General features: G+C 45.7%; 1 protein-coding gene across 6 annotated transcripts; it reads left to right on the top strand.

Annotated features, from left to right (window-relative positions):
• The first annotated feature begins 13,073 nt into the window (after positions 1-13,073).
• Positions 13,074-40,568, top strand: DCTD (dCMP deaminase). 6 transcript variants are annotated; one of them, XM_063810012.1, is made up of 7 exons: positions 13,500-14,048; positions 14,177-14,272; positions 15,099-15,213; positions 15,616-15,751; positions 36,050-36,166; positions 37,528-37,624; positions 39,189-40,568. In XM_063810012.1, exons 3-7 carry the CDS (start codon positions 15,106-15,108, stop codon positions 39,265-39,267), a joined length of 537 nt encoding a protein of 178 aa, XP_063666082.1. In that variant the 5' UTR covers positions 13,500-14,048; positions 14,177-14,272; positions 15,099-15,105; the 3' UTR covers positions 39,268-40,568. The 6 variants fall into 6 exon arrangements, with proteins under 6 accessions (XP_016808038.1, XP_016808039.1, XP_517546.1 ...); XM_063810013.1 differs by having other exon boundaries at positions 13,864-14,048; positions 14,177-14,401; XM_016952549.3 differs by lacking the exons at positions 13,500-14,048; positions 14,177-14,272 and adding an exon at positions 13,074-13,428.
• Positions 40,569-71,334: the final 30,766 nt, after the last annotated feature.

Below are 71,334 nucleotides of genomic sequence, written 5' to 3'. Positions count from 1 at the left end.
CTCCGTATTTTTTAATTTTACCTATTTCTTCTTTGGCTACAACTTGAGGCAGCCTTTACTCCCTTTGAACGTGGACTGTGGACAACACCCGGCAGCTGTATTTGTCTTGTATATAAATATTTCACAAATGTTTGGCCCCGTAATCCATGCAAAGCCTGAACCAGGCTATGCAGTGGGTGCCCAATAAACATGCATATGCTTCTCAGTGTACAGGCCTTTCACCTCTTCTCTGAGCCTCTCTACAGCCCTGTGAAGAAAGCAGCGCAAGGCTGGGCGTGGTGGTTCAGACCTGTAATCTCAGCACTTTGGGAGGCAGAGGCAGGTGGATCACCTAAGGTCGGGAGTTCAAGACCAGCCTGGCCAACATGGCGAAAAACTGTCTCTACTAAAAATATACAAATTAGCTGGGTTTGGTGGCACACACCTGTAATCCCAGCTACTCGAGAGGCTGAGGCAGGAGAATTGCTTGAACCCGGGAGGCGGAGGTTGCAGTGAGCCGAGATTGTGTCACTGTACTCCAGCCTGGGCGACTGAGCAAGACTGCATCTAAAAAAAAAAGAAAAAAGAAAGAAAAAGAAAGCAGGGCAAGCATTAATGCCGTTTCCTAAGAGGAGAAAATGGCGCAGATATGAAGAAGCAGAAACAAGTTCCCATCGTTGTTAGGAGTAGAACTAGAATGTGACTCTTGTGACTTCCCTTTGCAGCTTCTCCTCTTTCTAAGGGAACCGACAGAGATCAGCAGGTACAGTAGTTGGAGCACACCATGCTTTCCCAGAAACCTCCAGTTCTTACTGGCTTCTGCCGAAAACAGTCATACCAAGAATGGGCTTTGAGTCCCCACAGCAGAGGTCCCTAACTGTGAGTTTCTAAATTCCTAGGATGTTGTTTATGGATGGGTGACACATGACCCTCCAAAATCATGTGCCAACTGCTTGTGTGTGCATAGTTCCAGGGACACTCCAGAGCTACCAGCAGATTCTCAAAAGGTCCCTCAAATGCTAAGAGCTATCACCTAGGTCAATCTTACACCTAAAGCTCTTGAGGCTTCTTCTAGACTTTGCTCCAGGAAGAGATGCCGATGATGAGTGAAATTCCAGTATTTCAACTCCGTGAGATGATTCTCTACACTGGAACTTTATTAGAATAAACACATGAGAAATTCCTAGTCTGCAGGAATGCGGAGGCCATGCTTGGTGTCATCAGGGTAGGCAGGAGTTACTGTGGATAATGGATGAATCAGCTCTGGAAGAAAGAAGCTCAGTTCAGTCACTATCAGTGAGCCTCAAGCTTTGGCTTATGTAAAAAGCTCCTGGAGAGATTGAGAAAGCTTCAGATTCCCAGGCCTTATCCCAGACCTACTGACTTGAAAGCTCTGAAGATGGAAACTTGTCATCTGTATTTTAAGTGACAACCTTGGGTAATCCCACCAGTTGTCCACACTAGGAGAAAAAGTGCTGTAAAGGGTGCTATTTTTTCATGTCAGGAACATCTCTTCTTACATATAAAGAAGTTTTTGGTTTTTTGTTTTTTTTGTTTTTGAGACGGAGTCTTGCTCTGTTGCCCAGGCTGAAGTGCAGTGGGTGATCTCGGCTCACTGCAACCTCTGCTTCACGGCTTCAAGTGATTCTCGTGCCTCAGCCTCCCGAGTAGCTGGGACTACAGGCACGCACCACCTAGCCCGGCTAATTTTTGTATTTTTAGTAGAGACGGGGTTTCACCATGTTGGCCAGGCTGGTCTCAAACTCCTGACCTCCGGTGATCCGCCCACTTCAGCCTCCCAAAGTGCTGGGATTACAGACACGAGCCACTGTGCCCGGCGGAAGTTTGAGGAATTTAAGAAATTATTATTAATTTAAGTAAAAACCACACAAGGGCAAATGCACAGCATAAACAAATAGTGCAATGAATTGTCACAAGAAAATACACGTGGGTAATCATCACCCACGTCAACAAACAGAACACAGCACACCCCCCGCCACCACCTCACTCACTTCCCGATGGAGATTCCCTCCATTCTCTCTAGAAGTGCCCCTTGTTTTACCCATTTTTTTAATTTTTAATAAATTGAGTCATACGCTATTACTTTGTATTTGGTGGCAACAGGTTCTAGAAGCCACACCAGTTATTTTAACAGAGATAATTTAATATAATGAATTCCTAACTGGGTATTACAGAACAGAGAGAAAGAGACACTGAGGTAGCAATGTCAGGGTGCGATTACCACCTCTAGGACTGGGGAGACAAAGGGAAGAAGTTGGAACTATTAAAATTGAGAACAGCAAGAGGAGGGATGCTGGGGAGTCAGAGCCCAGACCTCCAAGGGGATGCAACGATGCTTTCTTTGTGTGTGTGATGGAGGAAAAACGGAAAACAACCCATGCTCCAGGAAGGAGCCAGTCACGTCTTCCTCACAGCCTTGAGGTCTCCCTCTGGTGCCCCCTATTGGTAGAACCTAGCAGAGAGACAGCTAGAAAAGCAGAAATGTGCTTTGCAGAGTCCTAGTCTCAGCATTGCCAAGCAGAGAATAAAAGGTTGGGCTTGAAGCAGGAAGACAACAGTTAAATACCTGGCACAGTGTCCCTAGCTCAGTATGATCTTTGTGAGATTCATCCATGTGACATGTACCAGAAGTTCGCTTATTTTTATTGCTAAATAGTATTCTGTTGTATTAATACACCATAATTTATCACTTTATTGTTGATGAACATTTGGGTTGTCTCAGTTTCTTGACTATGATGAACAATAATAGAAAGACGTTTCTTGGTGCGCATGTGTGCACGTTTCTGTGGGCCTATGTCTAGAAATGGAGGATGGGTCGCAGAGGATGCATATATTAAACTTCACTAGATCAGGCCAGTTGTCCAAAGAGATTCTGCCAATGTGTACTCCCACTAGGAGTGTAGTAGACTTGTCAGCTCCTACTCATTCACATCAGCTCTTGATGTCTTCAGTCTTAAATTCTAGGCATTCTAGCCAATCTGATAAGGATAGTGATATATCATTGTAGTTTTAATTTTCTTTTCCTGATGACCAATGACTCTGAGCACATTTCAAACACGTTTGTCAGCCATTTTGTGCCCTCTTTTGTAAAGTCAAGTTTGTCAAGTATCTTGCAAACTTTTCTGTAGGACTGTTTCTTATTGATTTGTAGGAATTCTTTATATATACTGAAGATGTCTTTTATCATTTCCATAATATGCTCTTTCTTTGCTATAACTTACCTTTCCCATTCTCTCAATGAAAAAGAAAAGTTCTTTTTTTTTTTTTTTTTTTTTTTTTGTAGACGGAGCCTTGCTCTGTCACCCAGGCTGGAATGCAGTGGCACGATCTCGGCAATGAACCCCATTAGTGAGGGCTCCATCCTCCTGAACAAGTCTGTGTTTCTTTTGCTAAATAGCCTAAGAGCTCATTGTAGAAATCGTTCTAAATTCTAGAGAAATAAGGCGGGTGTGGTGGCTCATGCCTGTGGTCCCAGCACTTTGGGAGGCCAAGGTGTGTGGATCGCGGGAGCCTAGGAGTTCAAGACTAGCCTGGGCAACATGTGAAACCCTGTCTGTACTTAAAAAAATACAAAAAATTAGCTGGGGATTGGAGACCCGGTCCTAGAAGCAATTCTTATTATATGTATTTCGCTATTGCTGAATGTGATTGGATATATGCCTGCAAGCTTTTAAATTTGTGTTTCCATGAATTTCTAATGGATTTCCTAAATGATAGGAAGCCTTGTGAATTTGGGACCTGTGCCTTCCATCTGATTCAGAAGTCTTTATAAAGTCCTAACTAGTAGTCTTCCTGGCACCACTGTACCTATTCCTTAGTGCCAGATTGGTTTCCCACAGTGCTGTTTTCTGTCTTTCTTTGTCTTTGCTTGGCTCTTCCTAGAGAAGTACACGTTAAATTTTCTTTTTCTAAAAAAAAAAAAAAAAAAAAAGCATTACCGTAGGGTGGATAGCAGGAGGAGGGCTGATGTCCACCGATGACTCCCAGTTCAACCTGGGCCACAGTCAGCTGTTTGGACTACTGAGGCCACCACGTACTGACTTGCAAACTGGGATTCTGGTTCCTCATCACAGGACTCGGCAAACTTGACAACTAACTGTTGCCTCGGCTGGCACAGGCCACTGTGTTTGCACGGCCTCCCTGCCCATGTTTGCATGGCCCTTGAGGGAAGGATGGTTTTTACATTGTTAAATGGTTGAAATGAAACCAAGAAAAGAACAATATTTTGAGGCATGTGAAAATTAGACGAAATTCACATTTCAGAGTCCATAAATAAAGTTTGATTGGCTATAGCCACTCTCATTTGTTGATGTCCTTGACAGCTCTTTACAACAGCAGAATTGAGTAGATGCACACACACTGCAGAGACGCAGAGACCATGTGACCCTCGAAGCCTAAAATCGTTACTCTCTGGTCCTTTACATGTAAAGTTTGTAAACCCCTGCCTTATCTGGGGGCCAAAAGAAAAAAAAGAGAGATAATGATTCCTACACCAGAAGGTTTTTGTGAGAAGTGAATGAATACTAGTGATAAAATAAGAGACTGTACCTGGAATATGTGGGTGCTTCAGAAATGATTTCCTCCCACCAAGCTTAGCAGCTGGCCCTTATCACATTCCCTAAACAGTTACATTTATAGCCAAGATGGCTTTGGATCACAGCACAGAGCTTCTGCATGTCACATAGATGGACAGGATAAATGTACCTCACCGTCTACTCAGAAATACCCTTCATGAATGAAACTCCTAGAAATCTGCAAGGATGAATTTAAACCTAAATGCTTCCCCATGAATTTGAGAAACCTCTAATATCCAGTCTAGAAATCACACAGCTGAGTTTAATAATTTATAAGTGTTTTATGGGTAGCAGCACAATAGTTGGGAAAGGCAAGTTGCTCATAAACTGTTCCCCCAGATCCAGGAGATGTAGATTGCAGTGGAAAGCGACTCTACCTTGCTTTCCAAAATTAATCTTTAAAAAAAAAATTGAACTTTTTAGAGGTAGGGTCTCGCTGTGTTGCCCAGGCTGGTCTCGAACTCCTGGGCTCAAGCAATCCTCCCACTTCGGCCTCTGGAATAGCTGGGATTACAGGCTCGGCAACAGCCCTTTAATTCTAAATCCTCTCCCCAAGTGACTCCCTGCTTCAGATAATTTTATGTTCCTATGGCCACTAGAGAGCACTTTGAGACTAACAAACTTTGCTCTGTGCGCCCAGGCCTCTGTTGCACCCTGGTCTCCTGAGGTGGAGGGGCTGTGTTCCGCTCCTGCGCCATCTAGCTACCAGCGGCGGCCTCCAAATGGCTATCAAGGCTGATGGATGCATTTTGTGAAGCTTAGTGACCTGTGGTAGTGATAATGAAGTATTCTGAAGCTCAGATAACATTTTATTCTGTCACTATGGTTTTCTGACTTTAGTGACATCACCTAATTTGTACTGCTTTGCCGCGTGTTTCTCAGGCAAGCATTTCAGCCAGGGTCCCAGTTTCCTTATTGCTCCTCCTCCCTTCTGTCAGATTGAATTTCTCTCAAAGAGAAAATATTGCTTGATATTGATTCCAGTGCACGAGATAATTTCAGGTTCTCACTCTATAGTTCATCCAGGGGCCCTGTTTAAAATCTTGAAGAGGTTTTCCAAGGCTAAGAGGCACAGTTCAAAAGAACAGTTCTTGAATGTGTTTACAAGACCCTTGGCTACATTTTCTGATGTTTCAGCAGCAGCTTGCACTGATACACTTTCCATTGCTATTACAACTGAACCATATCATAGGGAGTTGTACCAGCAAGACCATCAAGTTTTCTAAAAAGCTATAAAGCTTTCATGTTTTCTGGCCTATTTCTTACTGTGCTCTTAAAAATGTTTAGCTTCTGCCGAGCCAAATGTGTACCTCCAAAGGCAGACACAGTGAAAAACTCTTCAAGTATCTCAGTGACCGCTGCAATATCTGTATATACAGCAGGAGGATGATTCTGTTTGGATGGAGGAAGGGGCAGTTCTCTGTGGTGTGCCCTGTGAATGAATCACACCGCCCTTCGGCGAGGCCCGTCAGCACTGGGGTCTAGCTACGGATGTAGAAGGAGAATCCACTTTCCTGACCACTGCTTATGAGCACTCCCCAGAGCCATTCCATTCTGGTATCATTGTTTGCATCAAGGAGAAATCAAAGTCATCAGTTCTAGCCCTGACTCCTCAACAGGTGGAGGCATTTATAAGGAGAGGTTTTCAGGGGATTTCTTTGAGGTTTTCAAAAATCCTAAATAATTTCTCCCTCTTTTGAATGACACTTGACTTTCAAGTAAAGAATATGCCTGCATGTGAAATGTCAGTTCTGTCTAATAATAACCTGCTTAATGTGCCACTGAAATCGCTAATCGAATTTGCCACCATTTTAATAAAATGAAGTTCTTTTCCTCTGTCCTGGCGCCTGGCTCCTAGAAGCTGGTTAGAACGGTCAGACTGTTACAAACAAAACGGATGGCTTCATAAGGAAATTACACTCTAAAATGTAAACTCACTATCTCGCTCTTTGCCGACACACGTCGTTGGTACTTTGCCATGAGAATAGCAAGGAAGTGAATAGGCTACTAACCAAGACTTTCAAGAAATATACTTCTCTAGGTTTCACAGGGAGCCATGAATATGAAAACTTAACGGAGTGGAAGGCAAGATAAGGAGTTTCCATGGGGACATGTGCATTATTGAGTAGATATGGCTAGTTTTCAGCAGCCAGACTTAGTTTTTAGCTATCAGTCTCTAACCCAGACCAAGCCACCTTCTTCTCCAGTCCTGGAGGGTGTACCACATGCTCCTGTTTCTTTATTTCATGTGACGCTTTTTTGTGTGTGGGTAATATGATAGTCAAACTTTATCTGAAAGGCAATGTTATCCCTGGGATTTCAACACGGGTCGAATAGTACAAAGCAGAAAGATTATCTACATGTGCATGTATGCATGTTTCTTTGACTGAAATTCCATGATTCTTGGGGGCTACAATTTTGTTAAGGACATATGAACATTTAATATTTAGTGAGCGCAAAGAAATGGCACCAACTCTGCCTTGTCTGGGCTTTGTTCCAGAAACCAATACAGATGGAGTCTTCTCCCTAGCTAGTGCAGGGCTCCGGTTAGGGCAACCTCTCATACTTAAGGCTGCGATGCTAGTAATTCTGCCTGAGCTCTCGCTCCATGTGCAGGCTCCCATTCCTTGCAGCGTGTGTATCTCGCACTCCTTCCAAAACAGAAACTGGGGTATAAACACAACTGAATATTGTGCTAAGTGGAAGTAATAATAAAGGGAACAGGAATACCCCTGCCTTTATAACCTACTTCCTAGGTGGGAAGAAGGGGCTTTTTAAGGTAGAAGACACACACACACACACACACACACACACACAATCATATTCTGCTTTGGGACAGCTCTCTTTTATTGTTGTCTTACATTGCCACTTAACCACTGAATCTTGGATAACCTATTATGTAGTTTGATCTTCTCTCCGGCAAAGAGAGGGAGAAGACTGATGCGGCTTTCTTTATGCCCCTCGAAAGCTTGGCAGAGTGCCTTCCACAGAGAGGCTCAATAAACAGTTGTGTTTTGATTCATGGACTGCAAAGCTGGACATGAGCAGTGTGGCATGAGGAAATCTCACCAGAGCAGCCGTGTGAATGGGAGCGAGCCAAGTCATCTTTCTGGGCCACTATTTCCTCATCTGTAAAAAGAAGGGGCTGGACTCAATGATTGCTAAGGTCACTTCCCAGCTCTGTAAATTCCATGCTTTTAAAAAATGCTCGGATCCTGAAAGAAGAACATCTTCTTGGGTTTGCAGACGAAAGAGCCCGGGGTGTATTTATGTTTGACCTCCTACCACATTCTGACTTTCCACTCTAATGAATCCTGGTTTATTCTTCACTGAAACGGCTCGGCTCCAGGAGCCCTTGGTGTGATTCTAACACAGTGTAGATGTCGATTTTTCTTGCAGGTTAGTGGTTACTGTAACCACCACACTATTAGATCTCTCTCGTTCTCTTAGGGATGATTTCACGAGGGCCGTTCCACTCCCTTTGGTTGATATTTAACTCAATCCAGGGCTAATTTGAAGATAGCATTACTAGGATCATGCTTCATGGCTGAGAGCTCCCTACCTTGTATCATTTCAAGTTGTCTATCAAACACTGCAGCAGACAGAGGTTCATCAGAAATGGGGCCTTTGGAGAACTCTGGCCTCGGTACTGCCATGTTGCTCTCTGTCAGCTCTTGAATCAAAGCTTTGAATTGCTTACTGTGAACAGTGTCAACAGTCATTCACATAGGACAGGCTTCCTCCCTTATTTTGTTTGCTCCTGACTGTAGAAGATGACTTTTTCCCTCATGGCATTAACAACAGATTGTTGTCGTGGTAGGATCACAGGTGTTATCTTCAATATACACATACATGGTGTGCCACAATACTAAAATATTAATTTGATTCGCGCCCTCTCCTTTTAGAGGTTCACACCCAATGAGCTTTCCAGTTAGCTGAGGGAAGGCGCAACACGTCAGGCAGGTTATGATGGCCATTAGCTGCCAACTACAATTTCACAGGGACTTTCATTTACAATGGTTCTTAGGCATTCACCTTGCTACACCAGTTAAAATACACACTGCAAAATGAGTGGTGACTATGATGTCGATAAAGAATTCTATATCCAGAACCGTAATACCTTGTTGATTACCCTTTAGGAGGTTCCTTGGTGACCCCAGCGTAGAGGGTGTAATTTAATGAAATCATTAACATTTCTATAAAGCCAACAATCTGATACATTCTCTTCAGGTTAGGCACTTTCACAGAATAGCGTAAGTGACTGTTCCACATGAAGCATTATCTTTTCTTGTACAACACTGAAAGCTTACATGCTGCTTGACAAATGTGAATTTTAAAAAGTAAGAATGATTGGCACTTGGTAACTTACACAGAAATAGAAAGTGGTACGAGAAAATTGCCCATTTCTTTTAGATTTACATTTTATATGTTTTTTTTTTCTTTTAAGAAGCAATAAGACATGTAATTTCCATCCACTTCAACCAGTTATGTATGAAAGAGGCTACAAGTTCAGCTCTGTAGAAGCAAAGCAAGTCATGGGGAGAGGCATCACACCAGGAAAGAGGAGACAGCCTTCCCCTCCACCTTCAGCTCTGCTGTACGAGAGATGGTCATTTTCAGGCCAAGCCCCAAATCCTAGGACTGAGATCCATGCCTCCTTAAAATGATACTGTTCACTCTTGTTTCCCTGACCCACCAGCCCCAATGTCTCACTTATCAAATGTCTCTCCAGGTCTATGAATTGCAAGGAGAAAAAGGAGGCGGATAGGGAAGTAGAACAGAGTTCACAGACAAAGACTTCTCTCTATGAGTTAGATGCTCCAAACAATTTGGCATAGAACAATGATTTTCTATTAACTCATTTATTTAGTCAACAAATATTTATTAATAAAAAACAGCAAAACACCCAGCTTTGTGCATATGCCATGTTAACATTTCCTTATTGATCTTCATTGAAAAAAAAAAATTTTTTTTTTTTTGAGATGGGGTCTCCCTCTGTCACTCAAGCTGGAGTGCAGTGGTGCAGTCACAGCTCACTACAGCCTCAACCTTCTAGGCTCGAGCAATCTTCCCTCCTCAGCCTCCTGAGCAGCTGGGACTACAGGCACGCACCACCATGCTTGGCTCATTTAAAACTTTTTTTTTTTTTTTTGCAGAGACTGGGTCTTGCATAGCCCAGGCTGGTCTCAAATTCCTGGGCTCAAGCAATCCTCCCACCTTGGCCTGCCACTTTGCTGGGATTACAGGAGTGAGTTCATTACAACAAACCCGGCCCTTCATTGTAATTTTGAAGATGTATAATGACAAAGTAATTGGTGGCTTCAACTCATAACAAAAACGCTGTTTAGGGATCCTGATTTTTTTTCTAATAGGAGTGCTCTGTCATGTCAATTTGCAGTCTGTATGCCCTTCATGGAACACAAGCAACTGACCTCATGCTCTAACATACATACGAAAATGTATATACAGGTTGAATATCCCTTCTCCAAAATGCTTAGGACCAGAAGTGTTTCAGGTTTTGGATTTTTTCAGATTTGGGAATATGTGCATATATGTAATGAGGTGTCCTGGGGATGGGACCCAAATCTAAACACAATATATATTTATGTTTAATATACACCTTACATACATAGCCTGGAAGTAGTTTGACAGGATATTTTTCATAATTTTGTGCACCTATCACATGAGGTCAGGTGTGAATTTCCCACTTGTGGGAGTGTCAGCACTCAAAAAGTTTCAGATCTTAGAGCATTTTGGATTTTGAATTTTCAGGTTAGGGATGCTCAACCTGTACTGTATTGATAAGACCACATATTTATTTTTTTCTAGAATTTTCATTGTGACTTTTTTGTGGTTTAGCAGACTTACAGTCATCCCTTACTTAAGATTTAAAGAGTTTTCTCTAGTTTGCACTTTAGCATGGAAACACAAACAATTATTCCTTTGAAAACCAGTCAAAGTGGCACTTTGCCTCTAAATGCAGTTGTTATGCAAAGGAGTTTTTGGTCCTGACTGACAACCACCAAATTAAGAACAACAGGCAGTTTATAACAACATTTACTATGTTCACTGGGCCAGCAATAAGGTTCACTTTTTTCTGTGTTTATTTGGGGAGAGGGGAATGTGAGGGCAAGAACTGGCTTATAGTATCCATCACAGTATTTACAGCACTTAGCACATAGCAGGGAATTAATAAAAAATGAATATTGTTGATTTTACAGAGACTCCAAGAATGGAAGTAGCTTCTCAAGGTTACTCGGGTTGTAAGAAGTGGGAGTAGGGTTCAAAGTCTGGTCTGACTCCAAGGCCGGTGCTCTTTCTCTCATGACAAACTTGATGGACAGATTGGCCACCTTCCTGACTCCTTGCCTCTGTTTCCCCAGTCACAGGTCTCATCCTTACCTTGGCAGGCAGAGGAGGTGGAAGAAGGGGCAGGTAGTATCTCGGTACGGCAGACATTTACAAATGCCATCAACCCCTCTTCTGAGGCGGCCCTGGAAGAGTCTTACCTTGACTTCTGTTTTTAATCGGGATCCCCTACCTAAGGCACACTGAAATATTAATATATTCCAGGTTATGCTCTAGACTAGACATAGATAACACGAAACCCCATAAACAAAAGGGCCAAGACAGTAGTCCTTAGGAATGTGCTGATTGTGTTCAACCTGTGTGAGGCCCTCAAGGAAGGCCAATCTAGATAGGGCTGAAGACATACCTAACCTCTGTATGTGTAGTAGGTGGAGAAAGATCCTCAATTATAAGCCCAAATACAAGGTATTACCAAGAGAGATTTAACACCTACAGTCACACTTGGAGTTACAAGGTGTTAATGAGAAAGACATACCAAGGAATATATTTCTCCCTCCGTTGGCCGCGTGGCTTCACTATTGGTGTAGAATATTTGAAACCTCAAGTTGTGAAACTCTGAACCAGGAGGGTTTCCTGTATTATGAATGATGTCATCTTTAAGATGAGGGACTTTCAGTGAAACGCGGGAACATTCAGGGTAATGTGTTTTCAGCAAGCAGGAGCTTGAATTTATGGCAGAGGGGAGTGTGTGAGTTGACCAAAATGGAGAATGATGAGAAGTAACTAAATTATGTATGACAGTCTTTACCGAGCAGAGGAAGGAAGAAAGCTTAATGATGTTGTGGTTGAAGGAGCAGCAGCAATTGGTGATGTATGGGTTGTAGGTTGGTAAGAAGAGAAATGGATCTATGAAGACCCAAAGGCTGTAGATGAGTGTGACAAAGACCAAGCGGTGGATTTGGGAGGATGAGGGAAACCAGGGGCTCAGGATATATGACACATTTTAGCGGCAACAAGACAGCCATGTAAAGTCAACTTGACATTAAAAATCATCATCTTAATCTATGTGGCTCTTTGAAGCCTGAGTCTTATCAAGGCAAAAAAAAAAAAAAATCTATAGTTAACGATGAAGTATTTCTCCCTTTTGCTTTCCCGGCATCCACCAAGAGCAGTACATAATTTAATTATTGAATCTACAAGCTGGACCATGAGATGAAGAATGATGTGTCTGCTGTAGTGAGAAATTAGATAGAACCAACTGTTTACTCTCATCATTCTTCCTCCGTTAGGCTAAATTAACATAGTTAACAAGCTTTTGTTTGGAATAGCAGTTCAAATCTGGGATGTGCAGATCAGAACTGATGATTATTACAGTAGCTGTTATTTATGGAGTGCTGACAGTACCCTCAAGTCCCATGAATGAAACAGAAAGGGGTTCTTCTGTCATTCTCTGTGCTAGAACCACTGTAAGGGGCTAGACGTCTGCACAGGGTAACGAAGTTCATGAAAACCAGATTTAGTTGCTTGGGGCATACGACTCCAGAAATGTCACTGATGGTCTTTCCTATTGCCCTGTTTTTCTCATCTTTGAAACAACTGCAACAAAATGTGCACTATATAAGTGGGCGAGCATTACCAGGAGGTAACATGCAGTTGGGGTGCGTGTGCGGTGATACGGGTCGAGCAGGGCGCGGCAGGCTTTAGCAAACACCTCAGGCCCTTCCGCACAATTTGAGCAGAAACCGAAAGCCTGTCAGGCGCAGCCAAATGCAAATCTAGCTTCGAGGCACTGAGCCTCGAGGCACAGCGCCCCCGCCGGACCCAGTTCCCTGCCCCATCCAGTGTGTGAAACTGTGACCCAGCCACCGGCCAAGGGTCCCCACGGGGACGCTGCGACACAGCGGGCTCACTCCAGAGACCCAAACCAGGTCTCCCCACCTCCCACCCCGCCAGTTTCACGGCACTAGATTCTCGGGGTCGTCTTTTAATCACAATCTCTATAGCCGTGTCTCTAAGCAGTTGATGGAACACGGATGGTGGGGAAAACCTCACCACCACCACCACCACCAAACCAAGCAGCCCCCGACGGTCGTGCAGTCAGGCCCGGGAGCACCCAACTCGCAGCCACCCAGCGCCACGCGTGACCCGGGCAGCGGGGCGACCTCGGGGCGGTCTGGCACCCGGGAAGTAGTTTGTGCTCGGGCTCTGAACACCGCCGGCCGGACCGCGGGCTGCGTCACGGGGACCGGGAGGCGTACGGCGACGCGGAGCAGCGCCTTTGCGGCGTGCGACCCGCCCCCGCCGTCCCTCCCCCTCTCCCTCCCTCCCTCCCCCTCTCCCTCCCACCCTCCCCTCAGGGCTTCGGGCCCCCGGGGCCAGCCGCCGTCCTGCGAACGCGCGGCGCCCGGGCCGCTGCCCCCTTCCGGCCCCGCGGCGGCCCCGCCTCCTCTCCCGACTTCCTTCCCTGAGCGCGGCGGCGGCGGGGACGAGCACCGGCCTGCGCGCGGAGCCGGCACCGGATGGTGGGCGGGGGCCAGCCGTGCGGGTACGCGGCCCGCGCGCCCCTAGCCACCGCCGCGTGGCACCGTCCCGAGCGCGTGGCGCGGGGCGCTGGCTGCCGGGCGGGGGCCTGGGCCGGGGCCGCGGACGCTGGGGGCGCCTCGGCCGCGCTCAGCCTTTAGATCGGAGAATGCGGGCGGGGTGGGAGCGCTCGGGGTCCCCGCAGTCACTCCAGGGTCGATTTCTCGGCGGGCGCCGCGGCCTGTGCGAGGCCGGGCCCCTTGGAGTGCCCCGGGAGGTGGTGCTGGGCGTCTGAACGCCACATCCCTTCCTGCGCCCGTGTGTGGGTTGGGAATGCCGGGTGTAGGCCTTAGATCAGAGCTGACGGGGTTGCGAGCGGCGTGGGGTGTGCCTGGGACGGTGACCGGATGTGTCTTCCTGAATCGTTGTATTCGAGCTCCAGTTCCCTCTGTTTCTACAGCTGGGCCTCAGTCCTCACAGGGCTCTAGTGGGCGTTCAGCCACACCAGGAGAAGGCGCCCAGGGGATTAACAGGACCCTTCCCTCTCCTGCTCTTCCCTCGCCCCCCATGGCTCCCCCTCCCTCCTATTTAGTAGGTACTTCTCCAGCACCCCACAGCGATGCTGGATGCTGGCCCTAAAGCCAGGTGGGAAACAAGGCTGATTCAGCACCTGTCTTTTCCTGTTAGGGGGGTTGCCAGGCCTCTCAGATGTGGGGCAGCGTAATCAGTGGGTGACCATGGTTCCCAGCACCCACTCTCCACTGCATCCTCAGATGCCTAAATAAAGTGTGGAGCCTGAAGCAGAAGTTTTGGGAGATGCTTGCCTTCCTTTAGACCACATTCCTCGCCTTTCTCAAGATTTCTCCGTGGTACCCACCCCGTTTTTGTGTTGTCTTCCTTCCTTGCCCTTGTTTCATTCCTTTTGAAAGCGACTCCCTGAAGTCCTAGGACCCCCTTCGTGGGCTCTCCCTGTCGTAGACAGTCTCTGCTTGCCCCTGGTAAACTGCGTTCCAAAAACCTTGCTTTAGGAGTAGCACTTGACGTTTTTCATAGTTTCTTCTCATGTAATTCATTACTCGGAGTTGATAACTTCTGTCCCATCTGGATTATTGAGGAGAAAGGGAAGGGAAAAATTATCTGGTTAATATCAGAGTTGGGAAGGCCTCAGATGTTTTCTTTGAATCCGTCTGGCATGGATAATAATCCTGTGTGGTTTAGGTTAAGTTACTTAAGTTCTCTGAGTCTGTGTAAGATGGGATGGCACTGTCTACCTTAGCTAGGAGTAAGGCTTGAGTGACATGATGTGTATAAACTTTAACAATGTCTGGAATCTATAGATGATCAATAAATATTTCTTTTTTCCACCCTCCTCCTGTGCTGACTCCGCTTTGTAAAGGACAGAACAATTTGTAGGCTGGCATAAAAAATCCTATGAGAAAGCAGCAAATAGATGAAATATTTGGGAACGTGAAGCTATAGGTTTCAAATTCAAACTTCTGAAATAGGAAATTTCTTAAGTTTTTACTTAAGACCAGAGACTGTTTAGGGCCCATGTGCTGTGATTTCTGATTGATAAATGTAGCTGAAGTTGCCCATGTTTAGAGATTTAAAAGTTCAGTGTGGTTGGGTTGAACTGGAAAACAGACTTACTAAAATGCTTCTCTCAACTTCTGTTTTGTCATGTTTTTCTTCTAGACCCAACATGAGTGAAGTTTCCTGCAAGAAACGGGATGACTATTTGGAATGGCCAGAGTATTTTATGGCTGTGGCCTTCTTATCAGCACAGAGAAGCAAAGATCCAAATTCCCAGGTAAATGAATTTCACAGGAGAATGCTTAGATACTCACAGGCAAAGAGATTACTGCACATGAGCAGAAAGGGGAGACTCAGTGGATGCCTGTCAACTTAAAAGTGCAGGGTCCGTCTGCCTTTTGTGCTGCGTTTCTACAAGCTTAGTTCTTCCTGTGAGACAGAAAATTGTCACATGCCATTGTTAACTGCCTCTTGTGCCCCTTCTGGGACTGGGGGTGCACTTTCCTTGGCTTGTGGGCGCTGCCACAAAAAACCAGGCAAGGAGACCGACAGCTCTCAGCACCTGCAGCAGCTGTGCATCTGTTTTGAGTTCTGCAGTCCCCCTGGTTTTATTCCCTGCTTCCCCAGCGGCAGACCAGCCAGTTGCAGGCACCAAGCCTTTGGGCATGTTTCCTTCTAGGTCGGCGCCTGCATCGTGAATTCAGAAAACAAGATTGTCGGGATTGGGTACAATGGGATGCCAAATGGGTGCAGTGATGACGTATTGCCTTGGAGAAGGACAGCAGAGAATAAGCTGGACACCAAATACCCGTACGGTAGGGCAAGTTTTATGTCCCATTCTGCTTAGTGACATAGCCTGGTGAGTGCCTAATTAAGAAAGTTGGTCAGAAGGCATCATCTCCCTTTTGTCATCAACAACTGGAAAGAAAAATATCCTACTGAACTACCCCAATTTCCTGGCCTTGTCTCTTAAGTTCCAAAGAGAGCCACGGAGAGAAGCATGGTAGTGGCCACATAGGCTGGCCCTGAGATCCGGGGCTCTGCTGCCTGTGCTGAGCCTGGCAGGCTTCACTGGCAACCTGCTGGCCTGCACCACACCAGAGCACTGATAGTCGGCGTCTCTGCAGAGGGTCACAGCCCCTTGCAGAGATAGCTGAGGGATGTGCATGGTGTCTCTGCGAGTTCCCTTTTTTACTACTTGGAAGCAGGGTCGGCTAACCAGGGGCTGGCTCGGGCTTTGGTCTGATGAGAAGCAGGCTTCATTCAGCCCATGTGCCTGATGAGAACATCTGGCTCAAGCTCATTGCTGGCAAGCAGGAATCAAACTGTGAACTAGACATCAGGAGATGGAGGATCCAGTTGCTGCCTCCAGTTACAGGGGATGCTGCAATTTCACAGTAGGCTGTGGTCAGACCAAAAGCCAGAAGTGAGGCTGGGCACGATGGCTCACGCCTGTAATCCCAACACTTTGGGAGGTGGAGACGGGCAAATCACCTGAGGTCAGGAGTTTGAGACCAGCCTAGCCAACATGGTGAAACCCCATCTCTACTAAAAATACAAAAATTAGCTGCGCGTGGTGGCAGGTGCCTGTAATCCCAGCTACTCGGGAGGCTGAGGAAGGAGAATCGCTTGAACTCAGGAGGTGGAGGTTGTAGTGAGCCAAGACTGCGCCACTGCACTCCAGCCTGGGCGACAGAGCAAGACTCTGTCTCAAAAAACAAAACAAAAACAAACAAACAAAAAACAAAACAAAAACAAAGAAAAGAAAAAGAAAAAGCTAGAAGTGTAGAACTGTAAACCTTTGGCTTGACTGTCTCTGGATTTTCACCTTGAAATTAGGGAAGGCTGCTTCTTAGAGTTTGTTGCCTGTCTGAGCCCCAGGGAAAATTCCTTCAGAGATTGCCTGGGAGGGTCCAGCCACAGCTTTACTTTTCCTTGCATTCCTTGGAGAATATGCAACCAATGCTGGAAAAGAGGCAAATCATGCTGGGTATGCAGGTTGCTGATTTTTGTAAGGTTAGGCCCTGTATTTTATGTCTGAGAATGAACAGACTGGCACTGTTGGAAGTGAAGGGAGAGTAAGGCCATCCAAATGGGAAAGATTGTGCCTTCAGGCCAAGGCGTGATGTACGACCTTTCTTCTTTGTTGACTCTCCTGGTAGGTTTTCCTCTGGGTTTTTCTCATGAAGAATCCAAGTCAACATTTAGTCTAATTTATATATTTTTACTAATGTTCCTGGACCTCAATCATGTTAAATAAGCCCCATAAATTTCTTTCTAAATTGCCTAGGGGCAACTTCTCCATGTTTGAAAGAAAAAGGAAAGAGGTACCTGGAGGGAGAGGAGGAACTGAGGACTGCAAAGCAGTCTGGGTTTCCAGGGTGTGAAAAGTAGTTTAGGGATGAAGGGGACCGAGTCCTCAGATCCTCGATTTAACCTCACCCCTCCCTCGTCAGAGTGGGAAGAGAGGATCGGAGTTGGGGGAGGGTAAGACTGTCCTCTCAGCACAGCTTCAGAGCTGGTGGTAGTGGATGACTAATTAGAAAAATGCGCGGACTCAGAAACTGTCATCCTGATTTTGATTCTGTAAGCTTTTGATGGTAAGAAAGAAGGGAAGTAATTAGTTGTTTTTAAGTCCATGCAAAGATAATTTTTCACAGTGCGGTTCAAAGTCCCCTATAAAAATGGTGAAAGTGGAGGGTCGATATGTTAAAGATCTGCATTGAACTGTGTGACGGCCACAGTCAGTATGTCACCGAGTCTGGGCAGTGAAATATTGGCCCTGGGGCTGGACTTTGATATGGAGGAATTCTGGGGGGATGGCGGTCCGTCATACTCAAGCTGGTGCAAAAGATACCCATGGTTGGACAGTGCAGAGGGGTCCTGGGTGAGCACTGAGTGGGCCTCCCAATGGGGCCTGTGCCTTCTTCAGTCACCCAGAGCCCCCAGCAGATCTGTAAGCAGTGACCTAGAAGCCAAGGGCCATGCAGTGCATTTGCAGCACCTGCCCCACACCCCAGACTTACCAGCTCTCCTGACTTCCCGTGTAGCTGATTTTGTTGGTTATGAGACACTGCCTTTTGTCCAAATTGAGGAGAGTACCTTTCAGAGCCCCTTTCTAGAAGGAATTTTTAAAAAAACCTGCATAGGTATTTGTCCAACTTCACCGATTGTTTTTTATTGAATAGCTCCTGAGCTCCTGGGCACTGGTTGTCTGTCTGCATTATTTTTTATTATCCATATGATACCTCTAGGTTTTCAAAGCTCTTTGCCCTTACTTATCAATTATTCATTTATATGTAGCTGTGTTAGAATGTCGACAATTTTCTTTCACGAGAGTAAGCTTGTAATTTGAGGTACCATAAAAGTTGTAGAAGGTATTAAATGGTCTCTAAAAGGCATTTAGTATTACTACCGCCATAATACGGTAAAGATGGGCTTGAAGTCTAAATGACGATGACTGTGTATAAACTGTACACTTGTTGTCTTCTCAAGGTTTTTCAGGCCACAGAGAAGTAAATGTTTGGATTGCCTGGGATGTCACAGAAATGTTTGCTGATAATTGACTCAAATGCAAAGTCTTTTTTTTTTTTTTATTTGCTTTCGTTTTAAGATTTTCAAAATTAATTTAAAAAATAAGGGGATACTGCCTGGAGTTGGATAGCTCAACCCATTCTTTCCTCATCTACATTAATGGTGACTGAGCTGCTGTAGCAGGAAGGGTAAATTCATAGGTTAATCCCTGTAAAGGAGCTTTAGAGATTATCTCGAGTTCTGGACAATGATTTTTAACTCTTTTGAATGTACAGGACCCTCTTTTAAATGCTGAAAAACTTCCAGGACCCCTGCATAATGCTAAATTCTTAGTATCGTTTGAGTAAGAAACTCCACAATGACAAAAACTACTTCGTATCAGTAACATTTTTTGTTAATCTGAACTTTATTAATTGGATAGCATTTATGTATGTTTGGGAAAAGTTTATGTATGTCCTGGACATGGGATTTATCCAGTTGTGGATATGCTTGGACCCCTTGCAATACCTTAGTAGTGTCTCAGGGTTCTATGCCCACAGGATCTAAGCCTCCTCCTTTCTTGTAAGTAACTTCTATAATGTCACACATGCAGGGTGACATCTCCTAATTTCAAGGTCAGTGCTCTTCCTGCTACCTCCCTGTGTCTCTCCTGTGGGGCACATGAATTCAGCTGTACTGAAATGCCAATCATTGTCTCATTTTTTTTCGCAGTTGATCAGACTGAGGCTCCCATAAAATAACTCCTCAGAGATCAGGAGCTTGGGGAGGGGTGGCCTGTGTCTGGCATCATGCAGAAAGCCACGTGCATGGCTCACTGTAACATTTCTTCAAAGGGGAGTGGACTGAATGTGTCTCCCCCCAAATTCACATGTTGAAACCCTAATTCCAATGCGCTGATATTTGGAGGTGGGGCCTGGGGGGACGTAATTAGGCCATGAGGGTGGAGCTCTCCTGAATGGGATTAGTGCCCTTCTAAAAGGGACCCCAGAGAGCTCAGTTACTCTTTTTCCATGTGCAAGGATAGGAGGAGAAGATGGCTATCTGCAACCCTGAAAGGAGACCTTGCCAGAATCTAACCATGCTGGTGTCCTGACTTCCAGCCTCCAGAACCATGAGAAATAAATGTCCATTGTTTCTCAGCCACCCAGTCTGTGGGACTTTGTTATAGCAGCCCCAAGGGACTGTGACAGGGAGCTTGAGAACTGTGTAAATTTGAGTTTACCAAATAACATACAGCTTAATCCTGCTTTATTAATTCCGTAAGTCGGAAGTCATTAGTCCTGATTGATGCCTTGTGGGGAGGAGGGAAGCACACACTACTTGTAACATAATAGGAAGATGGAGCTTTTCCTGGGCTGTGTCTCTAGAGAGTTATTTTTAAAGGGTGTTTTTGTTCTTCCAGTCTTGGGATCAAAACTTCATAAAACTATTTTATTATAATGTAGTATTAATGTGGAAAATGAAACTTCCCTCTGCTAAAGAAGCTTTTTATTCCATCCTTTTCCTGAAAAATCCAAAAGATAATATGATGTCAGTAACATTAAGTGGCAGGAAGAAGGCAATGTTATTATACTAAGAATCTTTTCAGATGAATGACAATTAAAAAAGAGGAAGCAGCAGATTTATCTAATTTACAAGATTAAAAAACTTGGGAAGATTTTTATTTTCATGAGGGGGTGGGTTGCTAAACCCGTGATGAAGTATTCAGTTGACATTTTTCATTCCTTTTTCTTTGTGGAATTCATTATAGTGAAGCACATTTAATCAAAATACCAGTGTTATCAAATGCGGTAAAATACTCTTGGTGATTCAGATATCACTCTTTCCTTGGGTTTTCACAACCAATTTTGATGATATAGTTTACAAATTAGAGAGTTGGAGAATTAACTTGTTCCTGTTGTTAAACTTAAGGGAATTTTTAGTAATGCTTGCCACATGTATCCAGCTGCCCAGCCCTTGTGGCCTTGCTGATTTCTGCTGGCAAAGGGCTCTGGGTTTTGGTGAGTGCCTCTGTGCTTGGCCTCCTATCCCACCCAATGGACCAGAGAGCCAGGGTTGCTTGGCCTGCTGCATCTCACTGCACCAGGGAGGGAACCGTAGCATCTCAGTGTCCCCAAGAGTCGGGGATGGCCTCACTCTGAGTGCGCTGGGTAGAAGTGGGGCTCTTACCCGAGTCAGTTCCTATGTCTACAGGGATACTCTAAAAAGGATGTAATGCTGGGAAGGAAAATGCTGAAAAACCTGGAATTAATTAAGGCGAAAGAGTTCAGCAGAGCCTCTTAAACACCTTTGCCAGTGTGGGGCAGTGCCTCTTTAAATTCTCTGTTTAAATTTCATCTTTATTTTTCAGACTTAGCATATTGTTAAGCATGCATAGATGTCACTTTTGTGATTTCCTAGCCATTTACTTTACCCCCTTGAACACTGACATTTTCCTGACTGCCATGCACGTGATATAGTTCTTTGGCATCTGAAAGGTTAGTGTTGAGAAACTAATTTATCAAGAAGTTAGGAGGCTGATCCTTCTTAAGATATGACTTCCTCACAACTTGTAAGAGCTTCTTAGTAATTAAGATCAAATTTGTTCTTTCCGTCCTGAAATTGAATGTCCTCTGGTTTTGTTAGTCAGCGCATGAATTTGATAACTTGCTGTTTCTTTTCCTGCAGAATTTAATTTCACTTATGGCTTCCTGCCGCTCCTCCCCTGCCTGGCCATCTACTAGTTGTGGCCCGACAGCAGGTCTAATTAGGGACTTTTGTACAAAACTACTGTTATAATCAATGGAAAACCTTTGAACAACTGCATAGAAAAGAAATTAAGTAGATTATTTTTACGAATCAAGGGGCAAACTCAGCTGTGATCGTGTGGGGTTTTAGATAAACAGAGGAACACACCAATGTATATATGAGTCTTCTCCCACCCACTAAAATCAACCAGCTCCATGTAAGCATGTTTTACTTTAAGATATAATTGTTTATAAACAGTTTTCAGAAAGGAATAAATAATGATATTTTAATATAATTTATTTTGATATTTATGTATTTTTATAGTTACAGAGTTAATTATTTTTAAAGTGCTAGAGTTTACTATTTCATTATGAATATCTACGAAAGACATATAGTAACAAAATAACTCCTTGTTTTGAAGAGCACACATGTTAGGAAAAGCTGAAATGTTTGGGGATTGGACCTACCCATGAAAATACACATATCTGTCTCCTTTCTATAAAAAGTGATTTTTGAGTCAGTTCACCTCGTAGAAGTTTGAAATAAAACTTAATCTAAAGTAGTGGTTCCAAGGTTCCCAGAAGTGGGCTGAAGTTTATCTTTGTACTATAATCTCTCAAGATAAAAGGTTTGTTGAAAAATTAGTAGCCTTGATAAAATGTCAGGGGCACATGCAAACTAATTTAGAAAACAGCTATGTTAAGTATTTGAGCACATTAATGATCTGAATGCAAATGGATATTCCTTCTTTATTTCTTCTTCTTCTTCTTCTTTTTTTTTTTGAGACAGAGTCTCGCTCTGTCACCCAGGCTGGAATGCAGTGGCACAATCTTGGCTCACTGCAGCCTCCACCTCCAGGTTTCAAGTGATTCTCCTGCTTCAGCCTCGGAGTAGCTGTGTGATTACAGGCACGTGCCACCACGCCGGGCTAATTTTTGTATTTTTAGTAGAGATGGGGTTTCACCATGTTGGCCAGGCTGGTCTCAAACTCCTGACCTCAGGTGATCCACCAGCCTTGGCCTCCCAAAGTGCTGGGATTACAGGCTTGAGTCACTGTGCCCTGCCACTTCTTTATTTCTTTAACTTTGCTAAGTCTTTGCTTAGAAACACAGGGATTGCTGTTCAGTGTGGTTACCTGAGAATGATTACTCTCATAGTCTTGATTCTGGTGATCTGTTCTATGTCAGTTGTGCTGATTTTGACTGATCTTCTCTGCAATTGGCTGAAATGACTAAAGCTTTATTGTATTTTGAGTTTTTTTCATCCGGAATCTCCCTTCAGAAGCTTTGTTAATACTAGCTATATTAAAGTAGAATATGAATATATTGTTTGCTCCCAGAAATACACAATAAAACCTAGTTCTTAGAGATTTTTGCAAATGTTTGTATTGCTTTTTACTTTTACTTTCTGAAGACTTTTCTTTATCTGGATAGGGATATGCATGTCTGTAATATACACATTAGCGAAGTAAAGCCCCATAGTGCTTAAAACAACAATTGCCATATTCACACGAAAGAATCCTGGAGCTGCCGTAAGGAGCCAAGGGTTCCAGGTTTGGTATGTTCATGCCCAGTGACTGTGGGGTTGTTAGAGGCATCACCTGACATTTATTTCTCAGTATCTCTATGAAGTAAATTATCACTGAAGATTCTTCTAGTTCTCTTATTCCAAGAAAAAATATAAGTATTATAGCTTTGATGGCATTAGATTAGTATCTTTTTCTCAGCTTACGGAGTTCTGAAAACGTTCTCGGTCAAATCAGAGCTGTAAAAAGCTGTTGGAGGCAATGCCACAGGGAGAATGTGCATGTGTACATATGGATAAATTAATAGAAACAGGCGCCTTTCCCTCCCTCCTCTAACGATTAAAGTCTGGCGCAGTTCTAAGATGAATATAGACCATATGGAGATAGGATGCATGAATAGGAGGGGACAGTCAGACTGTAGGTTACTCCACAGACATGCAGATTAAAAGACATTGGATGAGAAAAGGTTGGATAACAGCAATAAAGAAAAAGATCCTAGCTGAGTATGGAGTGCACGCCTGTAATCCCAGCATGTTGGGAAGCCGAGGCAGGTGGATCGTTCGAGTTCAAGAGTTCAAGACCAGCCTGGGCAACATGGCGAAATCCCGTCTCTACAGAAAATACAAAAATTAGCTGGGTGTTGTGGCGTGCAGCTGTAGCCCCAGCTACTCCAGGGAAGCTGAGGTGGGAGGATTGCTTGAGCTCGGGAGGCCAAGGCAGCAGTGAGCCAAGATTGCACCACTGAACTCCATCCCGGACGACAGAGTGAGAGACCCTGTCTCAAAAAAATTAAGAAAAAGATCCTATGTCTAAGTGAAAGAAAATGTATGATTACGTGGGACATGCTGAAAACTCTTTGAAAGAGACAAGAGGTTAAGACCAAATAGAAAGAAGGGACTTTAGAAATTCTTTAGAGAACAAGTCAGCATGACAATATTTATTCAAACAGAGATACTTGCTTGACATTGGGAAATCCCTGTGATAAATGCAGGATACTGGTGAAGGCAAGAGAGTTGCAATGCAAGGGAATGGGCGCTCCCCTTGCTGATGCTGTCTGAAGGGTCGGTGCCAACCAATTAGTGGAGGTGTAAATTTTCTCTGTGCTTCTTTGAAATGATAGATGCCATAGTAAATTTAAAATATTGAATATGATAACTGAGCATGAATTTTTTAATTCTGCAATTAAAAGACTTTGTTCAAAATGCCATTAATTTTGAGTTTAGGTGAATAAAGGGAAGCAGAATTCTTCTGTCGTTTTTCCTTCTCCATGTGAGTTATCACTTTTTAGGAATTAAAATAAGTACTAACGAGTCACCTGTTCTCTTACCAGTTTCAGTTGTCTGCTGGTGATGGGGATGATCTCTGGAGTCATCTTTCTTTCTTTTTAAAATCGTAACTCTATTTTATAATGCGTTGGAGTTTTTCAGACACCATCACATGTAGTCATTTGTTCATTCAGCAGACACTTCTAGGGCATTTATTATGTGTTTTACATGCCGGGCACTCTGCAGAGGTCAACAGAATACCATGGGAGGGTCTCTGTTTTTGAAGAGTTTGCAGACTAATTATGGAGGAGGTAGACATTAATGAAACAAACAGATATGATTGAATATTCCTTTCTGAGGCAGTCACTTTTTTTTTCTTTTTTAATGAGATAGGGACCAGACCCCGAATCTGCCAGCCCCTTGATCTTGGACATCCCAGCCTCCAGAGCTGTGAGAAATACATTTCTGATGTTTAGAAGCTACACATTTATGATATTTGTTAGAGCAGCCCAAACAAACTAGGACAGGTTGTGTGTATGAACTGGATTGTTCTGGGGCAAGAGTGGAAACAGCGACTCGCCAGCCAGGAGGTGACGCGGTGTACGATGCGAGGGCCTTGGAGGGGGTGGGTGCTGGGGCTGGAGAGGCTTGGCTGGAGACGGGGTGTATTTTAGGGGCAGCATCAGGAAGATGGCGTGATAAAGGGTGGAAGAGGTAGATTGACTCCCCCCAAATGGTTCTGGTTGCAGTAGCTAGACGGGCATGCTGAGGAGGAGAAGCAAGATTTTGGGATGATCAAGGAAGATTTAGACACCTGAAGGCTGAGGTGCCCATGAGCACTCCCTGCAAAGGGTTGGGTGGTCAGGTGGGTGTATGAGTTGGGGATTAGTCCCGGCTGGCTGTATCAGTACAGGTATGTCAATGCCAGCGACCTGGGTGGCTGATGAAGGCAGCATGTGCAGAGGCAGTAGGAGTAGCTGTGGCTGAGCCCTGAGGGCTCCAGCGCTTAAGGTGGTTGGAGAAAGAAGGGCCCGTGAGAAGGAGCACACAGAGCAGTGTTTTAAGAAAGAAGGCCTCATTTTGGGAGGCCGAGGCGGGGGGATCATGAGGTCAAGAGATCGAGACCATCCTGGCCAACATGGTGAAACCCCGTCTCTACTAAAAATACAAAAATTAGCTGGGCGTGTTGCTGCGTGCCTGTAGTCCCAGCTACTTGGGAGGCTGAGGCAGGAGAATTGCTTGAACCTGGGAGGCGGAGGTTGCAGTGAGCCGAGATCGCGCCATTGCACTCCAGCCTGGCAACAGAGTGAGACTTTGTCTAAAAAAAAAAAAAAAAAAAAAAAAAAAAGAAGGAGGGCTTGTCAGCTGTATCGGAGGCTGCCAAGAGGCCTAAGATTAAAAGTGTTCATGGGGTTCAGCAACGTGGAGGTCAGAGGTGATATTGCCAACTACAGTTTCAGCCAAGTACAGTTTCAGCAGAGCAATAGGGTTGGAAGCCACATTGGAGCCACTTGAAGGAGAACAGAGGGTGAGACAATGGGGACAGCTTTATTTAGATCGGGCTTTGGGATGTGTGGCTGAGAAGAGAGCAGAGAAGTGGGGTGGTGGCTGGAATGGAGATAAGGCCACGGGAAAGGATTGCATTGTTTGTAGGATAGGAGAATCTGGTTTTGGCTTTGGTTTTTGCTTTTCTGCAGCAGACATTTGTTTGCTGATGGGAATAGTCCAAGACAGAGAGAGTGAGATAGAGATTTCTGGAACAGAGGCAAGGTGCTCAAGGCTGTGAGGATCGGTCTCTCAGACACCCTGGTTGATAATAAGAGGAAGGACTGAGAGGGGAGGTGGGAGGACAGCAGGCACAGGGTCCCGGAGGGAAAGGCAGAGTGTGATCAGTTGCAGCATTCCGGTGGAGGAAGCAGGGCCATCGGTTGAGAGAGCTGGGAGTTGGAGCTTGGACGCCGGGAGAAGAGAAGAGCTGATTGTGTGGGGTGGGAGAAGAATGTCCTAGGAATGTAGGGCAGTGTCAGGAGCTCACATCTTATCTGAGAATCTCGAGTTGGGCGGTTGCTTCCCATTTTCCACCTGCAGACCCAGGATCAGTGCGCTGCCTGAGGCAGGCCAGGGAGAGCTGGAATTAATTAGAACACACATCCCAGCTCCTCTTCCAGTGCCCAGTGCTCAGGCCCGGTTCCCCTCTAAACGCTATTAACACACAAAGGAGGCTTTTAAGCTCCATCACAGGACTATCAGCGCTGATTAGCGCTCTGTTTCTCTTGGTGCTATTGTCACGCATTTTAGGCATCACGTGTGCATTTCACATGAACAGTGGGAAGGGAGTTGGCATGGCCTACCGTGGATGCAGTACAGCTATTTCCACATCCTCCTCCTCCTGACCTGATTGTGTGCCCTTAGCCCATAGGGAGGCAGTGTAATTAGAGTTCTGGGGGCTTTATTACCAATAATGGCCTTACCACAGTCAGAAATCTCTTTAGCCCCGAGCACTACCATTGGGGCTAAGTGGCTCCCCTGGGTGCCGTGAGTTGTCATCCGCAGCTTTAGCAAGAGGCATTGAGGAAGGGGGCAGGGATGGGGAGCAGAGTGGGAGAGAGGGAAAAAGAAATGGGTATTCTCGCAGGCAGGCTGGATTGGGCAGGCCAGGACAGGCTGGTCTCAGGTGGGCACACGTGGGAGAGGATGGGAAGCACTCACATGTAGCAAGTAGCTTGTCTGTGCTGTGCTCTTGACAGATGTTAGTCTTTCTAACCGTTCTTGGAGAGGGACTTTTCTCTCTATTTCTTAGGTCCGGAGGCTGAGGCTGAAAAAGATGCTTGACTGGTAGGTTGGGGACAGTGTGTGAGGACATGGTAGGGAGGAAGCAGAGAAGACAGGCAGAACCAGGGGTCTCCAAGACCCCTGAGTGCATTGTTGCAGGAGCGGAGACGGAAGTTCTTGCCTCAGCTTTCAGGGCCCTGGGCTGTGGGCAGGCGGATGGGCACCCTGGGTGTGGAGCCTCCTTCCCTCAGAGCCTGCAGGATGGGCTGCCTTTTACATGAGCGACCCACCACTTTCTCCCCAGACCTTGGCAGAATTCCTTTGCGCTGTCATTTTCTTCTAGCAGAGCCCTCCTCTCTGGGCACAGGGTGGAAACAGAACAGAGCCCACACATTTTCCAGGCATGCGGCGGGTTTCTCCACATCACCCCCGTTTCTCGTCTTTATTTTCACACACAGACTTACACTGTCGTGCCTATCAGGTGGAATCATGTGTCCCTCCATGGCGGGAGGGCTCAGTTACTTTATCTTCTGAGTAGAAAGGCCACACTCTGCCTGGGGCTGGGCTGGGGGCAGGAGTGTCTGGATGCCAAGGACAGGTAGGCTGTCGGGTGCAGCGTGATCGGGGAGGCAGAAGCGCTGTCACTTGTCTCTGATCAGGAAGACCTGGTTCCTGCCAGCCAGTGTCTTTCTCAGGAAACAGGTCCCGTTCTGAGTACTGGTGACAAAGTCCCCATTTGCAGAGTTCTTTGGAGTTCACACAGCATTTTCCTACTGTGTCCCTCACTTGCTGTTCGTGTGACCCTGTGAGATGGGAAGGGGCGGGTGTCGTTATTCCTATTCGTAGCTGAGAGAGGCTGGAACTTGAACAGGGTATTACCTTTGTGTAGGCACATCCTAGGATTTAAATCCCTTTGTTCTGAAAAAACATTTGTAATCCACATACATTTTTCTACAGAAACAATGTTACTTGAAGATTCAGTTCCCCTTGCACTTGGGAGCAGTGCCTAGAACCCCCGTTTTCTGGATTTTCTGAGCACTCCTTCAGCAGTCCTACTGTGTTGCTTTAGCTTGCACTCGGGCCGCTGCTGATTTCCATGCTGGGGCATCGCAGCCCAGCTGGTGTGAGCTCTGCAGGGACCAGACCCGCCTCCATCCCGCAGCCCACACCCAGCCCCGTTAGCTCTCCACCCAGTGCAGGCCAGTTTGCAACCAGAACTTACCAGAACATACCTGGGGAACTGCGAAAGTTTTAAACTGTTTTATTTTCTTGCTCCAGTCCTGTTACTAAGGGCTGCTCCCCTGGGTGGGGGACAGGGCTCTGTCTGAGCAGGCTTAGAGGGACATAGGCTTTGGAGCAGTCCAGCAGGCTGGCAGGAGGAAGACAGGGCCTTAGCCAGGAGAGGGGCGGGGAGCAAGAGGGGCTTGTCTGGTGGAACTATCTTAGAGAAGTGATATCTGTTGATTTCTATATGGTGCTCCCTTCCCCAGTTCCACCTTTATTTCAAATCATTTGAAAACCTTGATAATGAGCCAGATTGCTGCTTTACTAATAGGAACTTCATGCAGGAGAGATAAGATAGAGAGGTGACATTATTTGGGACCAAATTCTAGAAATCTTTGCTTTAGATTTTGGGGAAGCCATAATTGGGAACACTTCATAAGCTTTTGGGAGAGTGTACTTGGTGGGGGTTGGGGGGGCTTCATTGTCGCGGCTATTCTGTTGTTAAATTATTGACGTGCAGGATAGGTACTCCGGAGGCTGGCAGTGACATATGAGGCCCTGTCAGGATATCTTTCAATAATTAAGAAACAAGTAGTTGAAATTCCATTTTAGTTCCAGAAGCTGTGAAGCAGTTCCATAAATGGATCAGTTAGAGGAGTAAGTGTGTACCCCATCCCTCAGCGGAAGTTTCCATCAGGCATCTGTGGGCAGTGGGGGCCGGGGCAGGGGTGCAGGTGCTCCCAGAGACAACATGTCCAGGTTTAGCAACTCTGATAACTATAGGACCCCAGAAGTAAAAACACTCAGGCCCTAACTTCAGGAAGAAATGACAAAAAGCTTTGTCATCAGAATGGAAGTAGAAAATCCTGTAAATTACTGAGTTTTTTTTTTTTTTAATGCACAGGTCAACCTTGAACTTGGGTATGCCATTTCATGTCACTTGTTAATTGCAGGGTGGGAACCCAGTAGAAATAATAGAGGGTGATGCTTCCCACCTTTTCATTCCAGAAGGCCATGAGCAGACTCTTCTTAGCTCGAGTCCTGACCCTTGTCTTGTCAGTGAACAGAACTGTCCGTGCTCTGAACGGCTCAGCCTGGGGTGGCGGCAGAAGGCGTTGCAGGTCTGTTCTCAGTGGCAGCAGGCACTCCATGCCTGGCCTTCTGACCCTGGTCCTAGCGGGAGCCACCACACCAGGCTGCCACCTGTTCAGGTCAGCTTTGGCAGAACAACCCTCAGGTCTAAGGACATCGTTTTCTTTAAGGAAACTCCTGTGTCACTAAAAATGAGGGATTTTTAAGCAACCTGGAGAGTTCAGAACTAGAACTAGAGTTCAGAACTAGATCAGAACCTTCATTTTCCTGACTCCAAATTTTCTCAGGCCCCAGTAGTTCCTGTCACGTCTCCATAGCAGATGAAGATCAGTTGAGGGTAGAATAACACTATCACTGCTAAATTATTTAGGCAGCAATTAGAATTTGTTCAGCATTATTTAGGGTTTTTAAACAAACCTATCTGAGTAACCTTATAATACTACTGTCTAAAATAGATATTGTATCAGTCTTATATCAGATGAGGTGAAAGTCAAATCTATAAAACGCTGAACTCTTAAATCTAACCAGGGATGGAATATATCCTGTTAATTTGTCAAACTTCTAGAGAACCGCCTACGTGAGACAGTAAGGATTAATCAAGCCCTAGTAAGAGAGAATTTGAAAAATACAGTTTTCTAATTATACAGTCTCTTCTCCATGGTCCGAGGTTAATGCAGTTCTGAATTCTGACAGTTAGTAATAGAAAAGAAAAGAAAAAAAAAAAAACCAAAGCATATGAATTGTCTTATAATTACCTGAAACAGAAAGTCTCTTCTGGCAATCAAGGCCTTCTAAGCATTAATCTGATATTTTCAGCATTTGATTCTTTTCCTTTTAAACAAGGTTGGGAATAACTGGAGGGTTGTGTGTCACTCTTTGTGCTTATCAAATATATATGTACTGTTTGCAGATTTATTTTGCTTATTGCTTAGCTGTAGATGTGTAATTCTAGGTTGAACATTTTATCTTTTTTTCTTTTTTTTTTTACAATTTAGACTAACTTATGAATACTTCCTAGACAGTGTATCTTTGAAATACTTGATCCTTATTCCTACTACGAATATAAAAACTAACAATTACTTCTTGGTTAGTTTTGGTTAGTTGTAGCTCTTGCTGCAGTTCATCCAGGCAATTCAACAAAAATGTGCACTCTAGGGAAAGGTAAATTTATTCCTTCGTTTATTGCTGTCAAATATCTGTGGAATGTTTATTGTACAGGTTGAGCATGCCAAATCCAAAAATCAAAATCTGAAACTTTTTTTTTTTTTCTGAGATGGGGTCTTGCTCTGTTGCCCAGACTGGAGTACAGTGGTGCAATCACAGCTCACTGCAGCCTTGACCTCCTGGGCTCAAGCAGTCCTCCCACCTCAGCCTCCCAAGTAGCTAGGACTACAGGTGCACGCCACCATACCTGGCTAAGTTTTTTTATTTTCAGTAGAGATGAGCTGTCACTATGTTGCCTAAGCTGTTCTTGAACTCTTGAGCTCAAACAATCTCCCCCACTTGGCCTCCCAAAGTGCTGGGATTACAGGCATGAAGTACTGCACCTGGCCCAAAATCTGAAACCTTTTGCACACCAGCATGACACTTGAAGGAAATGCTCATGGAGCACTCCGGATTTCAAATGTTTGGATTTGGGATGCTCACCTGGTAAGTATAATGCAAACATTTTAAAATCTGAAATCTGAAACAATTCTGCTCCTAAGCATTTTGGATAAGAGATATTTAACCCATAGAGGAAAGGTACATGGAAGCCCCAGACCACCCAAAAGAAAAGGCCTGGGGAGAAGATGGGCAGTTATGGCTAGACACCAGATTTCAGGTTTTACAGATGGATCTGGCATCTGAGAATCTATGAACAGATGGATTCTTAAGGTCAGTGACTGGCCGGGTGCGGTGGCTCATGCCTGTAATCCCAGCACTTTTGGAGGCCGAGGCAGGTGGATCACCTGAGGTCAGGAGTTCCAGACCAGCCTGGCCAACATAGCGAAACTCTGTCTCTACTAAAAATAGAAGAATTAGCTGGGCATGGTGACGGGTGCCTGTAATCCCAGCTACTCGGGAGGCTGAGGCAGGAGAATCATTGCTTGAAACTGGTAGGCAGAGGTTGCAGTGAGCCAAGATCCCGTCATTGCACTCCAGCCTGGACAACAAGAGCAAAACTCCATCTAAAAAAAAAAAAAAAAAGAAAAAAAAGGGCAGTGACTATGGGAGAAAAATCAAAGACCAATATTTTACCTTGGGAAGTGCCCACAAAGGCAGGAAAAATAAAAGGACCTACAGAAAAGTAAAGCAGAAAGAGAACACAAGTGTATGGTGGTCCTGAGAGGTTTTAGAATAGAGAGGAGTCCAAAGAGAGCAGGTGAATCAAAAGGTTCCAGGCCAGAAGAGACCTTGGGTTTTCATGATGACGAGACCCTCCTGTGGCCTGTGGAGCTGGCTCTCATCAGGTCATCAGAGCCAACTGCGCGCATTGCTTCCCAAGTACACGTCATGTTGGGAGTGGGAGATTGGCTGTGTGAAAAAATGTCTACACCATGGAAATTGGCAGATATGTGGTGACCCAGCAAACACAGTTGACACCTGAAACATAATTTTTAGGAATAGTATTTAACCTTGTATGCGGGATCCATTCTGATCTCTATCCTTCCCTTCTTACCTATTTCATTAAAACCGAAGAAAAAGCTGGTGTAACTCATTGAACTGATTTCATGACCTGCAGTTTGAAAAACATTATTTTAGAGAAAACTGGGGATTATGTATGCCTTACAAAGTCAGAAGACAATTATTTTAAAAATAAATTATAGTAACAATTGTAGATAGGATGATTTCATCTTGAAAGGAGGAAAAAAAGAATCCTAAAAGGCTGACAAGATGACCGCTCTAGACTAAGGACTAAGTATGCATGTTTACAGGAGAAGAAAAACGAGCAGAGAGAAGCGGGAGCGCTCAGAGATGGAGGGAGGAAGGGGCTGGGAGCACGGCCTTGTGTTTGCCTGGGGAGAGGAGGCCGTGTTTTGATAGGGAAAGCTTGTTTTAGAGAAAGTCACCTGTTCTGGAGGATTGAGGAATGAAACTGGAAACCTTAGGAAAAAAGCAAAGACATCAGATGTACTTGGTATTTTTTAAATTGCTTTTATTTAGTTAGCTGGAAATGCACTTTCTCAGATCCACTGTCACTCCTGCAAATTACAAGAGCGCTCAGCCACCCTGTCGAAGGTCATCCAGCTTCCAAGCAGCAAATTGGACCTTGAGCCCTCGTGCTGCCCTTGTTGCAAAGCTCTTTGTCCACACTCGCTGGCAGAGGTGGAGAGTACAGAGGGGAGGATGCTTGGCCTGTGGTGGTCTGGCCAGCCAGGGCAGGCATGAGCTCGTCACAGGCCAGGCAGTCATCGAGTGCTCTTTGTGGCCTGAAGTGGATTTGGCAGGTGCCTGTTATTTGATCAGTGTCGATGGCCAGTCGACACAAGTAAATGAATCCCCAAACTTTACTCTGACCCACCTGCTTTAAATAAATTGGAGGAAGTCATCAAGTTAGTTTCCCTAGTTTCCTCTCTGAGGACAGTCTGGGGGCTGAGGCCTGGCTGAGTCCTGTCTCCTCAGGACAGGCCCAAAAGGAGGTACAGGGCGGCCTGGGGGACAGCGAGGGTCAGAGTTTCAGGGCTATGGAGATCCTGGAGCTGATAGACGAGTGTCAGCCACAAAGGTGAAGCTGGATTTCAGGACCACAACAGGCGGCAGCTGGGAGTTACGAAGGGGGCAGGGCTGGGTTGCGGCCTCAGGTGCTCCTCTGGGTTGGGGCTTCTCTCCTCAGCCCCGCAGGTGCGGGTCGGGCAAGCCTGTGATCATAAGACAGGGCTGAGGGGGTCTGGGGAAGGGTGCGGGAACCAGCAAGAGAGACCAGGGTGGGGTTGATCTTACACCCTCCACTGAACACTTGAGTTTCCTGTTTGTCAGTGTCCACTTTTGCATATGTGGGATTTTGGATTGTTCCTTTTAGAGTCTCATGTGTACCCGACACACTACTGTTCATATTGCCCAGTAGCTTTATATATATGTAAATATATATATATGTGGGTGCTAAATATTTATCAAATGAATAAAGGAGGAAATGCAGATTCCAATTATTCATGGTGATGTTGGGAAGTACTGAAAGTCCTCTTAAATTCAAATATCAGAAATATGCTCTCCCATCTAATAAATACTTTTTGATGGTGCTGGTATTAATATTCAGATATGATATATATTTAATATTTATTTTTAATATTAATATTCAGATATATATATTTTTTAACAAGAAGCTTTACATTCTTCATCTTGTGATTTTTTGGTTAAAAGAAAGGAAGTCTGTTTATAATGCTGTGCATTATTTCTATAAATCGCCCTCTGTACACAGGGATGTCAGATGCTGCCCAGGAGAATCTGTTTCATATGGTAATTTTCACTAATGAATCCAGACCTATACTGTTAAATTTTGCCCCAAACTGCCTGGGATGAAGTAGAGGAAGCTCATTGCAGTGAGCGTGACAGTTCTTAGAGGACGCTATCATAGTGTTTCATAACAGATGCAGATGCTCTGCAGTTCTGAATATTAATACCAGCACCATCCAAAAGTATTTATTAGATGGGAGAGCATATTTCTGATATTTGAATTTAAGAGGACTTTCAGTACTTCCGAACGTCACCATCAATAATTGGAATCTGCATTTCCTCCTTTATTCATTCGATAAATATTTAACACCCATTATGTTCATGGCATCACATTAGACTCTGGGGGAGTTACAAAGAACCTAGGCTGGGCTCTGCCCTCAAGGGGGAAATAAAAGAAACAATTACATGTAATTGTTTTTAACACCAAGCAGCGTGAAACCCAGCTCTGGAGCATCCTGGTCACAAGGGGAGAAAGGGTCACGGGAGCCCCTCCAAGGCCAGCGCACATGTGGCCATACCTTGTGCCTTCCCAAGCCCGGGCCCTCGCACCCTTCTCTTGTCTTTCCTTGTCCTCCCATGCCGTCAGGGTTTATGAGACCTGCAAGTCTCGGGGCATGGCTCTGGTCACTCTGGGCAGCGAAGATTATTCTCTGATGGGCTGTGGTCAGTGAAGCACAGCTTGTTTGCCTCTTTTGATTTTCCTGCAATGCCAGGAGAGATTGCTCAGTTTTAGGCAGGACTGAGATCTCCTAAAACATGGAATTTGTAGACAAAAATGAATACTTCCTAACATTTCCTGAGAGAGCTTTTGGTCAGCCTTATGCCTGCAACATTGCATTGCTGCTGGGGGACCCAGGCACACAGAGGTAGCTGCAGCTGCACCCGAACACGAGAGGGTGGCTGAGGAGAGTGGCCAGGACTTCATCTCTCTGACCCAGAGTAGGTGCTCAGTAAATGATCATCGATGAAGCAAGTGAGTCGGGACTGAAATGTATGAGCGCCATAAGTTTAGGCCACTGCTCATTTAAGGCCTCAGAACTCCTGAAAGTGTTACGTGTAGAAGGTTGGCAGGCTGGAGAGGGTAGGGGAGACCTTGAAGATTCCCATATTTATATTCTAGGTGGCTTGTGTGATGTGGGCCATGGCCGGATGTCATTCATTAACTCGTTTGACAAATATTTATTTTAGCACTTGTGTGCATAGCATGTGCTGGGAATACCAGGGGAGCCAGAAGGCAGTGCTTCCGGAACTTGTCTGCACGTTGGAATCACCCGGGGAATTGCTTACAAATTCAAGCCCAAGCCACAGCCCAGGCCATCACACTCTGCAGGCACAGGGCACAGATCTCTGTATTTTGGAAGCGCCTAAGGGTGTTCTGATATCAGAGAGGTTTGCAAGTCACGGCTGTTAGGATTTATAATAGAGTTTTAGATAACACACCCAGGAAAATTCAGTAACGATACAAGACGGCCATCCAGAAACCTCCTGGGCAGGATGAGGGAGTCAAACCCAGGTGTGTGCTGTGGGCACCACTCATTCCCCCTCAAGGAGGATGTCGCCTGTGGATTAGGGAGTGGGAGCATCTAGGCAAACTGGACCTGGGGTGTGTGTTGGCTTTGCCAGGTTCGAGAGAGGGAGGAAGGGGATCCCCTTGACTCTGAACTCAGGCAGGTCCGGATGTGACCCAGGATCATGGGTGGAATGCACTGGTCTATCAAGAGCTCAACTAGTCATTGCCATTTAAGTGGATGAATGTTTTTCTTATAAAAGACAGACTGGGCTGGGCATGGTGGCCCACACCTGTAATCCCACAGCTTTGGGAGGCCAAGATGGGAAGATCACTTACGGCCAGGATTTCAAGACCAGCCTGGGCAACATAGTGAGACTCCATCTCTACAAAAGATACAAAAAATTAGCTGGGCTTGGTGGCACGTCTGTACTCCCAGCTACTTGGAAGGCTGAGTTGGGAGGATCGCTTGAGCCCAGGAGTTCGAGGCTGCAGTGAGATATGATCATGCCGCTGCACTCTGGGCAACAGAACGAGACCCAGTCTGGCTGCTGGCGTTTTTCCTTGTGTGTACGTGGGCTGAGCACGATGTGGTAAAGCAGATCCCTCAGGATGGACACGCTCGGCTTCGTCACTTGTTGATTCTCTTGCTCTTAAAATCCCCTAGCCCTCTTAACGGCCACGGTGAACTTCCCCATGTGTGCGTGTCAGCACACCAATGAGCCAGCTCAGGTGGGCACTTTCATGCCCCAGGGTCTTGTGGAGCCGTGAAGTGGAGCTGCGCTTAGGGTGGGGAAGGCACTTGACCTCGGCCGTCCTGGCCGCTCTAGGTGCCTTCAGGCCTCACTGCTCATCAGCAACCAGCCAGACCACGTGGGCCTCATTTGGTATTCTTAGGACTTGCCATTTCTAATCAATGTTTTTACTTGAGTCTGTTATATGTTATTTCAGAGGGGGGAATGGAATGTGTTAACACTTAGTAAATTCTTCATGAGCTGCAACCAAAGTTTTTCTTTCTTTCCCTTTCAACCCACAGTGTGCCATGCCGAGCTGAATGCCATCATGAACAAAAATTCGACCGATGTGAAAGGCTGTAGTATGTATGTTGCCTTGTTCCCTTGTAATGAATGCGCTAAGCTCATCATCCAGGCAGGTAGGAACCGGGTCTTTCCATTTGTCACATTTGCATTGCTGCCTGCTCGTCAGTAGCTCATTGCTGATGTGTTTGATCTTAAATTGCTATTGTTTAGATCTAAATTAATTGCACTATCAGCTTTGCAAGATATTTCCCGTGTTTTGTTTTTGAATGGTGCCAGGTATTCTAAGACTAATTGCATCCTCTGTGATTCTTAGCATGTTTTTAATTTAGTTTGCAACTTCTTAAACTGCAAGCTGCCAAAAAACAACACAGGCATTGCATACAATTACTGTCAATTTACTGTTCTCTGACATATTGTGCATAGATTTGGGGGAGGGAAGAAATGAACTTCTGTCAGAAACAAGGTCAGCTGGGAGTCTGTATATGAAATTTTAATTTGTATCTAATACATGGTAGATATTTGAGGATCTCAACATACCTTGGCATATAAATGTCATAAGACCCAAATGGCACTACCTTCAGTTTTTCTTATTTTACGGTTCCCATAAATCTACACCATTGTATTCTGAATATTTCACCTTTTTCAAACTGTCACATCTAAGATTCAGCTACACTTTGTCTCCATAAAACTCTCGGCTGGAGATTTAAAGACTTATCATGTTTAGCCAAATGTGTGGTTTAAAGGGGCCGTTTATCACAGCCCCGTGGATCTCAGAGCAGAAGCGGTCTGCTGGTACTGAGGAGTCGCGTGGGCTCCCTGGCTGTCGCCGTCACCATTCCTGGGAAGCTCTCCTCGCGGTGCTCAGGTGTGGAGGCGGTGGCAGGCCTGTGGGCCGAGCAGTCTGGGCCCCACACTGCAGCCTCCTCTCCCTTCAGAGGCTGATGGAGCAGCGGCCTTCAGTGCGGGGCCCTTGGGATTCCCGGCTCCCGAGTTAGCGCTGCCTGCTGAGATCAGAACAAGAAAACAGATCTGCCCTCTGTAGAGCTGGTTTGAAGTGGTCTGCAAAGCCATGCTGGGAAGCACAGTGGTGCCCACCTCTGAATTTGCCAGCAGCCCCCACTCCCTCCATTAGTCCTCCCACTAGTAAGAGAAGCTACCTTGTGAATACTGCCTTGATTACCTGTAGTAAGGGAAATTGGTTAATCGGATCAAGGCTTGACTACTTGACATGTTTTGCCTTTGCATTTGTTTAAAAAAAAAAATCCATAAAGACTGGAGGGAAGATTAGATAGAATCCACCCTCTGCTGTATTAGAAAGCAGCAGATATGTATTTCAGTGACTGGACACTGTCTGCAAGCACACTCAGAAAAGGTCATTAATCATAGACGCTAAAAGTGCTCCAGCTGCTTCCGCCTGTCTTTTGCAGCATCTGTATGTGCGTACACTAAGGGAGCTCCCATTGTTACCTTACAGGTATAAAAGAAGTGATTTTCATGTCTGATAAATACCATGATAGTGACGAGGCAACTGCTGCGAGGCTCCTGTTTAATATGGCTGGGGTGACATTCCGGTAAGCGGGGAGAACGCGGGCGGGGGGACGGGGTAGGGCGAAGGCTGATGAAGAGATGTATTTGACCTTGTCTCCTCCTTGTGATGCCTGACTTCCACACTTGGAGGTGTCTTTAGAAATGCAAGGGCATAAGAATTTAAAGACTGTTATAGGCGTAGATATTTAAGAGCAGTGACAGGAAAATCTGAAGACCATTTGTTTAATGATTGTACTTTAATTTCAGTAACTTTCCGGGGTAATTAGACTAATTATTCAAGTAGTGAGAAGTTTAAACATTCACAAGTTTTATAATAGGAACGCCAAACCTTGGTGAATTTTGCAAATGTAACACCTTTGGCATAGAAAATTTAGGATGAAAGTAGCCTGCCAGATTGAAACATTGGGGATTCTCTTTTTTTTTTGAGACGGAGTCTCGCTCTGTCACCAGGCTAGAGTGCAGTGGTGCGATCCTGGCTCACTGCAACCTCCACTTCTCAGGTTCAAGCAGTTCTCCTGCCTCAGCCTCCCCTGCCACACCCAGCTAATTTTTTTGTACTTTCAGTAGAGACGGGGTTTCACCATGTTGGCCAGGATGATCTCGATCTGTTGACCTCATGAGCTGCCTGCCTCAGCCTCCCAAAGTGCTGGGATTACAGGTGTGAGCCACCTGGGGATTCTTTTTACAGCAACATTTTGCATTGAGATTTGAAGTCTTACAGATTTTTATGATTATCTTTGCTAAGAAATGGTTGTGAGCTACATTTTACTTGCAAGTAAATTCAACTACCTTTAATTCATGGCAGAAAATTCCTTTGGGACTGTAAAGTTTTCCAGCGCTTCATGGTGTTGGCGTTCAGCAGCAGTGGGACCATGGTCATAGGTGACGTGCCCTGGCCCCTTGTGCTGGTCATTAGGGATACAGCTCAGTGTATCTCATGAACTCAACCGTGGTGCCTTCTGAGACTTTAAATTCAAATTATTTGTGTACTCTCTTGTTCAGTGATTCTTAAAAGAATTTGTTTTGTTCCCAAATGTTTTCTTTTTAATTGTTGTAGAAGAAATGAGGAACGAGTGAAAAGTTAATGAGCAAAAAAAAAAAAAAAAAGTTGGTTTATGTTTGCATTTTTAGAATGTAATTTGAAAAATTACTCCTCACTAAAGGTAGTCGTTTTTTGCTATATATAAGCGGCAAAAGAAAATTTACTATTTTTTTGCATTAGAGAGACTCCAAGTTGGCTGCAGAAATTTTTCTAGAAAATAAGATAAATCTGATGGGAAAACTAGTAATCGGATATCATGTTGTGCAGCTGACTTGTTAGAAATCCTTTGACTCCCCAATAATTCGTGAACTCAGAGAGCTGAAAACATACAAACCACACCACCCCATGCATCTTTTTTTGTCTTAGTCTTTTCTGCTCTGTGTTTCTCTTGGTATGGTGCACTATAATTGGCTCCTATAGAGAGAAAATAGCAAGTGAATCCCAGGACATATTTTTCTCTGCACAGAAAATATGAGTTAAGCCAAAGTAAACAAATTGCTTTCACTACTCACCAGATAATAATTGTATTTTGTTTTTATTTTTAGGAAATTCATACCGAAGTGCAGCAAGATTGTCATTGACTTTGATTCAATTAACAGCAGACCGAGTCAAAAGCTTCAGTGAGTTACATCTCATTCAATCTCCAGAAGATTGGGATTATCGTCTTCTAAGAGGTTGCTAATGCCTTTCATCTTGAAGTTACACATAATTTCTTACTAGCCAGTATGGCAAAAGTAGGCATCTAAAGAATATAAAGCCTCAAATCTTCCTTACTGTCTCTCTTGTCACATGGAATCTACATGTGTTTGAACTATTGATTTAGGGTTTAAAATAGGGGAGCCTGTGGTGGCCTGGTGCACAGGGCTAGAACGAGGGTGCCTCCCCTTCCTGTGTCCTGGCTGGCTGGGATGCTGGTGGCTCTTCAGAGGAGCATCAGCTGTCTGTCATCCGCTGTGATCCGGCAGCCTCTCTTCACTGCTACATGTGCTGGAAGGACAAACAAATAATTGTGGTTGTGTTCTTAATGGGGACGAGCAGACACACTGATCTGAACATCTGGCCCAAGTGAAGCATGGCATATAGTGCCCTTGGAAGAAAATTAGGCCTCAAATGACAGTAACATTGAAGTATTTGCTGCAGAGTTGAGGGAAACCCCCAGCCACCCTCCCGGAATCCGAGATAGGGTGGCACATCTGTCCTGACAGACGAGGAGTGTAACTGAACCAGGAATATCGCTATTTCCTCCATTCCTGCTCTCCCACTGCACACAGGGTGGTGGCACATTATCCCTCTGGGGGGTGGGGACGCCTGTTGTTTTGGCTCAATTTGGGTTTGTTGGTCACATGGAGCTCTTCCATTTCGTTTAGCTGAATAATGAGTTGTTCCTAGAGGAGACAGCCTGTCTCTCCTTGTTGCCCCCAAAGCCCATGCCCTGCCGTGGTGGCAGCTGGGGCTGTGGATGGGAGGGGTCCCCAACACGGATGTGTTGCCCCTCCTCCGCATGCCAACGAGGTTCATGTACAAGGCCCCTCTGCAACTGGAGAGAAAATTAATTCCTATCCCGTGAGTGGATTGTGAGAAATTCCACCCACGTGGAGACAGCTTACTGCAGCACTGTTGGTGTTCGGAGCTCTTCTGTGCCCTGGCTCCATGCTTTCACCTACACAAACATCACCTTCCTAATCACCGCGGGGCGGGGAGCGTGTGGCTGTGCCCCTTCTCTTTAATCTCATTTAATTTTTATTAAACATGCTCAGTACCTGTGTTGAGAAAAGGCTTTCTTTATCCTAAAGATTATTACCTTTTTAAAGTGCTCTTATATTTTCATGAGTTTTTATTTTGTCTCTGAGATTTTGTATTCCACATTCTAGGGTATTCTGTAATTTGGCTCCTTACCAATATTATTAAAATCTTATTAAAATCTACCCTACCAAAGCATGTACATTTTTATTTTATTATAATTATATGCTTAATTTTCTGCTCCTGTCCTTTCTGTATTGTCTCCGAAGCATATTACATATGTTTTAATGCTCAAAGAATAATTTGAGATGCCCAAGCTGTGTGCGTTCCCCAGGGTTGATGTCTGGGGCTGCTTTATGGATCAGATTTATGTAAAATGCGAAGGCAGCCGCTAGCCCTACCCTCTCTCCTGTGTACCCTGCCCCTGGTCCCAGGTGTGGCCATCTATCTGGTAGGGCCCAGGCCTCTGTCCTCCCGGAAGGCTTCAGTCCTGAGTTCTGCCCTTTGCTGACTTCTCACCTTATCCTCTTTCCAAGTCTCTCTTCTCTTGTCTCCTAAATTTCCTTCTCTTTTCTCCTCCAAACTCCTTGCCCTGTGTTTGCTCCAAAATACATAAAACAAAAGGTATGTGGAAAAAAGAATCAGTAGACTTAAAGGTAGAAAATTAGAGATTTCTATATTGCCGCAAGTCACAAGACTTGTGAGTCCTGTTAGGATGGAGTGTGTCATTTTCATCACATCACATTGATAAATATGTCTAGGGGCTGATAAGCCAGTAGGGCATCTAATTTATGTAATTTTGATACTATCTTATATCTTGTCTGGTTGTTACATTCAGTTTCAGTGGAAAAAGAATTGACTTTTTTCTTTTTCTGTCTTTGAGGGGAGGTTGACAGGAAGGGTCCTTGCTAAAAGGGGAGTCCTGGTATTGAGGTCAGTTGTGGGTGTTTATTTGGGGGCAGATGCTGTCGCTGGGGAGTTGTGATGCTTCCACCTATGAACCGACCCTGGTCTCCTGGTGACTGGAGTGTGAGTGATTATGTCTTCGTTTCTAGGATCACTATAAGAATAGTAGAATTGTCCTATCCAGAGAATTCTGCAGATGTTCATGTTCCAATTAATAGAGGTTTGCTTTGAACTGGTGCCTTCGGGAGAAGCTTTCCAGAAGGAGGGAGTTTTGTGCAGTCTTTTGCCTCGCAGGCATTACTAGATAATTGTGGTGAAGGGAGACTGTATCTGAGCCAATGTTGCTGCCTGTCATGGCTAATAAATGACAATAAGGAAACCATCTTTCACTGAACCGTTGGTAGAAGGACTACATTTAAAAGGCAAAATTTGTGAGTGAAATGATAGGAACTCCATTTCCCTGACACATTTTCTGCTTTCTTCCCTTTTACTCTTTTAGCAGTCTGTCCTTAAAGACTTCTGAAGCCTGACAAGACCCAGCAGTGAAAGTGATCTAATATATTAGCCATCTTTTCCTAAATTAAAAATGAAGCAAAATAAGAGAACAAGCATACAAACTGAGCTCATGAATACAAATGTAGGCTTGCAAGCCCGGTGAGCTGAAGTTCCTGTGGCCCTGGTGTAATTTTTGATCTTCCAATGTCTGTATCTACCTGAGGATTAAAAATATTTAGGTTGTTGCAAAAGGGCCTGAGGAATGCAGGGAGGGAGTTTTCTCATTGGCGAGGCTGATAAGAAGTTTTAATATTTATAGTTCACTTTTGTTGTTGTTGTTAAAGTACAGCCACTCTAAAAATGGTCGTTTCTACAAATCATTAGCCAGGAAGCCTGTCTAAAGCTCCAGGGAAGGACCAGAACTCAAGGTGGGGGTGCTTTGCAAGCTCTCTTGTCAGGGAACCGTGATGACTAGAGTTATGGATTACCGGCTGCAGAGGTGCCGGCAAAATAACCCTGGGCCCAGGAGTCACATTTAGAGCAGGGTGCCCCAGAATTGTTCTGGAGATACCTTTAGCTAGCTCGACTTTTATTTCGGAACTGTTGGAAGAATCTAAAGCCATTTCATCGTGAGGGTATATGAATCTCAAATAGTTACTGAGTACCTACCACGTATTGGGTTCTCTGATGGCTCTTGGGTGAGAGTTAGAACAGACTGGATAGCTAGATATTAGACAAGTTCCTTAGATGAAGCCCAAACTTGCCACCCGCATCCCTGAGCCGTGCAGGTGCCACCTGTACTTTATTTTCTGTGTGATTGGGTTGTCTATTATTTTGTGTCTGTATCCATTGGAGTAAGACCCTGGGGAGAGGGCAGGGACCAGACACGAAGTCCGCAGGAGCTGGGTTCTTACCCTGATTCCAAGGCCCAAGACTTTAAAAAATTCTACAAGTCCTGGCCGGGTGTGGTGGCTCGCACTTGTAATCCCAGCACTTTGGGAGGCCGAGGCAGGCGGATCACCTGAGGTTGGGAGTTCGTGACCCGCCTGACCAACATGGAGAAACCCTGCCTCTACTAAAAACACAAAATTAGCCAGGTGTGGTGGCGTGTGCCTGTAATCCCAGCTACTCAGGAGACTGAGGCAGGAGAATTGCTTGAACCCGGGAGGTGGAGGTTGCGGTGAGCCGAGATCGCGCCATTGCACTCTAGCCTGAGCAACAAGAGCAAAACTCTGTCTCAAAAAAAAAAAAAAAAAAAATTCTACAAGTCCTTCATTAAATTAAAATGAGTTCAGTATTTCCCAAGAAAATCAGGGGAAGGGTTCTCTGTTGATGAAAGAAAAGCATACCGTCTGCTCACCGCTCGGGTGTGGAGCCCGAGGGTCTCAGGCCTGGGGCCTGAAGAAAGGTATTGCCCTTATTTTTGGTAGCCAACTGCCAATCTCTTCTCTGGAGCCCACTTTACAACTTCGCTTGGCTGCTGCCATTCTTAGCCATTTTTAAGATCAGTGGTATTAATTACATGCGTGTTGTGCAGCCATCACCACCATCCATCTCCAGAGCTCTGCATCTTGCAAAACTGAATCTCCATACCCATTGTACAGTAATTCGGTCTTCCCCCTTCCCAGAAATGACATCCAACATTCTACTTTCTGTATGAATTTCACCACTCTCAGTACCTCATGTAAGTGGAATCGTACAGAATTTTCTCTTTCTGACTGGCTACTTAGCATCATGTCTTCAAGGTACATCCAGGTTGTAGCCTGTGTCAGGATTTCCTTCCATCTGAAGGCCGAAGAATCGCCCATTGTGTTCACATACCGCCTTTTGTTTAGCCATTCACGCACCAATGGACACCTGGGCCGCTCCCATCTTCTGCAGCCATCCTTTCCCGAATGTGCAGTGCGCCTTGCCAATCTGGCCTCATCTGCCTCAGCCACCCAGCGGCCTTCCTCCCTGCACCAGTCACCTACCTTGAAGGATTTTTCTTTTTTAAAAATCAACATTTTTTTTTCTTTCTTTTTTTTGAAACAGGGTCTCACTCTGTCGCTCAGGCTAGAGGGCAGTGGCGTGATCGTATCTCACTGCAGCCTCAACCTCCTGGGTTCAAGTGATCCACCCACCTCAGCCTCCCAAGTAGCAGGAACTATGGACATGCATCCCCACACTAATTCCCTGGCTAATTGTTATTTATTTTTTATTTTTTGTAGAGACGGGATCTCACTGTGTTGCCCAAGCTGGTCTCAAACTCCTGGGCTCATGTGATCCTCCTGCTTTGGCCTCCCAAAACGCTGGGATTGCAGGCGTGAGCCACTTTGCATGGCCTAAACCCAGCATTTCTAAGAGCCTCTTCCTGTGCTCCCTTTGACCATCCACAGTTTCCATGCATGTTTCAACACTGAGTTGGATCCTGCCCTCTCTGTAAAGTCTCCCCAGACCTTCCTGAGCTTGAAGTGACTTTTTCTTCTTTGAAATCCTGCAGCAGTTATTGTCAGCAACCGTCTTTCTGGCAATGAATCGTGTACTGTTTTATGATATCTCTTCTACTGTCTAGAACTGTTACTGAAACATTTCATTTAACTTTTCATATGTATCTTGTCCTGCTCTAACGAGGTTGGAAACTCCACAGAGCGCATGTGGCATCCTGTGTATCTTGGTGCCTGGCTACCATTTCTCTCCACGTCTGCACGGGACCCTATGCAGAGGGGCTTCATACACATTTTTAATATTTCCACTTAAAAGTTATGAACTTGATTGCACTTTAATTCAGTGAGGTAGCTGAGCAGGAGCCAACCTCCTAAATTATTTTTTCCAGGCTGATTTCTTTGTGAATGGCTTGAAAAAAATTGTCATCTGGAATGTAAGAGAAAGAAATCTTCCTGTTAGCAGCCAGGGCTAATGGGCACATTTATCTTTGAGAGAGACAGGAGATTACTGTTTAAATGTCTTATGTTTGACTTCTGCATTTCAGTTAAAGCATTCTTATATATGGGTTTGAATGAGGACTTTGGCAATAACAGACACTCTTGGCAGAACACCCAGAGATGATGTTTCCACTGAAACCCATCCGATTAGAGGATTTCTTGACCTTTCCAGGTCTTAAATCACTGTTGAATGCTTTCTGTTGTAGGAGTTCTGTATGTTAACTTTTGTTAATGAAAACTGTTAGAAACTTAAACATGCCATTTGGTCCAGGTTTTAAATGGGCATTCTGTTCTGGAATTGCTTCCTCTGCAGGGGTGGGCATGGTGTGCAGCCTTTTGATTTATTCTGCCTTTCCCCAGCCTCTGAATAAGTAGGCATTAGTAATGCATGTAGCTGTAAGTAACAGGCCCCTGACTCTCAGTGACTAAACAAGTAGCATATTTTTCCTCACATAACAAGTACGGTGGTAAGCATTTGCTGGAGTTGGGTCAGCGGCTCCATGATGTCTGCAAAGATCTAGGTTTTTTTCTTTATTTCTGTCTTTTGCTTTATATCTTCAGGCTTGTTTTGTCAAAAACTTCAGCCATCCCATTCACACTAAATGCAAGAAGGAGATATGGGTGGCAGAGTGGGGATGAGGCTTCTCTGCTCTTGGCTATCCCTTTGATCAGAAAAGCAGAAACTTTCTCAGAAGCCCCAGCAAGTATTCTCTTCCATCCCTTTGGCCATAGCCAGTCACATGGCCACCCCTAGCTGCAAGGGAGGCTGACAGGGTCCTTGGCATTCCACATTCGATAGAGGAGGCTGCAGGGGAGAAAGAGGCTAGTAACTGCTGTCATTCATGCTGTTGGCCACAACATACCCCTTGCTTGGAAAATTGTATAACAGTTTAATTGTGTAATTTCTACTCAGTGGTTCTTTGCATCCTCAGTGTTAAAGTTGTTGTTGAGTTGAAAAATGATACTTGCTTCATAGGAATTTTGTGACCTTCACGTTGACTTTCAAACTCCTGTGCAGGAAATCTTAGTTTCTTAGCTGGTCACAGCTATGAAAGAGTGATATATATACATAGGCACGCATACCACTTGAGGGTCAGTTACAACATGGTCTCTGGCCCCTAAATACTCAGTGTTTGTTTCCTAAGAATAGGGACATTTTCATATCCAGTATAGTTAAGTATAGTTATTGACAATAATATGTTTAACATGGTTAGAATATTTTAATTTATTATTCCTATCCCAATTTTGTCAGTTGACCCAATACGTTTCTTTCTGGTGTTTTCCATGTGGGATACAGTCTAGAGTTTGGTATTGCATTTTGTTGTCATGTCTCATTAGCCCCTTTAATCTGGAACATTCCCTGTGCTACTGCTTCTTCTGGAGCCTCTTTCTCCTGCTGCCTCATGCTAACATTTTTTTTAAACATTTTGGTCTCAGGGCCCCTTTACACTCTTAAAAATTACTGAGGACCCCAAAGAAACTTTAGTTTCATGGGTTATATTTATCAATATTTACATTAGAAATTAAAACTGAGAAATTTAAAAAATATTTTAATTCATTTAAAATACCAATAGTAAACCCTTTACATGTTAACATAAATAACATACTTTTACGAAAGAATAACTATTTTCCAGAACAACAAAAAATGTTTAATGAAAAAAGCAGCATCGTGTTACATTTTTGCAACTGTTTTTCGTGTCTGGCTTAATAGAAAACAGCTGGATTCTCATTTCTGTGTGTTTTCTATCTGTTGCAGTAAGTTGTTTTGGCTGAAATATGTGGAGAAAATCCAGCCAAACCCAGATATATAGTTGGAAAGGGGAGGCATATTTTAATAGCATTTTCAGAAAATTGTGGATAGTCTTTGATACCACACCACAATTTGATATATGAAAGTTTCTTAAAAGCTAGTTGCAATGTGAAATCTGAAATCATATTAATGAGTATTTCCTATTATCTTACATTAAAGTCATTTGGTCTGTCTTGTATTTTGAATTGATGTTTAACCCATGCATGATATTATTGGTCATTTGGAAACTACCAGTTCATTGAATGATGCAGATCTTTCAAGACTTGACACATTTCATTATACAATGTCCCCAAATCACTTTTGTAAACATCACCACTAATTTGAGAAAAATCTCTCTCTTTAAGTACTGGGAAGCTGTCAAGTTCACAGTGACCGATAACAAGTTTTCCAAATTCGGATTTTATCTTGAAAGCGTGAATTTTATCATTTGATCACTTCATTTCCCTCAAAGTGATAGATAGCTTACTTTGTTCATTTTCAAGAAAATGTCTGTCATGTCCCCAAATCTGAGTATCCACAGTCACTCTTTCTTTGAAGTAAAAATGGCATCCCATGAACAACGGGGCTAGTTGAGCTTGCAACTCAAACAGGAAGAGCGTGGCACTCTTCCTAAGGACAACGTGCAGAGGTGCTTCATGCACGCTTCCCATCTCACCCAGGAAGTGTGAAAAAGATGACTCGTCAACGTGGAGGTTCCCTACAAGTAATACTTTTTCCTGCTGGCATCGCTGAGGACGTCTTAAGGGAAATGGTCTTTTTACTTCTCTGCCTTTGTTTTCTTCCCTGAGCATGTGGTGGTGAAGAGTGCACGTGGGCGCCACTACCTCTGATTCCTTCACCCTCACTTTTCCTCACCATTGCTTTGGTTGCATAGTGCAAATGTCCACACAGTGAAAAAAGGCAAAAAACATCTTAGTATTATAATGAAGATCATTTTGACAGTGTAGACCCCATGAAAGAATCTATGGGCTCATGCTTTGAGGTGCCAGCTGCCTTAGATGACAGTACAGTTATAGCCCGAAAGGCACTTTGGAAGTGTCTGTTCGCTGTTGACTTTGTTTGTTCTTTCTTTCTTTCTTTCTTTCTTTCTCTTTCTTTTTCTTTCTTTTTTTTCTCTGTCTGTCTCTCTCTCTCTCTTTCTTTCTTTCTTTTTGACAGAGCTTCACTCTTGTCACCCAGGCTGGAGTGCAGTGGCACGATCTCAACTCCCCACAGCCTCCACCTCCCGGGTCAAGTGATTCTCCTGCCTCAGCCTCCCGAGTAGCTGGGATTACAGGCGCGCACCACCAAGACTTTGCCCCTTTCTATGTCTGCATTTCTTGGCCCGGATGACATCACCTGAGGGGGGAAGAATTAGATTTTTTTTTTTAAAGAATTGATCATTTTCTTTTTACCTCTATTTTTATCTCCTATAATCTAGTGAATATGCAAGGTATGATTAATATCATTGCTTTAAGAGAAGAAAAAAAATAGACAAACTCTTGGTATATACCAGGCTATCTTGGTTTGCTGCATCTGATCAAATGAAACAGTTTGTTATGGTTTTACGAATGAGAATATCACGGACTCTCTTCTAATTTAAAGCCCCTGTGTGAAAATGTTCAGTCAGGTCGCAGCAGTATATTTCAAGAGGATGAAATATTCAGCCAAGGTCTCTCTGCAGTCCAGGCAGACAGCTGGAAAGGTGCACTCTGAGTTCTGATTAAACTGTGTCCCCATACCAGGGGCTTCCTGTTTCTTGCATCCTTTACACTGAGAGGGGACAATAGTTCTTTCTAAGCTTAGCTGAGGCTGATTGGCCATCTTCGCGGTAGAGCTTTTAATTACGTGTGGCAGCCCTAGAAGGGGTGACGAGCAACAGAGCAATCAACACCTGAGCAGCAAATGTTGGCGCTGATTAGCGCGGCTGGTTAGAGCCAGGACTAATGAGGCCGAGGTCACGGACTCGGCCCCGCCGCCCAGGTAGCCCGGCCACCCTCCAAACGGCCGCTCCGCCTGGTCAGCCGCCTCACAGATGCTCGCTGCCGTCTGGAAAGGGGCCAGGGAGGCTCGAGCCAGCAGCCAGCATGGGCTCTTTGTGTTTAAAACCAAACAAAATAAAAACAGGTTCTCTAATGTACCACCCCCTGTGATCCTCTCTAGGAATATCAGACTTAATGATTTAAATTTAATTTGTTAGCGATTTGGTGGTTAATTTTTTTTATTAAAAAAACTATTGATTTGTTAGCATTCTTATAATAAGCAACATTTAATATCTATTCATGAGAGTTCAAATGGATCAACTATTTAATTTCTTAATAAAATGAATCAGAAAAGTATTACTTAGAAGAAACTCCATACTGTGAGCGTGTTCTCTGCATGTTTTCTGACCTTGATTCTCCCGTATTGTTAGAGTCAGGAATGGAGGGAAATGAAGCTGATTTCAGCCTTTCCCCCCGCAGCTCTGCCTTCCAAGAGGGAGAGGCTGAGTGGAGGGCACAGTGGACTTTTCATTTAATTTCCCAAATATCACAGACTCATAACGACTCTATGCTCCTCTCCTTTCTACTGTTTCCCTGGTGCCGTTGACAGAAACAGGCTGGCCCCAGGTCATACCCAGGAGACAGAGGAAGGCGCACACTGGCATAAGATAAGTGCCTGACAAAAATACACATATAAATACATCCAGCCCTTTGCTACCGACTCAGAACATCAGTGCTCATGGGCACATTTTGATTAAGCAGCTACTACTGTCTTTAAAGGGGTGGGAGCAGGGAGGAGAGGGTTCTGAAAGGTTCTTACGAGAATCACAGGAAAAAGAGGTGAGGAGCGGCGTGACCACACATGCCTCCCCCCCACACGAAAAAGTGGGGCTCTTTACCAAACAGCAGCAGCAGATTGATGAGAAGTGTCATGGCCAAGCATCTCTGAGTCATGGTGAGCACGCACAGAAGAGACCGAGGTGGAGTGTGCCCCTCCTGCCCCAAAGCACCTTTGGCTAAACATTGTCTGTTGGGTCGTGAGTAGGGAGGAGCGAAGTGAACAGTCACTAAATCCACAGCAGGGCTAAGTCCAAGCAGCACATGCTGAGGCCTGGGCGGGGGCTCCAGGCTTGCTGGGTTTGCAGCCCCAGATGCGGGTCTCAAAGCCAGCACAGATCACAAGAGCAAGGCCAGCAGCTCCTCCAGGGAAGAGCAAAACGCTGCCTTGGAAACACATTTTAATTGATGAAAGGATTCTTTGTTTTAGCCGCTGATGGTAGTGCAAGTGAACTTCAGGGCACTCGAGGTGCTTTGGCCCAATTAGGAAGTCAGCCGGAGCCTCCCGTCGCAGGCAGCCATGGTACCTGCTGTCTGATGTTTTGCCAACTTGCTTTAGTGCAATCACCCCGCTGCACCGGGATGTTTCAATTTAGACTCCTGCTCCGTCAGGACTCTGAAGATGCTCATTGTCTGGGAGTGGGCTTCCTGCCTGTTACCTCTCTCCTCCTGCGTCTCCTCTCTTGGACACGGCTGTGACATTGCTCACTGGCCAAGTGAGTTGTTACTGTCCCTCGGCTGCGGGTTGGCAGGTTTCCACTCTCGGAGGAGCAGCAGCAGGGTTTGCAGGCGAAGATCCTGGACTCTGTCAATGCAAGCCCGGCACCTTGGCATTGGGAGTGCTGGAGTTCTTTGTGAGTCATCTGTGTGGCCGGCATGGCACAGTCGTTGCTGGAGAATATTAGAGTTTAGAATTGTATCTCCAGCATTGCTTTGTAGATAAGGACATGCAGTTAGGACTTAGGCAGGCTTGCAAGCTCTAGAGGTAGAACTGGGCTGAGAACTCAGGTTTCCCAGCTTGGAGGCTGGTGCCCATACCAAGACACTGGGCCAAGTGACATGGGGTCTTGGGACAGCTCATGAAGCTGGGTGCTAAGGCAGGCAAATGGGAGCCGTAGTCTGTGGCCCTCCACCACAGCTGGCTTTCCAGCCTCTCTGCTCCTGCCTTCCGATTCCTGATGCCCTGGCCTTGCCGGCCTGTTTTCCTTCTCGAGCGTTCCTTTCCAGATCGGCAGCTGCACTTGCTGTTTCTTCTTCCCAGGTGAGAATTCTCTCTGCCAGCTCTTCCCACAGTTTCCTCCTTCCTATCTCCAGCACTTCCACTCAGAGTCCACTCCTCAGAGGGGCCCGCCCTGGCCCACCCTGTCTACCTGCACCCCCAAGACCCCCACCTCCCAGTAACCATCAGGTCACCCAGTTTCTTTCTTTACATAACTCTTTTGTCTATTTGTCTTACTGTTTTCTGTTTGTGTCCCCCCAAAACAGCAGGGCCAAGCCTGCTTTATTCCTCTTGACTCTCTAGTGCCTAGAACAGTGCCTGGCCCAGGGGTTTTGGGTTTTTTTGTTTGTTTGTTTGTTTTCTGAGTTGGAGTCTCACTCTGTCACCCAGGCTGGAGTGCAGTGGTGCGATCTCAGCTCACTGCAACCTCCGCCCCCCGGGTTCAAGCAATTCTCCTGCCTCAGCCTCCCAAGTAGGTGGGACTACAGGTGCGTGCCACTACACCCAGCTAATTTTTGTATTTTTAGTAGAGACGGGGTTTCACCATGTTGGCCAGGCTGGTCTCGAACTCCTGACCTCGTGATCTGCCTGCCTTGGGCTCCTGAGTGTTTTCAGATAAGTAGATATTAAGTGACTGACTGAGTAAAGGGATACACTGGATCTATGGAAGTCTTGATCCAGAAAGCTCTCCATTGTCCAGTCAGACTGCCTTTTCCATCTCCAGGGCAGACCAGGGCATGGTATAAACTGACTCCACTCCTTGTGTGTAATACAGTGTCTTCCTAGAGAGGACGTCTGTCATTCCACCCCCAGGGACTGCTTGGCATCTGTGTGGCAGGGGCCATGCTGTTCCCCACTGGGAGCACCATCCTACAGTAATCTCTGTGCAGGATGCTATTATGAGAAAGACTTGGGACTTTGTCCCCACTCTGCACCCTCACACCCCAAACTGGGAAGGTGCTGAGAAACCAAAGATTGGCTCGGACAAGTCCAGCTTGGCCAGTAGATGACTCTATTGAGGGCCCTCCTGGGTGGCGGCAGGACAGCTCTAGAGGTTCGCACTGCTGCCATCACTAAGCAAAGTCTCTGGTTCCTGGCCTGCTGTGTGTGATGGGACTGCCTTCCTGGGTAGGTTCCCAGATACTCTCAGGGACACATGCTCCTCGCTGGGCCCCCCGGCCTTGGCTCCTTGCCTGGCCTTCAGGGTTCAGGCAGTGGACATCCACCCTACGTGACGTGGTGGGACACCTGTCACACCACAGATGCCCCTGCAGCTGGGCCACGCAACAGCCCTCGGGCCTTCCTGTCTCAGAGCAGGGCTGATCACAGTCAGGCCCACTGCAGTGGAGGCAGACTGTGCAGAGCTAGACACTGGACTCGGATCCTCTCTAGGGTGGGGCAGGCACTGGGCACCCAGGTCAGCTGCAGTTCCTGAGAGAGGGCAGCCCCAGAGTCAGAATCAAGGTGTCAATAATAGGAGAAACGATGGTGGGGAGGAGACCAAGGCATTAATATAGGAACTCTGTATACTTTCCAGTCAATTTTTCCATAAAACTAAAATTGCTCTAAAAAAGGAGTCTGTTAATTTTTTAAAATCTCAAAAAGAATGTGGCTGGTGCCACAATGAACAATTTGAGTGAGAAGCTACTCAACGAGGTCAGAGGCATCAGAGAGGAAGAACACAGCAGCCTGTTTTCTTTGCTGCTCTTTACCGTTAGAAAGAACACTTTTACAACAGACTCTGTTTGAGGACAAACGCTCCACATTTTTGCCCGCTGGCAGCAGTCATAAATTATGAGATTTCTGAGGGGCACAAAACTGCAGCGGTCTAAACCAGGCAACAAAAATCAGCCAAGTCCTTATCAGGGTCCCCTACAAATTCTATTGACTTTTTTGGATCTGTTTGTCCCTGGGTGTGAACTAGGGAAAAGTCAGGCGAGTCTGCCTTGCTAGTATATTTAAAAGAGGATCTTGGAGAATTTGAAAGAAAATGTGGAAGAAGAAACGACAGTGCTTGGTGAAAGTCAGCAGAAGGGCTTGATAATGGAACAGACTAAGGGTGGTGGATAGTTTTAAGGTTGAGAGAGAAATGGAATAAAAAAAAAGGGAGATATTCTTGGGGGCTTGAAGCAAGAAGCAGCAGCCGAGAGCAGCGCTGATCAAGATGTGAAGGGAGCTTGGTGCTGAGGGCAGTGCTTCCTATGAGAAAAAATCCAGTGGTCAATCTTTTGGGAAGGAGCTGGTGGGATGAGGGGGCAGCCGGACCGACCTGAGTGCTGTCGTACTGTCTGACCATCTCCTTTGTAAACAGACGCTCCACACTCATGCTCAGAGCAGCATTATTCACAGCAGCCAGGAGGGGGACGTCGCCCAGGTGTTCCTCGGTGGATGAATGGATAAGGAAAATGTAAACACACAGTGGAATCTTACTCAGCCTTGAAAAGGAAGGAAAGTCCATCCAACACATGCTACTGCATGGACGAACTTCGGACAGTGAGCTAAGTGAAAGGAGACAGTCACAAAAGGACAAATACCAGATGATCCCACCTGCGCGAGATGATGTGAGTGTCAAATACATAGAGACAGAAAGTGGGATGGTGGGTGCGGGGCCTGGGAGAGGGGAAGATGGGAGTTGTTTAACAGATACAGACTTTCAGTTTTGTGAGATGAAAAATTCCGGAGGTTGATTGCACAGCAGTGTGCATATAGTTAACACTACTTACCTGTACACTTAGAAATGGTTAAGATGGTAAATTTTATGTTATGTGTTTTTTGTTTTGTTTTGTTTTTTTGAGATGGAATCTCTCTCTGTCGCCCAGGCTGGAGTGCAATGGCACGATCTCAGCTCACTGCAACCTCCACCTCCTAGGTTCAAGCCATTCTCCTGCCTCAGCCTCCTGAGTAGCTGGGACTACAGCCTCATGCCACATGTCCAGCTAATTGTATTTTTAGTAGAGACAGGGTTTCACCATGTTGGCCAGGCTGGTCTGGAAATCCTGACCTCAAGTGATCCACCCGCCTCGGCCTCTCAAAGTGCTGGGATTGCAGACGTGAGCCACCGTGCCTGGCCTTGTTATGTGTGTGGTTGTTTTTGTTTTGTTTTGTTTTTTTGTTTTCTTACCACACACACACACATACAAAACAGCTGCCCTGGCCCCTAGAGTAGTGAATTTTCACCAGGAGCCACCTAGGGGGTGAATTTTCTGATCATTTTGGGCTCAGTTCTGAAGTTCTGACTTTGAGCCCCACCTCACTCTGAATCTACAATCATTCTCTCTCCTGTCATCCTGTTGCAGTCTGCTCAGCTGCCCATAACTAAATACAAGGGACTGGGCGGCTTAAACAATAAGCCTTTACTTCTCACTGTTCTGGAGGCTGGGAAGTCCGAGATCAGGTGCTGGCATGGCCGGGTTCTGGTGAGGGCTCTCTTCCCGGCTTGTGGACGGCCGCCTTCTCACTGTGGGCTCAGCTGGCAGGGAGTGGGGCCGGGAGCAACGGCTCTGGTCTCTTCTTAGAAAGCTACTAATCCCATCGTAAGGGCGATACCCTCATGACTGCATCCAAACCTAATTACCTATAAAGGCCCTACCTCCAAAAACCCTCACATGGAGGGTTAAAGTTTTGACATATGAATTTGGGAGAGGGACACAGCTCAGTCCCTAGCACACCTTTCCTCCAACCCCAGAATTCAAAGGAGCAGCACACATTCCTTCAGCTCCGTCCATTGTAGCCTCCGTTCCTCCTATGCTGTCTGAGCATCCTGGACTGTCTTGGGAACACCTGTCCTGTTTCCACCAGCTCCCTGGGATCTGCAGTGCAGACACCCCTGAGAATGCCCACTCGGCTCCCCTGGGTCTTTAACCCACGGCCCGGCCAGATGTCTTGCTCACATGTCATAAATATGATTGCAATGTGGCTGTGCGTGGAACCCTGGCCCACTCTGGACCCTGAGCTCCAGAGACTCCGAGGCAGAGCTGCATTTCTATTATCACTTAGTAATTGGAGTTTTGCAGGCTTGGGATTACTGCTAATGGAAAGCAAATGGGCCAAGAATCAAGAAATAAGCACTTGAACAGCCAGCAGCACTCGGTAAAGCAAAGAGGCTATTATGCCACTTTATGTGGATAGAGATCATCATTTGCAGAAAGATTTGCAAAAATCTTTCCAGCCCATGGAAACAATGCCCACCAGGCCTTCTGGTGGCCCTGCCCTCCCTGCCTGGTGCAGCTAAGTGGCCACCCAGGTAGGGAGCCTCACCTGCAGCACAAATTACCACCCGAAGCCAGCCTCTCCCGCTTGGCAGGAGCAAGGTTTGATCTTGCCTTCGCTGCCTGCTTTCTCGCTGGTACACAGAGCTCAGAGAAGCTCTTGGAACCAAAAGCCCTCCCACACACCCTGCCTCAGACTTCCTTGGCCTTCTCACCAGCCCCAGCCCAGAGAACAAGCAGTGACAGGGCTGCCATGCGCTGCTGTGACGGAAAGCTCAGAACAGTGGCTCTTGACTCAAGGAGAGAGAAGTGGCTGTAAAGAGTGACGTTTCCCGGGGTTTGCTGACCCTTGGTCTCCGGGTTAGTCTTGCCCTTTCTCCTCTGTGGGGTTGTGTCACCATCATACATTTACATGAGGGTCCTTTTCTCCATAGATCACGCCACCCCCTTCCCAGCGGCTAAAAGGCGATTTAATATGCAGAAGCTCTGCTAGAACAGCATTAGGTTATGACATGAGGAAATGGAAAAAAAACATCTAAGCCCAAACTCTGCCCTTCAGCCGTCCTCCTGAGACAGCATGCTGCTGTCGGCCAAGGACAGAGTGGGCACGCTGGGGTTCTTGGGTTCAGCAAACAACGGGAAAACTGAGGCAACTTCAGCTGCTTACAAGAGAGAGACACAAGATTCACATGAGTTCCTAAGTTCAAGTTGGCTGAGGGGCTCAAGGGACTCACCGTGTCCCTCCCTCACTCCGGCAGATGCTGGGACGCTTCCAGACAGCCCCGGACATGGGGGGAGAGGGAGAGGCATGGAAACCCTCTTACCTTAGCCCCTCAGAAAGGTGCCTCCACTCATTGGTGACTCCCTCACTTAGCCATTAAATGTCACTACAGCCCGTTCGCACAGGGGAGAGAATCTACATCTAGCAGTAAAAAAAGGTGATGAAATGAAAGAAGTTGTGAAATGACATTTTTTTCCAGCAGGTTTGTCATATCTCCTGCATGGAGGAAAATTGCTTTCTGTAAATCTTGGTCCAACAGAACAAAACACCTATTTCTTTCCAGTTGGGGGGACAGCCATTCTCATCGGTATAATGAACGTATTGTAAGCTGTGACTTTTACAAAGTCTGAGGGAAACCAATCTGCAATCTTGACAGATATGATCTTTCCAGATGCACTGTTCATTTACGGCAGCAAGAGAGCTCAATTAATTTATGAGGGAGGACGGCAGGATGCGACCCCTTGTGCGTGGCCTAGGAGGAACTGTCCCTGTGTGAATTTATGTTCTGGTAATTTAAAAAGATTTATATTAAGCTTTTCTTTCATTTTGAGAGTAGATTAAAATTCTAATGGAAACCATTTGTATGCATTTGTTGAATTGAAGAGTATTTATGGCTGTGTAAAAAAAATGCTGCAAAATTCTGCCGATAATAAAGTCAGTGAAGCAAGAATAAGTGTAAAAACAGGAAGGAAATACGCGATAGAAACCATACTGTATTATACAAGTATAATGAGGGAGGCAAGCGGAGCAGAACGGGGCAGGGATTAGGCCCCCGGATGGGATAGTTTTTCTTATTTAGTGTAAGGCTTTTGTAGCCCTTTTATGACTTAAAACAAAATTTAAATTTTGAAACAGGCCAGGTCAGTCTGCACAGACCCCATGGCCACATCACTGTCTCACATCATTCTTGAACTCCTGCCGGTGTCTAGGACAAACAGGCAGGAAAGAAAATCCAAGCGGCGTCTCAGAGAAAAGATGCTGATGGCAGGAAAAGAAGATCCATGAAACAGGAGGCGGGGGTCAGCGAGCAAGGCGAAAATCAGAGCCCCGGAGTGCAGTGCAGGTGGAAGAGAGGTAGCAAAACCAGGGAAGTCGCTGTGCTCGGGACCATCTAGTGTGTCCCTGGCATCCCCAGTCATTGCCGTGGCCACCTGATCAGAACCGGTACAGAAGCTGCCCCGTCTCCTCCACGGTGAGGGCCAAGTTGCATGTGCCACAGCCCTGTCGGTGACCTTTCTGCGGGCTGGGGAAGCAGAGACAACGGCCTGACAATCTGCAGGCACAGCCATCCAAGGGAACAGGGTCCATGCAACAGCCACCAGAGAAAGCTCCTCACTGCCACCTTTGCAGAGGGAGAAAAGCAGAAAGCATCGTGGAGGCCCTTTATCATGTTGGAAGGCCAGAGACATTTGGCATTCTGTCAAGGTCCATCTTAGAGTTGAGAGAGAGTTTCACCAGGAAACTCACATTCTCTCAGAACTAGCAGCCGTGATCGCATGTCGAAGTCAGGCAACGCCAAGCGTGATGGTTAACAGCGCTAAGAGAGGAGAAAATGGAAATTCCCTGAGAGTCCACTGCTCTGCTCCTGCGGTGGTGCTTTTCCCCCTCGTTGTAAGCATGCTCTTTACCAGAGCTGCACGGATGTCATAAACTGCCTTACGATGCACTAGAGCAGAATCGTGCATTAGCAAATTTCACAGATGCAAAGTGGGATTTCTGTCAACGGAAGCCTGCATGGAAAATATGGAACAGCTTAAGAAAGTACTGTCTTCTCTCAAAATTCCACAGGAGCCTGAAATGCAGGGGTTCCGGCCTAGGCATTTTTTGAGGCAAATAACGTCACCACACGGCCGAGATACCGGCCCCTTTTTGCCCTATGAGCCTTACTGGCCTCAGAGTCCGGCCGCTTCTATTTTGTTTCTTCATGTATCCTTGGCTTCTGGCGCAGTTCCTGGTACACAGCAGGCACTCAATACATATTTGCTGAGCTAAGCAAAGATGTCCTAGGCCCTGTGGAAGATACGATATGAGGAAGACAAGGTCTCTGCCAAAAAGGCACCGACGGCCCAGGCTGGGGAGGGTAGTGCTGACATCAAGTAGGCCTTCAGCTCTGACCCCAGCTTCATTTTAAGTGACTAGGAACAAATTCTCAAAACTTCTTTTCTATCAACTCTTCTTCACCCCCAATATCACAACACAACTGTCTGTCATTGATGGAGTTCCTGCAATAAGACAAGCACTAGAAGTTTACCATATTTGTATCCTTACTGGATTCCCAAATTAATCCTAGGAAGCAAGTGACATGATTATTTTTAGTAGAGACAGGGTTTCACTTTGTTGGCCAGGCTAGTCTTGAACTCCTAACCTCAAGTGATCCACCCACCTCAGCCTCCCAAAGTGCTGGGATTAGGAAAATGAATACTTTCACAAGCTAACGACAGGAGTGTCAAAGGAGGTAGGTTCCACACTCTGATGTCTCTTTATCAGGGAGGCCTTTTCTGACTCCCTCACATGAAGAGCAAACTCACTTCCCTTGTGCCAAAGCACTCAACATATATGACATCCCACACGGGGTAGGCTGAATCATGGCCCTTAAAGTATGTCCATGTTCCAATCCTTAAAACATGTGAATATATTACCTTATGTGGCAAAATGGACTTTGCAGACATGATTAAGTTAAGGATCTTGAGATTTCAGGAAAATTATCTTGGATCATTCAGGTAGGCCTGACATAATCACAAGAGCCCTTACGAGAGAGAGGCAGGAGGCCAGAGGCAGAGAGCTACACTGCGGAGCTGCTTTGCAGTTGGAGGAAGGGGCCACCGAGACCTGAGAAAGTCAAGGAGACAGATTCTCCCCTGGAGCCTCCAGAGGGAACCAGCCCTGCTCACACCGTCATTTCAGCCCTGCAAGACTTGTTTGGGCTTCTGACGTCAAGAACTGGGATAGAATAAATTTGTGATGTTTTAGGCCACTAGATTTGTGGTAATGTGTTATAGCAGAAATAGGAAACTAACACAACTCATCTCTACTTGTGTATACGTTTGTTATCCGTCTTCCTCTGCTGGAACATGAACTCCGCGACAAGTGGAGGCAAAGCCAGGGACTTTGTCTATTATGTTGACTGTGGCATCCTTAGTGCTCAGAACAGAGCTCAGAACAATAAATATTTGTTGAATGAGCAAAGACAGAGGGGGCAGTCGCAGGAAGAGGACCTACGGCGTGGCTAAGGGCCCTGAGGTATGAAAGATCCGAGATGCTAGTGGACGTGGCTGCGTCGTGAGCTGAACTGGGGAAGTGGTGGGGAGGTGGGAGATGTCGGGGAGCTGATGCTGGGGCAGTTTATGCTTTATTCTGCAAATGAAGAACTATTGATGGGTTTCATGTAGAGTCATGATCATATTTCTTGATTGCGTTTCTTTTTTTTTTTTTTTTTTTTTTGAGACAGCGTCTCTCTCTGTTGCCCAGGCTGGAGTGCAGTGGTGCGATCTTGGCTCACTGCAACCTCCGCCTCCTGGGTTCAGGCTTCCCAAGTAGCTGGGATTACAGGCGCATGCCACCATGCCCGGCTAATTTTTGTATTTTTAGTAGAGACGGAGTTTCACCATGTTAGTCAGGCTGGTCTCAAACTCCTGACCTCGTGATCCACCCACCTCATCCTCTCAAAGTGCTGGGATTACAGGCGTGAGCCACTGCGCCTGGCCTCCTGATTGCTTTTTAAGTAATTTTTAAAAAAAATTTTTTCTCTTTATTATTAAATGTTAGAAATATATGGAAACATGGGCAAAAAGTAAAAATCACTCAAATCTCATTCCTAGAGTTAGTCACTATTAATATTTTGGTGTATGTGTATTTCTTCCTTCAACATTCAGATTATACTTTATATACTTTTTTGAAACCGGCTTTTTTCTCTTAATGTGAATTTCTCCATGTCATTAAATATTCTCCTAAAAACATGGTCTTTAGTAACTATGTCATATTCTATCATCCAACCACAACTAAGTTCATTTAATCAATGCCCTCTAACTGGACAGTTCTTTTACTCCCCCAGTATTTTGTGATTTTAAGTAATAATAATAGCACCTGGCATATACTAGGCATTCCATGTTTGTTGAATGAATGCATGTTTCAGAGAACATTTCAGACATAAACCTTTATATGTATGTCTAATTGCTTCTTCAGGAAAAAAATTCTTGCGAGTGAAAATGTTGGGTCAAAGGCTATATTTTTTTAATGGCTCTTGATACATATGGCCAAATTGCCTTTCCAAAAGGTTATAAAAATTATAACTCCACTAACAGTACATGGGTGCATAATTTCGCTGCCCCAAGGGTGGTATTGTAATTTTTCAAACCAGTATTTGCATTTTAGAAAAGTTTCCATGGGGACATGAAGGTAGTAGTTAGCGGGTCTTGTGAAGTCCAGGCAAACAATAGAAAGAACCTGAACTGTAGCATTGGAGGTTGTGTTAGAAAGAAGACAGATCCAAGCTGTACAGGATGTGACATCCTCAGGACTTGAATGCAGAAGGTTGAGAGAGATGTTGGAATGACGAACTCTGGCATAATTAACCAGACCTTTATTATAAGCTCATGGGGCAACCCACAGAGTCAAAGCTAAGGTGTCAGGCTCCAGAAACACTGAGGGAGCATCATTTGGGATCCAAGAAGCAGAAAGGAATGGATGATATCTTCTCAGGACCCCACCCCCAGAATGAGACTGTTTTTGTGTCACATTGCTTAAGGTTCAAATTCCAGAGAGAGGGGCGAGTCTGGCCTACTGTGGGTCAAGTGTCCATCCTGTGGCCAGAGGCAGGGGGTACCTTGATGGATGGTCCTTCCAAGAAAAGGGAGGGGTCCGTACTGTTTCCAGCAGAAGACCGTCTAAATAAATACCAGGTATGCAAAAATCTATGGCAGACTTCTCCAAATGGCAGTGCTTCCCATATTTAACAGTTCGGGCTCATATTCAGCCTTTCCTTGAACACAGGGATAACTCCTTTCTAAGAAAAAGAGGAAATAGGAGGGAGACAGAAATATCTTCTGACCTTGCTGGGATCCTGGCTCAAATCCCCTGTAACCCCGTGCCCTCTGGCTTCCTGGACCTTGGAGTGGCAGTCAACTAGCTGACCACCAACATCTGTGCTTCCTCTCCCATGCCATGAGGTTGCTTCTGGGAGCACCTGCCCCTCCAGAGGCAATGTTTCCCAGCCCCACTTGCACTGGCTTGGGGCCACGTTCCTACCAATGGAAAAAAAGCTGGGCCAGGGTTTTCTAGAAGCAGATGTCCCTGGACCCGGAATTACCACAGAGGGAAAGCTGCGTGCCAACCAGGAACACCCTCATTGGACTGAGATGTGAGTGAGAAACAAACTTTGAGTATGTGGCAGCATTGAAATGTTGGGGTTTATTTGTCACTGTGGCTAATTAATAACCTTCTAAACACCTCTAGATACTTGTTTAATAAAGGCCTGAGAAGAAATAAATGAGCCATGGGTAAAAAGGCCCCTACAGGATTCCAGAGTAACATAATTCCTTAAAATATAGGAAATAGCCCAGCAATTCCAGTCTTAGGTCTATATCCAAGAGAAATGAAAACATGTGGCCACACAAAAGCTTGTGCATGAACGTTCACAGCAGCAGTGTATGCAACAGCCAGCAGGTGGATACCCAGATGCCCATCAACTGATAAGTAAAACTTATATCCATACAATATTGTTTGGCAATACAAAGAATGAAGTGCTGATACAGACGATACTATGTATACTTAACATCATGCTAAGTGAAAGAATCCAGTTACAAAAGACCATGCGTTGTATGATTTCATTTATATGAAATGTCCCAAATAGGCAAATCCATAGACTCAGAAATAAGTTAGTGGCTGCCTGGAGGTGGGAGTGTGAGGGGGTAAATTGGGAGGAGATGGGCAGTAAATGCTAATGCATATGAAATTTCTTTTTGGGGTGACAAAACTGTTCCAAAATTCATGGTGGTGATGGTTGCACCATTCTGTGAATATATTAAAAGCATTGAATTATACACTTCAAATAGGTGAATTGTATGGTATGTGAGCTATATCTCAATAAAACTGTTATGATTTCTTAAAGAGAGAAACATAGAAAATAACAACAAAATGAGATAATAATGAAAAGGAACACAATAGACCATCTTCACTCCTTCTAGCAACCCAGTCTCTCATAGGACAAAGGAAAAGCAAAGTGACAGCTTCCAAATGAAATCAGAGATGTCTCCCAGTCCTAAATAAATAAACCCAGTAGTTGCTTCACAGAGAGGGTGAAGACTCTGGATTCCATATGATAACAAAGCTTTATTTCCAAATAAAGTATGAATATGGAGATCAAAGGACAGCTGACCAGGGCCAGTCCCAAAAAGGTTCAGAGAAGCTGTAGGTCTTTGCTGGCAAAAGTACTAAAAGTAAAACAACCAAACCAAAGGCAAGTCACAAGAAGCTGAAATGTCAAAAAATGAGCTCATCGGCACCAAGAGAACAGAAAGGAGATCCATGCTGGCTCAGAGACATGGGTTGGGGCAGTGGAGCTGAGTGAACCCAGTGCCCATGAGGAGGGAGAATCGCTGGAACCTAGGAGGCAGAGGCTGCAGTGAGCCGAGATCATGCCACTGCATTCCAGCCTGGGCAACAGAGCGAGACCCTGACTCAAAAAAATAAAATAATAAAATAAAGGAGGGAGACAAAATACCATATGCAAGAAAGGAAATCTTTTAACATGATTTAAACTTATAACAAAAAATTGGAGCTGTTACCAGCTGTTACCATTGTTACCAATTACCATTGAAAATGGTAATCAAAAACCACTCTGAAAAGCATAGCGTGCTCTCTGAGGGGTGGTGTGATTCGGATTTGTGAAAATTATTTTTATTTGAATGGAAAAATAAAAATCAAAAAAACACCAAAGGGCCTTTTACGTATTTTACCACAAATTCATAATTTGATAGGACAATAAGAAAACTGAATTAAGGCCAGGTGTGGTGGCTCATGCCTGTAATCCTAGTGCTTTGGGAGGCTGAGGAGAGAGGATCACTTGAGCCCAGGGGTTCAAGACCAGCCTGGGAAACATAGTGAGACCCCGTCTCTACAAAAACATTTAAAAATTAGCCTGGCATGTGGTGCACACCTGTAGTCCCAGCTACTTGGGAAGCACCTGCAGTCCCAGCTGCTTGGGAAGCACCTGTAGTCCCAGCTACTTGGGAAGCACCTGTAGTCCCAGCTACTTGGAAGCTGAGGCAGGAGGATCACTTGAGCTTCCAGTGATGCCACTGCACTCCAGCCTGGGCAACAGAGCAAGACTCTGTAGCTTAAAAAAAAAAAAAAAGGAAATACAATAACTTATAATGACTGATTAAAAACTTATTGTTGCTTGCTAATGTAGATAAAAAGCTGGCAAAATGTTGGTGCCTTAAATTTGGGGGAACTTTGCTTGCCCCCAGTCGACAGATCTGGGACCTCTGAATCCCCTGACTGTATCAGTGCCTGGGAGCTCTGAGCCTCTTTCTCCCTCCCCAAAGCTCAGGGACCCTGGTTTCTGAACCCCAGGCCAGAGCCCCTGCTTAAGACAGGCTTATTGAGCAGATTTTCTGCTTTGTGGTGTTAGCAAATATTCAGATGCTCAGCAAGGTCTGGCTGATTCTAGACCAAAAAACCCGGAAGATTTCTGGCAGAAGAGAGAGGCAGGCAGCATTGCTACAGCATTTCAAGTTCAACCAAAGTCAGAAAGAGAGGAAGAAAGGCTAGCTTTGCTCCTGACAAGCACACAATTTTATTAGTTTTGCCGTTTTTTTCTCTTGAAAAGGATACTTCTCACCGCCTTCCTTGGTGAGGAATGCCTCTGTTTTATTATGAAGGAAGGGAAGAGCGCCATGCGGGTGGGCTTTTTTATCTTCATGCACTCTGGCAGGTCAGACATGATTTTATAGATGAGGGGACTGGGGCTGGGAAAGTTTATTAACTCTCCCTGGGCCCCGATACTGAGCGAGCGCCGGGGTCTGACTTCCAAGTTCATTGTCTTTGCATTGCTCCCCAGGGCTTCCTGAGAAAAATGGCTTCTTCTTGTTCCCTTGACCCCTCCCAAAGAACTGAGTTTTCCTTGTTTCCTCAAGCAGGGAAATGACGGGGATAAAATTAGCGTTACTGTGTTTTAGTAGATAATTCATGCTGCTGGTCTCACTGAATCATGGTGATAGGTCCAGGCTGTCGACTTCCAGAGACTTTTGTTTAGGGCCCATTTGCTGATGCAAGTTGAGGATAGAGTTGGGGTCAGTTCTCTCTGGTTATTCCAGATGCCAAATTGCGCAAAAGCTGAAGGGAGGCTACGCAGCGGGATTCAAACTCACATGTGCCACCCAAGGTCCTTGCTGAGGTGCAACACCTTGTGGTACTTGAGATTTGGGGAGAAACCTGGGGCTCTGGGACTGCTTTTCTCCAGGGGCTTGAATCGTGGGTTAGAAGAAGCTGGAGAGCGAGCGGCATGCCTAGGTTTGAGGCTGGTGCATTTGCTAAACACGGGAAATGCTGCCCCCTTCACTGAGACCCAGAGTGTAGCCAGCAGGTCTCTGGGAGAGCGTTTGCTGCCCTCAGCCTAACTCATGCCACTTCTCTAGTGTGGGCGGTGAGTTTTCACTCCCTGTAGACGCCGCAGCCTGCTATCACCATGAACAGATAGAAAGTTTCTGGAGTATGGGTTTAAAGCAGGGATTCTTAAAAAATTTTTTTCACCATGGACCCCTTTTGCAGTCTATGGACACTGTTTTAGAACAATGTTTTTAAGTGCATAGTATTGTATTAAATACCAGCCAGGCACAGTGGCTCACACCTGTAATACCAGCGCTTGGGAGGCCGAGGTGGGACAATCAGTTGAGTCCAGAAGTTCAAGACCAGCCTGCAACACAGCAAGACTCTTGTCTCCACAAAAAAAAATTTAGAAAATGTGGCCAGGCACAGTTGCTCACGCCTGTAATCCCAGCACTTTGGGAGGCCAAGATGGGCAGATCAGGAGGTCAGGAGATCGAGACCATCCTGGCTAACACGGTGAAACCCCCATCTCTACTAAAAATACAAAAAAAAATTAGCCAGGCGTGGTGGCGGGCACCTGTGGTCCTAGCTACTCGGGAGGCTGAGGCAGGAGAATGGCGTGAACTTGGGAGGCGGAGCTTGTAGTGAGCCGAGATCGTGTCACTGCACTCCAGCCTGGGGGACAGAGCGATACTCCGTCTCGAAAAAAAAAAGAAAATGAGCTGGACATGGTAATGTATTCCCGTAGTCCGAGCTACTTGGGAGGCTGAGGAGGGAGCCCAGGAGTTTCAGGTTACAGTGAGCTATGATGACATCACTGCAATCCAGCCTGGGCGACCGAGGGAAACGCTGTCGCTTAAAAAAACACAGAGGATTACAATGAAAACCAATTATATTGATATACAATTATCAATATTTTAAAAAACCCATTTGTGATAGAGTATATATGTGCTTTTTATTAATGTGTTACATAACAAGATCTCATGCAGGTTTAATAACCACCATAACTTTGAAGTAGTGATAAGGGTAAATAATATTTCAAGATATTTGCAGCAACTGGTAATGGGATATGAAAATATCTGTGATTTCTACTGGGAACAAACCACAGGAACTGCTAATACTACTGTGGTTCAGTGGCCACATTTATAATTAAAGGAAATGCTAAGTTTCAGCTAGAGGTTAGTGAAAATAAGAGGTAATTGTTTTTCTACTCAAGTCTAGGATCCCCCTGAATTCACAGCTTCCTGAGTTCCTGTAAAAAGAAAGCCTAGCTTTCTTCTCACAAGATGCATTTTAGAGAAATCACTAACTTGCTGTTGTTCTTGTCATTTTACATTTCTTCGTTCTTTTAATTTCCCTCTTACTTTGATTTCTGTTGTTCATTCTCACTGCAGTCCCCAAATGCTTTTCTCAGTCTTTCTAGACCTCTCCTTTCCTTTCTAAAAGGTTCTCTCCTTTCCTTTTTAAAAAGGTTTTCACTTCTCTCTGTTCTGTAGACTCAATGACAAATCCAAAGAAACACCTTTAAAATATTGAACAGGCAGAAAACGGAGGTCTGGTGGGGAAGCAAATGTGCGTGTCCCACAATCTGTAAGGAGGGGCCCTTCAAATCTGAGGTCTCTCCCTCATCTATCATCCCGGGCTTTTCAGCTCTGCACTACTCCTCCTCGGGAGATGGCAGGAGGCTGTGCTCCTCCCCAATCTGGCACCCCTTGCCTGTGAATTCATGCAGTGGCCCCAATCTATTTTCCTGTATAGACCCTACAATAATTTTTGAAAAACTATGTATCACTTCATACATTTTTAGGTAAACAGGTCCAATTTTTTGTTATAAGTTTAAATCATGTTAAAAGATTTCCTTTCTTGCATATGGTATTTTGTTTCTCTCCTTTATTTTATTTTATTTTTTTGAGTCAGGGTCTCGCTCTCTTGCCCAGGCTGGAGTGCAGTGGTGTGATCTCGGCTCACTGCAGCCTCTGCCTCCTGGGTTCAAGCGATTTTCCCGCCTCAGCCTCCCAAGTAGCTGGGACTACAGGCACCCACCACTACACCTGGCTAAATTTTGTAGTTTTCGTAGAGACGGTGTCTCACCTGTTGGCCAGGCTAGTCTCGAACTCCTGATCTCAAGTGATCCACCTGCCTCAGCCTCCCAAAATGTTGGGATTACAGGCGTAAACCACCGTGCCGGGCCTCAGGGGTCTTTCTGAAGCTCTCCTTGCCTTGACTTTAAAGAGTCCTCAAGAATAGTGTATTCAGGAATTGTCTCTTTTTTAGTGTCCTAGAGGTGTTTGCACCCCAAGGCAATTCAGGATGGGTGAGAGGAAGGACTTTCTTCTGTTCGTAGAGAAGACTGTTGTGGAAGGGGGTGGGGAGGGGAAACGACGCTGCAGAATGCTGGCACATTCTTGGCAGATCAATTTTAGGAAGTTGAGAACCTGGAAATTGATTTATTGATTCCTTTAAAGCAGCCCGTGTCCACTAAAAAGCCTTTGTGGGCTTGGGTTTCATTGAAGAACCATGAAATTAGGGAAGGGGCTTATTCCCTTTGGGTGAACCTCTTCATATTAGGTCAATCGTGACCCAAGCATTGTGTACTTCTTCCATCACCAGGACCTGCTGTGTGTCACACCCTGTGCCGGCTGGTGAGGGAAACACAGCCACAGTCCCTGCCGTCTCTGTGGAGCCCAGGAGAAGGGGCAGTGCTCTGGAGGGGAAGTGGGGGCACGGCTGCCAGGAGGAACTCAGCTCAGGCTGGCGCTGGGGTGTGGTCGAGGCAGAGGGAGGACTTCACGGAGAGGGTGTCCTCTCTGAGGCCTGGAGGAGGCATGAATGAGCAAAGAAGGAGGTGGGTGGTGACTGCCAGAGGAGAGCAGGGAAGGGCTCTGCAGCCTGGAGGCTGGAGGGGAAACTTGCCCAAATCCGTCAATCCAGACAAAGAGCAGGAAACCATAAGGAGATTTAGTCAATTGCCTGCATTGCAAAGAAACAGAAATATGAAGGCCACACACTAACATTAGTGACTAGCCTTGAATTATGATCCAGACATCTGAGCCGAAGGCCAGGGCAGTGACTCCTCCTCACCAGAGGTGCTATTTATTCCAGCATGCTTCGACTTCAAGGCATTTAATCACTGTGGATTAATTAAGCTTCCGAAGATGCATGAGTACGTGGTGGGATCATCTCCAGTTCAGAGACGGGGAAGTTAGGGTTCAGCAATGCAGTCAGCTCAGACACGCTCCCACGCTGGGGTCAGGCAGCCTAGGACGCTGCCTCTCGGTGGGCATCAGTGGCCGCACCTCTGCGCTCCTCTCAGGTGCTGCTAACGTTACCAGGTGTGAGTGCAGCCACTTCTATGGAGAAAGGAAATGGTCTTGGCCAGGTGCTGCCACCATGGAGCGGGGCCAGCCACCTGCCCATCAGCCAGGCAGCACAGCCAGGCACCTTTGTTCTCACATTTGCTTTTCTTTCCTGAACTTGGCACAGCAAAGCCAGTCCCAGGAGGAGAACTCCTTCCCAAGAGGAGGTTAAGTGCTTTGGCTTCAGTTTCCAATATGACTTGCTTGACTTTTTTTCCACTTCACAGAGATAAGTGAAAATCCTACAGGTAGGATTCGCTCTGGCCAAAAAGACTGGTGTGCTCAGGCCTGGCAGAGGAGGTGGGGAGAGAATGGGCCAGCGGCCAGTGACAGCCTGGGAGGCCGCCCACTGGAGCCACCGGTCAAGGACACAGGCACCCAGGGAAGGCTGGGGGCGGCAGGAAATGCTTCCCAGTGACCTGGAGGGCTGTGTGTGTGAGTGGAGGGTCTCCAGAGCCCCGGCAGCAGCAGTGGTTTTTGCCATTTTATCTGCTGCAGGCTGTCAGCTGGCACGCAGCGGGGCTCCACTTTAATTTCTGGTTTGCTAGAGCCTTTCGGAGGACGGCGTGAGCTGAGAACTACCCAACTCCTGGTGGCTGTGCTAACTCGAGTGTGACAGTCAGAGCCACGCTCTGCCAGGACTCTGTCGTTGGCATGGGGGCCTTGTGAGGAGGTGTCCTGTTAGCCAGAAAGGTGCATTTTTCTCCACTTAGCTTCCAAGTTGTGGGGAAGCAGGCCTGTCTTCTGGGGATCATCCTGGCCCAGGCGGGCCCCCTGCAGGGCCTGAGTGTGGCTGCAGACAGGCTGCAGAAGGTGTGAGCTCCAGGTGGGGCCGGGAGAGGAATGGCAGGCTCCCTCTTGCTTGCTTGCTTGCTTCTGGCTAATCACTGTGATGAGCTTGCAAATGGCTCTTTACACAGCGGCTCTCCAGGAGATGGGCAGGTTCTGGAATAAAATATGATGCCAAGCTCCTTTCTATCCATTCTCTCGGCTAATTTTCAAAGCCTTGACAAAAACATCCCATAGCACCTCATGCAAAGTAGGTGCTCAATAAGTATTCAGTGAACCACCAAGCAAATTAAAATAAATGACATGGTGGCATCAACATACTGATCTTGGACTTGATGTCCCAGAAAATAAGGGCTGTGGCTTTTGAATCTGCCTTGTGGAAAATTAGAAAAATTTTCTAATATTTTTGTGATGATGATGATGAATCTAGCGCCTGAGTCCTGTGATCTGTAGAGTGGAATAGTGAAGCTTGAAAAGTGAGAGTTATGGGTATTCATCAGGAAAAGTGGGACAGAAAGTTTGAAATCACAGCATCCTGGGAAACACCTGGCCATGCCTCCAGGGGAGTCTTTGATGCTCTTCCAGCAAACTCACCAATACAAGAGATCCCTGGGCCTGGGAGGCCCCCGGAGAGCGCAGGAGCTTCTTTCTCGGTACCAATGGATCCCTTTCTATCAAAAAAGTTAGTGGGAGCATGTGTTTGTTACCTAGGGCTCCCTAACAAAATACCGCAAACTGGGTGGCTTCCACAACAGAAATGTATGGCCCCGAGTTCCGGAGCCTGGAGGGTCAAGGTATCGGCAGGGTTGGCTCCTCCTGGGGCTGTGAGAGAGCCTGCGCCGTGCCTCTCCCCAGGCTTCTGGAGATTCCCTGGCGATCTTCGGTGTTCCTTGTCTTGGAGAAGCCTCACCCCAATCACTGTCTTTTTCTGTATGTAGTGCTCTTCCTACATGTCTGTCTGTGTGCAAATTTGTTTTTTTAAAGAGAACACTGGTCATGTGGGATTAGGGCCCAACCCCCCCAACCCCCACAACCCCTGCCAGTATGATCTTATCTCAGCTTAACTAATTACACCTGCAACAACCCTGTGTCCAAATAGGGGCACATTTTGAGGGACTAGGGGTTAGGATTTCAACATATGCATTTTGAGGGGGACACGGGCCTATAATAGAGAATTTCCACAGCTTTGAGAACGAGAGTAAGGGGGTCGTCTGTTGAGCGATTGTATGTGAGAGGTGATGAGGGAAAAGGAGGGAGACAGGAAACGAAGGACAAGAGCAATTGTGGGGAGCCTTGGTGGGCAGGAAGGAGAAAGAGCCCGCAGCATCCGACAGCGGGGTGTTTTGTTTGTTTTTTTGAAATGGAGTCTTGCTCTGTCGCCCAGGCTGGAGTGCAGTGCACAATATGGGCTCACTGCAAGTTCCGCCTCCCAGGTTCACACCATTCTCCTGCCTCAGCCTCCCGAGTAGCTGCGACTACAGGCGCCTGCCACCACGCCCGGCTATTTTTTTTGTATTTTTAGTAGAGACGGGGGTTTCACCGTGTTAGCCAGGATGGTCTCGATCTCCTGACCTCGTGATCCGCCCGCCTCGGCTCCCCAAAGTGCTGGGATTACAGGCGTGAGCCACCACGCCCAGCTACAGCGGGGTTTTTTATGGGGCTGCTGGCCTCCACGGATTCATTCATTCATTCCTTCATTAGTGAGCCCCTACAGTTTGCTAGCACTGTATAGAATACACATAATACAATATATAATGTGCGTAATTTGGGGGAATGGGGTCCAGTCCCTCAATGAGCTTCTAATTTAGCTGAAAAATGAGAAGTGTAACACTGGAATAACGCATTCATTCATTCTGCAGATGACATTGAATGTGTCTTGTGGACCAGGTATCATCCTGAGAGGGGGCTTTTTGAAGCCAGGGGCTACTTCTTACTTATCTTCCTGTCCTCAGAGCCAGCCTATTGGCTGATTTGTTACAGTAACAGCAGACTGACCTGATTTGTTAAGGTGATAGTAGTTGCTCTAACAGATAAACTCCAAAACCTCAGTGGCTTAACATGGTGGGTGTTAATTTCTCTTTCACATAAAGTTTCTGATCAGGAGCAGGGTGTGGCAATAGGGTGTATGCTCTGCTCCAAGCAGTCATTCAGGGCCTCAACCTAACAGAGCCTCCACCGTCTGCAATAGGTGGCTCCCAGGTTACCCTCAGTTTCAACTTCCAGCTGGCAGATGAGGGAAGGGCTACAGCCATGCTGTCCAACACAGTAGCCACTGGCTGCATGTGGCTATTTAAACTTACATTGGAATTAAGTAAAATTAAAAATTCTGTTCCTCAGTCTCATTAGCCACATTTCAAGTGTGGCTTGTGGTTACCATATTGGACAGCGCAGATACAGAATATTGCTGACGTCATGGAAAGTTCTATTGGGCAGGACTGGTCCAAAGGATGGTGCATGGGAAATACAGGGGGAGGGAGGGAAGGCCTGGAATAGGCACACACCACTTCCACAGTTCTAGTGTTCAGAGAATGCTTAGCAGGTAGGAATGTGAGGGAAGAAAGAATGTGATTGGAAGAAAAATGTCAATGGGTTGAAAGTAACTGAAAAAAAATAACAAGATTTAGAAATTGAGAAAAGGAAACCTTATAACTTTGCTTATTTATTTATTTATTTATTTGAGACAGGGTTTCTCTCTGTCACCTAGGCTGGAGTGCAGTGATGCAATCTCGGCTCACTGCAACCTCCACCTCCCAGGCTCAAGCAATTCTTCTGCCTCAGCCTCCTGAGTAGCTGGGATTACAGGTGTACATTACCACACCCCACTAACTTGTATTTTTAGGAGAGATAGGGTTTCAACATTTTGGTCAGGCTGGTCTCAACTTCCTGGCCTCAAGTGATTCGCCCACCTCGGATTCCCCAGGTGCTGGGATTACAGGTGTGAGCCACTGTGCCTGGCCAGAAAAGGAAACCTTATTTCTTATAAATGGTTATAGCCTGCAAGAAGGCCATTCTGCAGGCTGGAAAGTACAGCCTCTGGCCAAGGCCAGAGACAGGCACTTGGAGGTTGGAGGGGCTGGGGTAGGAGATTTATGCTGAATGGGTTGGCTAAACAGACCTA

The sequence above is a fragment of the Pan troglodytes genome, chromosome 3, assembly GCF_028858775.2.
Source record: "Pan troglodytes isolate AG18354 chromosome 3, NHGRI_mPanTro3-v2.0_pri, whole genome shotgun sequence".
Lineage (NCBI taxonomy): Eukaryota > Metazoa > Chordata > Mammalia > Primates > Hominidae > Pan > Pan troglodytes.
The sequence above is the reverse complement of the archived record's forward strand: the minus strand, read 5'-3'. Positions and strand labels throughout refer to the sequence as shown.

Coding starts and splice junctions, on each gene's coding strand:
- DCTD (XM_016952549.3), top strand. CDS start 13,403: ATGGTGGGCGGGGGCCAGCCGTGCGG. Junction 13,429..15,098: donor GGCGGGGGCCAGCCGTGCGG/GTACGCGGCCCG, acceptor TTTTTCTTCTAG/ACCCAACATGAGTGAAGTTT. Junction 15,214..15,615: donor GCAAAGATCCAAATTCCCAG/GTAAATGAATTT, acceptor GTTTCCTTCTAG/GTCGGCGCCTGCATCGTGAA.